The sequence below is a fragment of the Mus caroli genome, chromosome 1 (assembly GCF_900094665.2).
Source record: "Mus caroli chromosome 1, CAROLI_EIJ_v1.1, whole genome shotgun sequence".
Classification (NCBI taxonomy): domain Eukaryota; kingdom Metazoa; phylum Chordata; class Mammalia; order Rodentia; family Muridae; genus Mus; species Mus caroli.
In genome coordinates, this window is record NC_034570.1 from 60,728,963 (window position 1) to 60,785,812 (window position 56,850).

The 56,850-nt window shown below is 39.9% G+C and overlaps 1 protein-coding gene and 1 pseudogene across 3 annotated transcripts; one reads left to right on the plus strand and one right to left on the minus strand.

Annotated features, from left to right (window-relative positions):
• Window positions 1–12,277: 12,277 nt before the first annotated feature.
• Window positions 12,278–32,891, minus strand: Myl1 (myosin light chain 1). Of its 3 annotated transcripts, XM_021165950.2 has the most exons (8): window positions 32,818–32,891; window positions 32,316–32,534; window positions 21,653–21,680; window positions 17,571–17,714; window positions 14,467–14,640; window positions 14,108–14,185; window positions 12,996–13,038; window positions 12,278–12,540 (listed from the first exon to the last, which is right to left on the minus strand). In XM_021165950.2, exons 2-7 carry the CDS (start codon window positions 32,427–32,429, stop codon window positions 13,010–13,012), a joined length of 567 nt encoding a protein of 188 aa, XP_021021609.1. In that variant the 5' UTR covers window positions 32,430–32,534; window positions 32,818–32,891; the 3' UTR covers window positions 12,278–12,540; window positions 12,996–13,009. The 3 variants fall into 3 exon arrangements, with proteins under 3 accessions (XP_021021609.1, XP_021021623.1, XP_021021615.1); XM_021165964.1 differs by lacking the exons at window positions 21,653–21,680; window positions 32,316–32,534; window positions 32,818–32,891 and adding exons at window positions 21,925–21,949; window positions 22,686–22,775; XM_021165956.2 differs by lacking the exons at window positions 12,278–12,540; window positions 12,996–13,038; window positions 21,653–21,680; window positions 32,316–32,534; window positions 32,818–32,891 and adding exons at window positions 21,925–21,949; window positions 22,686–22,751 and having other exon boundaries at window positions 13,966–14,185.
• A 5,947-nt stretch (window positions 32,892–38,838) lies between these two features.
• Window positions 38,839–39,909, plus strand: LOC110295373 (annotated as a pseudogene).
• The last annotated feature ends 16,941 nt before the right edge of the window (window positions 39,910–56,850 follow it).

Below are 56,850 nucleotides of genomic sequence, written 5' to 3' on the forward strand. Positions count from 1 at the left end.
AGAACTAGAGATGCTAAGATAGGGATGTCCTGAGTTTGAGACAAGTTGGGCTGCATAGTGAAATCCTGATTAAACGAATGAACAAACAAACAAACAAACACACAAGTCAATGGAGACTAGAGGGAGGGAGTAAGGACTGAAAAGAAAAAGACAACTAGACAACACTGTAACCTGACTCCAGCCAGTGCTGAATTTGAAGCTGGTTTATTTTTCTCCAGTCTGCTTTTATACCTTTCTAGGCACATACAAAGTCCTAAGGCATAAACAAAGTAGTTAAGGAACAGACAAAGCATAAACAAAGGTCCCCTGATTACTGTATTCAGGATCTTAACAAGACCCATCAAGATACTAACAGCACATTCCTCAGCTGTATTCATCTTGAGCCTACTTCCTTGTCCTAGCCCAATGTCAAATTCTTGCCAAATTCCTAGAAGCAGCCCCCAAAGCTCTCCACAACTACTTTTTTTTAAAACTCCATGTAGGCATTTTGGTGTATGTTCATGACTATGATAACCTTTGTGGCACCCATAAGACAGTGTTCCATTACATGAAAACAAGGAGGGGTATGAGAATGGGAGGAAGACACCTGAAGAAGAGGAAGGGCTTAGCAGGACTGGGAGGAGTGAGAGAGGGTTGGGTAGACTGAGCTTACTCACAGTGTATTGTGTACACATATAATATTGTCAAAACTTAAAACCGGAGCTGAACTTGCACACAAACCCCATGAGGAGATGCTTAACACCAGATGCTCGAGGGGCTGGGCTGAACTAGTTTAAGACTAGTATGTGCTGCTTTTGGAAATAGGAAAAGTCAGTTGCCAGCTTGTCTGGTTTTAGAATTTAGTAGATGTTCCCTGTTCCCAAGGGACCCACTTTTACCAATTATGAGCAAATAATTCAGAAATTTCCAAAGACTACACACAGAAAACAAGACTACATTGCCTTATAGCAATGACGTCAACACCACCTGCAGATGGATGCTCCTTGCAGGTTCCCTTTGCCTATCTTCTGTCTCCTCTCTCTTTCCCCTTTCCGCTTTGCATGCCCCCGCCCCCAGTGCATTCCTATCATGTGAACTAATTTTCATACCTCTGTATCAGTATTACACAAAATAAGCAAATAACCAAACAATAATAAATAAACCCAAAAGTAAATTATACCTACCATCCTAGACAAGCAATATGATGACTTTGTCGTTAGATTCTGTATTATATACACATCATGTTAAAGTGTTTTTTTAAAGTGTGTATAATGCTCTACCCCTCATAACTCTACTAAATGTATTAAATATTCTGTTATCTCATTACATAGCACATGTCCAGTATAGCTAAAAGGATGGGAAGATCAGAAGCTAGAATTTAAGTCCTTCACTTATTGGTCTTTCTCTCACTTCCAGGAAAATGCACCGAGCTAGAAAAATCTTCCTGTCAGAGAGGGTCTCCAGTTATAAATTATTTAACAGCCATCCTGCTTTAAAATAACACAATTATATGAGAACCACCAAATGCATTTGGTGTATATAATCAGAACTTGGAAAGTGAGAAGAGTGTCAGTAATTAAACACAATTGGGTTTCTTTCCTCGGAGGAAGTGAACTTTTGTACTAATTTTTGAAACATATTAATCTCACTCTGTCCTTTACTTCAAAGGTTTGAGTCATTGCATACATAGAGAAAAGGAGGCAGAGAATGAGGAGGGAGAGATCAGGTAGGGATGTGGAGAGAGGAGGGACAGGGCAGCTGAATGCCCTCTGTTCATTCTTCAAGTTTCCTTCACATGTCAAAGCCATGGGGTTACCAGAGATCAACTAGGGTGGACTGTTCTCATCGCTTTTCTAGACACCCACTAGCACAAGATGATGACTGTTAAATGATTCTCTCCAGAATGACACATACATGCCCACACGCGATGCACACACAATGGCTGAACCAAAACTTGAGACAAAAGAATATTAAATTATCATTGATCATCCAGCTAACAGCTAAGACTTCGCTAGATAACGTCAAAGCAGGCTTACTCAGCCCATGCACAAAGCCATTGTTGAAAGGGCCATATTATCTCTGTTTTTATAGGAAAGGAAGCCGAATTCAGCAAAATTAATTGTCTTGCCTATAATCTTGTATTTAAATCTTTCTATCTCGCTAGCTCTAATTCTTTTTACCACCACACATTATGCAAAGAGGAAAACAAATTCGATTAACTTCCCTGAGTGCTTTGTAAAACAAATGAACGATCATTAATGTATAGCTATATATTCCATCTCATTACAGAAAGGATGGAGAGGTTTATCAAGGCAAATAGGGAATTCAAACAGTGTAGGTTAAGAGAATTCAAGGAAGCTCCATCCGGGGAAAGGATGCATGGAGGTTTCATTTCAACTCATGTCACTCAGAGTGTGATAAAGGGACAGGTAAGAGCTGAAGTTAGAGTTCATGTGGTCATTATTACCTCACGGGGAATCTTCTCACTACTATTATGTTTCAACAATACCTCACAATTTTGACCTTTTTCAACTAGTACAATAAAAAAAATTTTTTTTTTGAGGTTTAGGCAACTTCCCTTTTCCTCTGATTTTAGCAAACTTAGTACATGATATGCTAACTCATCCATCTAAGGCCATGTGAATTTCAAGGGATATTAAGCCTGTTTCTGACCTGGTTATACATTTTCTGCTGAAATACTATTTGGTAGAAAATGCTGGACGTCAGGAAACCTTATGATCCATTTTATCATCTTTTTTTCTTTTATTTGATCCAGGAAGTTGATTTTCATGGGTGGTAAATAAAGTTTATATCTAGAAAGATGAAATCATGAAGCCTGTCAGTATGCTTATTACAATTTATACCACCAAACAGGTTTGCTGTGACTACCAATAAAAGTACTTTCAGTAGGGAAGTTGGGAATAAAAGTAGAAAGATTAAAAAGGATATAGAGAAATAAAAATGTATATAATGTGTGTGGGACAGTTTGAAGAAAATATTTTAGATGTATTCTCAGCTTCCCGACTGCCAAAGGAAAGACAAATGTGGAGGCTCTACGTAAGCAAAGACTTCCATCTTGCTTTACTACTGTCATGGATAGTGTGCCCGTCATATAACAGCCTCCAAAATAGGCAAAGAAACCCGGGACTTCCTACTATTTTAAATAATGAAAGAAATGGAGGAATACCCCCAATGAAGGAAAACCCACCCTCCTTGCAAAATCCTACGCGGCAGTCTTGAAGCTCTGTGAGGAGACTGTGGTGCTCCCCAGTGTCTGGCTCGCTGCCCAAGCTAGTCTTGGATTCCCAGACTACAGGAAACAACACATGCATTTTGTAGCACAAACTTCCATTGTGTTTTATTTGCTAAAATGAATGCAGTTTGAAATTGAATTATTGATCCGAATCTAAGCAGTGTCTGAGAGTCACTAAGTTTATTAGATTAAATAGTGATAGATTTTGTTTCCTCTGTGGAAGTCTGAGAATTCAAGACTAGCTTGGACAGCAAGCAGGACATTGTCTCAGAGAAAACAATTGAGTGTGATGGTATACAGAGCTAAGCTTGAGAAACCAGAGGTAGGAGGACTGTAAATTCAAGGTCAGCCTGGGATACATATTGATATTCTGTCTTCCTGGTCTCTCTCTCTCTCTCTCTCTCTCTCTCTCTCTCTCTCTCTCTCTCTCTTTTAAATTTAGCACCAACCATATGTCAGGTATTACTCTGCATTCCAGGGATATAGAAATGGGGTGATATAAACAAATAACACAAATATAATAATAGTTACAGGGTTGTAGACATGTTGTAGATATAGGGACTTAAGTAAGAAAGGCCAAGAGGGGAAGTGGATGACAATAAGATATAAAATGATCCCCTGAAGAGGAACTTCTATAATGTTTTCAAAGAACTATGATTATAATAACTATAGTCTCATTTATTTAATACTTACAATTGGTCTTAGTTTTGGTGTCTATTGATGCGATAAAACACCATGTCCAAAAATCACCTTGGAGAGGAAAGGGTTTATTAGGCTTGTATTTCCATATTGCTCTTCACCATTCAAGGAAGTCAGGACAGAAACTCAAACAATGCAGGATTTTTCAGGAGCTGATGCAGAGGCTATGAAGGGATACTGCTTACTGACTTGCTCTTCATGGCTTCCTCAGCCTGACTCCTTATAGAATCCAGCACCACCAGCTCAGGGATGTCACCACCCACAATGGCCCAGGCCCTCCCACTTGGATCACTAACTAAGAAAATGTCTTACAGTAGGATCTTATGGAAGTATTTTCTCAGTTGAGGCTCCCTCTTCCTAGGTAACTCTAGTTTGTATATGAAGTCAATACAAGACCAGCCACACACAATTCAAGCGCTCCACTTATGATGTCTCATTTGGTTCCCACCACAGGGTTTTGAGAGTATCTACCTATGGCACCATCAAGGTTATCATCTGGAATATGAGAGAGCACATTGGATCTCAAGTGTGCCCCTACACACCTTTCAGCATGGTTGGAAGGAAGAATAAGTAAAAAGAAATACCAGGAATCGCCAGGATCTACCTTTTGAATCCGATCTGTTAGCTCCTGGTGGATTCTGGGAGGGTGTGGTCAGTCACTGAACTTAGTTGTGTATCTGCAGTTAGCTCTGAAGCCCAAATTCATGTGTATTTCCCTGGTTAAATTCAGCAGATCTCAAAACAAAATGAACAGAAATGAATTGAGAAAAAGATTTGTAGAAAGGAAGGGCTGTTAGAGAGGAGTGATAAAAGGTAGGAGAGGATGAGCATGGATAGTATTAATCAATTAGAGGTATGGAGTTATTTAAAAGCTAATTAAATTGAAAAAATTCCTGTAGCTCATGGAACAACATTGTGGCAATAGGTATTTGGCTTAGCTTTGGTCAATTAAAACATAAAATATCCTTTAAAAAGAAATATCAGGAAATAAGAAAGACTTTAAAATTTTCCAAAGGATGTATGTACTTCAACATAAATCCCCTAAGCAAGGAGAATTACTAAGTGTTTAAACCCGAGTGACATGGCTGTCTTGATGTATAGAATGGTAAAATTAGAAATATTAGGTGTATGAGTTGTGACTTGGACATTGTTTCTGAAATCTGAGAACCAATGATGGCAGACCACATGAAGGTGAAAATGGAGAGAGATGCTTACAGGTGGGGCCATTGGGCTTCAGTGGAATTGGTGTGGAAAGGGAGAGGCACATAATGAGTAGGAGTCTCAAGCTGGTCTGGGCTAGAGGATAGATACAGGGTCAGGAATGAAACAAAACAGAAGAACTTATTTGCTGATGTCATAATTGCTTTCCTTGGGGACAGATGGAAAGTGGCCTGCACAGTGATGTGCAGAAGCCATTTTGGATAGGTTGAAGATGGCTTGGTTTTGTGTTACAGAGAAATATCTGTTTGGGTAAAGGCAGATCTGGGTGTCACTGGCCCTAAGCTGAGTTTGTGAAGTCCAATAATGAGAGTCTGTACATGGAGAAGCAAAGAAGCAGAGGACAAAATCCATGGGCCATACTAGGAGAAATGACAGATACAGCAAACAAAGATGGAGCAACTCAGGAACAGAGTCAGAGTGTTCCCCCGAGAGGCCAGGGAAATGACAAAGGGCCAGGCTGGTGAATGTCTAAAGTGCTTGAGAACTGGGAGTTTACCTTTCAATTGAGTCATGCATCCTTTTCAAGAAAGCCATTGCATAATCTGTCTAGAAAAAAGACTAATAATCAAAGTTTCTCATTTGCTGAATAATTGGGTGTAGATAGAGCAGAATACTCTCCTGAGAGACATAATCGTGAGAAGTGAAGAAAACTGGACAACAGTGAAATTATTCATCTTTAAGGATCCTACTCAATTTAACCAAAATTATGTTCATCATTATATATTAATATTTGCTATCCATAAAAGAATAGGTAATAAGAAGTCCTTGGAAGTTAAAATCTAGGATAATGCATGCTTTGCTAGGTTAGAATGGACTCCTGTGGGAGACTAGAAGATAGCAAGACAGATCATCGTCTGTGAAAGGACTTCAGAACACAGCTGTGGTGGGAAAGCTGAGCTGGCATTGGCCAGATAAAGAAGCCATAAAATGGAGAAGGTTCTTTGAAGGGAAAGAGAACCACGTACACATTTCCAGAAGGAAGCAACTTCAGAGTGTAAGTGGATCTGTAGGGAATTCAGTTTGGTCCACATAGTGGAGGGGTGGAGGGTTAGAGCAATGAGGGATGAGGCTCAGTGCATATCCAGTGATGTTCAGAGAATTTTCCAAGCAGTTTGGAGTGTGTTGGTCTCCTCTTGGAAGTGACAGAACCTTTGAAGTGCTCAGAACTAGAAAGTGATGCCATTTAGAAAGTGGCTCTGGTTGACTGTTGTGGATGTCTTAGAAGGAGAGCAATAGAATGAGGGGGAAAAAAAAAAAGAAGAAGCTATCAGTACACTGAACCAAGCATTAAGAGCTCATAGCTGAGGCAACAAAAACATTGACAGTGAAATGTCAAAAGTTGGAGTTACTTTTTAAAAATTGCTAGAGAGATATATGAGTTAATGGTTGATGAATTGGGAGACCTAGGCCAGAGGTTAGATTAAAATGAGTATATAGTACACACACACACACACACACACACACACACACACACACACACACACACACACCTCTCCAAAGCAGTTTGGAGAAAGTATGTGCTCTGATTTTGATACTTAATTTTGTGATGACTTTGAGATGTAAGTGGCACAGACCAGGAAGCTGTTACTTATGCTATCTTGAAGCACGTGGGAGGAGTTGTGCAAAATCTAAGGATTTGGGAGGCAGGCATACATAGATAATAACTTAATTCACTACAAGAGTTGGGGTCACCAAGGGAGAATGCATGCGGTAAAAGAGGGCAGAGGACAGGCTCTTGAACATAAGATTACATCATAAGATTTAAGAGATGAATAGAGAAAGCAGATCGACCAAAGAGATTTAGAGACAGAAGGAAGATTTAGGAGAAAAAGGAAAAGTATAGTATCGCAGATGTAGAAGGCAAGAGATTAAGCATTTCAAAGTCAGTGGGTAGATAGCACTTCATGATACAGAGAGGATAGCACTACATGATACAGAGTGGATAGCACTACAAGATACAGAGGTGTAAAATGGGGACTAAATAGGACCTAATTTTCTCGATTGCTTTGGCCAAGGTGTTGTAGGTTTTATCTTCATAATTTTTTTCAGTATGAATAAATAAATCTCTTGATGTTTGACTTTAGTGTTTACACAGGTTATATAAAATATACTTAACCCAGTATCATGGCACCTTCTTATCATCAGCTCAGAGGCTAGCACTACAGAAAGCAAGAAGAGTGCATATGAGTTTGCCACATGCCTAGTAACTGACACTCTAATTAATTTTGTATCATATGGCAATCCTTTTAAAGTCCATTTAACAGAAGATGAACCTGCAAAGGTCATGTAAAGCCCGCATGGTTGCACAGCTAAGAAGAGCAACAGGAGTATCGGACCTGAGCCTGACTCCCAAGCACTTGCTCACTAGGAAATGCTTTGATTGTGCAGACAAAAGTCTAATAGGTGAGAGGCAGAAAAACCAACAGAAGTTAGTGTAGATTTCCCATTTGGAATTTTCCCCCCTGAATTGTAGTTTAACGTTGAAAAATGTTTTAGATTTATTTATTTAATGTGTATGTGTGTTTTGCCTGTATGTGTGTATGTATGTATATATGTGTACCACATTTGTGCTCAGTGTCTATGGATGCCAGAAGAGGGAGTTGATTCCCTGGAACTATAGTTACGGGTTATAGTGAGCAGTCATCTGGATTCTGGGAATTGAACGCTGGTCCTCTGAAAGTACAATGGGTACCCTTAACCGGAATGAACTCTCGAGCCCTTGAATTAGAGTTCAAACTGAGCCTCACCAGTTACCAGCACATTACCCATTTCAGTTGTAATGTTGATAGATTTATTTTCAAAGGTTAAAAAAAAGCAAATAAAAACCCTTCAAATATATTTTTATTTATGATATCTTATACACATGTATATATACACACAAGTGTAATGTAGTGTGTGAGGCCTGTTTCTGTGCTTGCATGCATGTGTGTGCATATGTGGAGGCCAGAAGTCAACCTCAGATGTTGTTCTACAGGCATTGTCTATCTAGCTTTTTGAGTCAGGGTCTGTCACTAGCCTGGAGCTCACCAGATAGGCTCATCTTGTCTGCACACCTCCCCAAGTCTCTAACTAAATGTGTTCATGGCCAGTTTCTTTTGTGTGTGTTCTGGGGATCATTTCACTGACAGAACTATCTCCCCCAGGCCCACATATGTATTCTCTATTGCACTACCACACATAAGCAATTACCCACTTTTCTACTAATTGTAATGTATGTACTTCCATCCTATATAAAAATATCAAGAGATGAGTTGATTTTCTCTGTAACAGATTGGAGAAAGACAAAAGGAAAGGAGTTACTGTTGTTATTATAAGGAAAATTACTTTGTAATTACTGAACATAGAATTGCAATTATTATTTTTTGTTTGTTGAAATGAAGTAGGACTCCATTCCCGAGCAATGTTAAGACTGGTTCCTAAAAATGTTATATTCAGAAAACCCACCTTACAGATGAGACCACAGGGGGAATCACATAGTATGAATTTATATACTTGGTTGTGGACCAAACTAAGAAGCTATCAAGTGACATGTACCTTCTGTCTCCTGAAAAATATGACATCGTAAGAAGGCCAAAGTGGAATTTTTTGACTTGGCAATCTGTCCCTATATCCTAGAGACTTCCTTCTCTTCAGTTCTTGTCTTCAGACCACCGTGGACTGCAGGAGTCCCCTGCGTGAGTAACACCCACTATTTAGACAAAGTAACACTGGAAGGTATCGGCCACCTCTTGATCTCATGGTTATGTTCACCACTGCAGCTCTTCCTATAGGAGGATGGACCTGCAAAGACTCCTGTCCTTGGAAAGCTTGGGGACACTTAGGCAAGGGCAATCTGGCTCCTAGGTACCTCGAGTGGCCTAATATAGAGTACATGCTGAATTCCTGAATATACTTCTTGGATCTGAGGGATGCTGGTGGGAAGTGAGGCTGGAGTGGGCATTCTAAACTGAAGTCTAAGGCATGGGCCACATTTTGCCTGACCTATGAGGTGACTTTGGCTAATTACACTGTTAGGAGATAAAGTCCAAGAGAAAAATTAGGTAAGACTTTTCCTTATCAAATACTAATGATATGTAAGAACACCTATCTTGTATGAAGCTTCTGGAAGGCTTTGCCACACTGTCTTGTAAGCCATCACGTACCCCACACCATGACTTTCTTAGCTTGGGACTTACTTACTTATTGCTTACCAAACTGCAAATTGAAATCATTGCGTAAAGTATTTATTCTCCATCGCCCCAAGTTTAGTTCCCTTGGCAACTGTAGACTGTTTAGGTTTTTAATCTGGACTTGAGGTAGGTACTTACTGATCTTTGTTTGGGTATTATAGACATTGCCGGACGATATCTATAGATTCATGTTCTTATTTAAACTTAGGAAGACAGTCTTTCTTCATTCTACTAAATTTAAAGCTGTATTCGTCATGACTGAAAAAGCTGTTTACCACTGCTGAGGAAGACTAGCATCTGATGACAGGTTAGAGCGAGGGGTATTATTGGCTTTTTCCATTTGATGTTTCTTGAGAAATATTACCCAAAAGCTTTAAGATACAATTTAATTTTCCAGTTAAACAATAATTATTTATTTCTAAGGAGGAATAAATTTTTATGTGCTTATGCTTCAAATGTAATTTTGAGACCAAAAAAAAAAAAAAAAGAAAGATCAACATATAATGTGTTTTGTGACCAAGGTAACTTGAAGATGGTTTAAAAACAAACTTGAAAATATTTGCTTATGCAGCACAGGCTTTTTAAAAGTTATTTTTAAAAGCTGAGGAATTAGGCACCTGTTGTTTCGCCAGCTGGTGGGGATTTTTAAAAGTGACTACCACTCTTCTGCCTGCAGCTCCATTTTTGCACCTGCTGTTACTTGAGTTATGGACGCTTCACACATGGTAATTTAAGAAGGTTAGGTCCCATGACAGTGTGCTGAAGTTATCCCATGGGGCGGGTTAAAGCACCATTGTAAAATCTTGAGAGGAAAGCATTCTACATAAGGCTCAAAACTAACAATTTTACCACATAGACATAATGCTTTTCTAGCTTGAAAAAAAATGTAAAGAAATGTACACCACAGATCAAAAAAAAAAAAAAAGAGTCCTTTTTAATTAAACTATATGTAGCAATCATTTTCTGTACACCGACCTTTATGTGTTTGGAGAGACTATTTTAGAGAGAGAGAGAGAGAGAGAGAGAGAGAGAGAGAGAGAGAGAGAGAGAGAGAGAGAGAGAGTTTCTTTGTGTAATGACTATCCTGGAACTCTTTCTGTAGACCAGGGTAGCCTCAAACTCAGAGATACATCTGCCTCTGCCTTTCAAGTGCTCTGGGGTTAAAGGCATGCACTACCACACCGAAGCTTGAAAACATGATTTAAGTTTTAACAATTGTCAATTTTATATGTGAAGCTTTCACATTTAAAAAAAAAACAGTTCAATTCTCTCATGTAATAACTAAAAATAAGTGTGTATCGAGACCCTTGCTGTTCAGTATGATAGTCATGAGGAACGTGTAGCCATTAAATAAAATCTTACATTAAAATGAAATACACTTAGAAATTCAATTCACTAGGGACATTCTCAGTGGCATGGGTCTGTGTTCCCCATAAAGGGAAGCGCAGGCGCAGATTCCCATTCTTCTAGAAACTTCTCCGTGGTGGTATGCCCTCAGAGGCATTTCTGGTTCTTGGTTTTAGGTAAACTTGGCTTTAAAAGCTCATGAGGTCATAGTTCACTTTCCTCAAACATGTGATTGCCATGGCCCAGCTTAGCCACAAAAGTCCAGATCAGTGACAAGAGTGCAAGTAACTTTTGAAAGACAGGAGGAGCTTGTTGACATAAGCTGCCAACAGACCTTCCCAGGAGGTACACGTAGGCAGGAACTTCTGAGAGGGTTTATAAAATCCTCCTTGTTACTGTTATCTCTTCAGGGAGGTAGGGACAAGCACACAGCACTGACATTACTTCCTTTCAGAGTCTTCTGTGGAAAGGTGTATGTGATACATCGAGGATATAAAGTTTATTTTGTGAACTTTTACACTTAGTTTTTGTGAGGAGCTAAGCGGAGATGTGGACACCTGTGCATGGAAAGTGGAAGAGGTCAGAGAGGAGACGCACAACAATCTACCGAATCCTGAGCTCCTGAGCAATAATTCCTTCAACATGCAGAGCCTGCCTGCCTGCCTGCCTGCCTTCCTTCCTTCCTTCCTTCCTTCCTTCCTTCCTTCCTTCCTTCCTTCCTCCCCCCCCCTTTCTTTCTTAAGCGACAGCTATGAGGTCACAGTGGCTCTTATTTTTGAAGTCATCAGAGACAAATGTCAAATGCATCTTCATGTCTCTAATAATCCTGAATTTTTCTTCAACGAAATAGAATGATCTATAAATAATAATTTACATAAATTTGAAGGACCCAATTTTACCTTTACCTTACCATAGTTTATTAAAATGCCCTGACTCCTATCTGAATTTCCATGGTTCTCTGTTTAACTTTTTCATTAATATATAATTCTTTATTATTCCATCTGTTATTGCTTTATAGATGGAAATGACATTATTTTTTTCTTTTTGTGTTTATTATTTATTCATTTGATTGTCTTGATTTGTGTGCATATGTAGGGAGAAGGGAGTGGCATGCATATTGTGATCAGAGGACAAGTGTGGAAATCTCTTCTTTTCTTTCACCATGTACATCCCGGGGATAGAATGAAGGTCTCCAGGCTTGGTAGCACATGCCTTTATCCACAAAGCATTCTTATCAGGCTCTGCAGTGGTATACATACTCATCAATTTTTTAAAAGTATTTTCCATAAGAATTAAATTCTCCTTTTTTTTTTTNATAGCCCTGGTTGTCCTGGAACTCACTCTGTAGACCAGGCTGGCCCCGAACCCAGAAACCCGCCTGCCTCTGCCTCTCGAGTGCTGGGATTTTTTGTTTTTTTCGAGACAGGGTTTTTCTGTGTAGCCCTGGCTGTCCTGGAACTCACTCTGTAGACCAGGCTGGCCTCGAACTCAGATATCTGCCTGCCTCTGCCTCCCGAGTGCTGGGATTAAAGGTGTGCGCCACCACGCCCGGCAGAATTAAATTCTTAAAAACTATTTTCATAAAACAAAAAAGTAAGACACGACACAATTTGAGTATTTCAGACTGACCAAATTTATTGATGTCGTATTTTAAGAATGTTGTGGACCCAAGTAGATGATAACGGTGGTGTGTGGACTTGAGATTATCAACTGTAGACATGTTTGTCATGAAAACTCAAGGCTTATAAAAATTCAGGGAATCCTTCCATCTAGAATGGTCTAGATTGTTTGATCTTCTGCGTGGTGGTAAGCTGGTATTGACAGTTAGCCATAGGTGTTCTTGAACTGGCCAGTCTTCCCCAACATTGCGTGCTGCGGGGTGGGGGTGAGGGAATGGAAACAAGTTAGATGTTAATAGCATATCTTTGGAAAGAACACTCTAGACAAAACAATGAGCCAACATTCTCAAGGCAAATGACATTCTTGCTTTAAAAGCCCAATTGCTGTCACTTGAATTTGAACTGTTACAACATAGTTTGTTAGAAAAGTAATTGTTAAAAGCTAATGTTGTTATTTAAAGAACTTAGGACAATATTTTCAGTAGCGTTATATGAAAACTAAATTAACTAGTCTCTTGTTAGTTAAAATTCTACTGTTTAATTATGGTAGAGTTTAAAAAAATAGGAGGACATATTCTGGTTAATATAAATAACTTGCGGTTAGGAGCCAACACTGTATCTAAAGCATAGGCTATGAAGTTGTTGGTTTTTTTTTTTAAACAAAATATCACCCAAGCCTTACATATCAAAGAGAGGATAGATGTCTACCTTGAAAACTCCGTTTAGACAGACATGATGTGTTTGACAAAAGCTGTTGGACAATATACACAGGTAAGAGTTAGAAAAAGTCAAATTGAATAAAAAGTTGAGATTTAAATTTATTTTCCTGATGACTGCCTATTTGTTCCAACAATATTATTAGAGCTAATTGTATATAATATATTTATAACAACAACCAAATAGGAGTTGTTTATGGGTAAAAGGTGCAATTTAATTAATGTTTCTAGTGGAGACTGTCTGGCATGACTGAATGCCTCTATTCTTTCCTCTTTTCATCCCTTCTCCTTTCCTGTCCTCTTTTTATAGTGCTTTATATAAACTTGGAACATTGTAAGTACATATTTTCATTAAAGCTGACAACATAGATTTATTGAAACGTAGCTGGTCTTTTTTAGTGTAGAAGCTAAAGTTTATTGGAAATATTTACATTTTCAAATAATATTAAGCAGCTTTATTTTAAATATTTAAGTTGTGTATATATTGCTTTCATGTGCTTTGTCTGAACCTGCTATAAACTGGTAGGGGGCGGTAAACACTGGCTACCATAAGATGGTATTCTCCCACCACCTCTCTGTCTCTCACCCTCACCCACCCCTGTGGTTATGTGTCCATCAGTGTTTTCTTTTCTCCCTCTTTCCTTCTGGCCCCCTTCCCTCCCCTGGGCTTCCCCTCTTTCAGCTTCCTAGATTACAAATGTATGCTACCACATCTGCTATGAAGTGATTCTTTATGTAAATAAGACTACTAGCCGGATGAGAACTAAGTTAGTTCCAGTCTTGCTGTGAACAGTTTGATCATCAATAAGTAACTAAATCTCTTGGACCTCCAGTTTCTTCTGATTTTTGTACTTGACTCTAATTTAAGCCCTACCTGTCTTTCAGGGATATTGTGGATAAACTAAGAGAAAACATAAGGAAACACAGGTTAAACTGTAAGAGACCACATGGGATTTCCAAAATTAATTCTGCATATCTGCCTGGGTCCTCAGGCAGCATCTCAGAATGAGGCAATTTATTTATAATAAGTCATATATGTCAATAGAGAAGAGTAAAATAAAGTTGAAAATGAAACTCTCCTTAATGAGGTGAGGCTGGCTGTACCTTCATAGTTGATGCAGCCATTGGAGTCCTCCTGGCCTGCCAGCAATGCTTCTACCTCTTCCTCCTTCATCTTCTCTCCTGGGGAAGCAAAACACTCGAGGTTTAGCAATAAGATAGAAACAGAATATTTTCAAATTCCCACCATAAGCGATCAGCCATGGGCTTCTTGAAACATTATTACTTCACCCCAAAACAAACTCACTGTCACAGAGGCCAACAGACATAGTCACTGACTCTTATTTTTTCCATTTTTTCCTCTGTAGCCTTTCCCCTGACTATTCTGATTATGACATGATTTTTCTGTCATAACCTTTCCTGGACGATCTCTCCTACTGAGCCCATTGAAATGAAACCCTTACCCAGAGTGGCGAGGACATGGCGGAGTTCAGCACCCATGACGGTGCCATTGCCCTCCTTGTCGAAGACACGCAGACCCTCAACGAAATCTTCATAACCTCCCTGGTCCTTGTTGTTGGAGATAGCTTGCATCATGGGCAGAAACTGTTCAAACTCGATTTTCTTAGCATTCATCTCTGGAAGAGAATTGTGGTTTGCAGAGTTAGTAACCCCTGTAAAATACCACCTCTGAGTTATAAACCAAATATTCATTTAAAACCTTCCCCTAACTTAAATTTCAGTGGATAAACTACTAATCTGACAAAACACAGGATAACAGACAAGAGCCTGAGTTCTGCAGTTCCAGTAGCAAGCTTTATCCTTAGCTTAGCATTCACAACTTTGTTAGCCACTTTCTTTCTGTTCATGATGAGTTTTTAAAGATAAGCTGACTCGTCCCGAGTGGCCTTCAACTTGCCCTGGAACTGAGACTGACTGAATTTCTGAGCCTTCAGTGTCTACTTTGAAAGTGGTGAGATTAAAAGTGGGTACCCCCAAATGTGGCTCAGCTCCTTTTTTCTCTTTAAATTATTTTATTGTACACATATGTGTATGGTCCTGAATGTATGAATGTGGACCACAGGTTCACTGGTACCTGCCGAGGGTGAGTTGGACGTTAGCTCCCTTGGAACTGCAGTTACTGGTTGGATGCCATCTGATGTGCATGCTAGGGACATGACCTGAGTCCTCTGCAGTAAGTACGTTTGACTTGCTGAGCTTTCTCTCCAGCTCCTCAGCTTGGCTCAATTTTACTCCTTCTTTGTACACTGTATTCTCAATTTCAAGATAGAAACACTTTAAAGTATCACTGTGAGATTTAATAAACCTAGTGCTCGAAAATCTTGTTAAAATGGTTTGGACAAAGCTATCAGTTAATAAATTTTATTAGTACTATGATTTACTATATTCCATAAGCACCAGTGAAGCAATATATAACTTCCCATAATCATACAAATACAGTAAAACCCTTACTGAATCTTAATTACATATGCCCCCTATGCCTGAGCTTTTGCTGAGCCTCTGACTCCTTGAGTAAATTTGAAGTAATTTTTAAAAAGAAGCCCATGAGAAAAGAGTGTGTGTCAAATATTGTGATATTCTCACTCTTTTCTAATTACCAGCCAGAGACTGTATATAGATATCATATTATATATATCATATATATATGTATATGTATATATGATATATATGTGTATGTGTGTATCTGTGTCTGTATACATATATGTATGTATTTGTGCATATATATATGTGTGTGTATATGTGTATATGTATATATACTCACATTTACACATGCATATATGGATGAAATTATATAAATAGGGAAATAAAAACTTCCCTCTTCTTTCACAGAAGGAATCTAGCACACTGGGTTATAGAAAGATTGCATTTGGGTGTTGAGTCAATGAGCACTTACCTAATGACTTTGTCACTGAGGGATGCTTCTAAGTGAGATGACGACCACATGAACATGAGGTTTACACTGCGTCCTCACACCACCACCCTCTCTTACCATCTTTCTGCATGATTACATTGCTCATGTCTTCAGAAAGACAGGCTGACCCATATAGAGGCAAGCTTTTGAAATCTATCTTACTTACTCTCTTTGTTTCTTTGTTTCTTTGTTTCTCTCTCTCTCTCTCTCTCTCTCTCTCCAGTACGTGAAGGAATAATCACCAGTACGTACTTAGTCATCATGAAAAGCACAAGATCATTTGCTCACCCCCTCATTTTTTTCCCTAAATGTAAAGACAAACAGCCCAAATTTCTACTTGAAGAAACTTCCATTTTGTGTCTTGTCTTTTTTGTTTAGAGTCACATTTTCCAGTAGTTATTATACTTTGCCTTGAGCCATTGGGATTAAAAGCAATTTCCTCGTTCCGGCTCATGGCTGGGTTTCCATATGGAGTGAGTGACTTCTGTAATTCCCCTCAATGTGCCTCACTGACTCTTGGTCCAGGATTTACCTGGGGAGACACAATGCAGGGTTCACTTTAAGGTTTTCAAGGTTTTATATAAATAATTGATTGGAAATACAAAATACTGTCAATTCTTAATTAAGATGGCTGAGTTCCTTTCAAATGGTCACTGAAGCAAAGCCAAAGTACATTGGATAAGGAGGTCAGAAGGTGTGTTTCAGAGCACTGTGGCTTTCTTCTCACTGCTGTTCATCAAGGAATTGGTGTTCTCCAGAAGGACACTATTATGATTGTTCACTGCTGTAAACAAAATGTGTTTTTATAGAAAATGTGTTGTATTTTAGCTATATGCAATGTCTTTGTCAAAATGAGGAATTGTCAGACCCAGGGGATCAGGAATTCTGCTGTGAGACTGTGCCTCCTAGAAACGAAAGAGACTCTGCACCTATAACACGGCAACAACATGGCCTCCTAACAGAACCTGACCATGGACAGGATTAGACATGATAGCATGGACGCAGGAAATCTAAGAGGACCTCACTTCTAGACAAAGAACTACAGGCAACTAAGGAATGATGAGAGAAGGAGATCTCATCTTTCCCAGGAATGATTCCCTTACTTGATTACTCAACATCAAGTGGTTAGCCATGATACCACACAAGCAACACTAGGCAGACTCAAAAGGTTGTGTTTATATATTTATACACATAGGTAAAAATAACAATAAAAGAAAAAGAGCCCATGAATTTGAGAGGGAATAAGGGGTAGGCATGGGAAGGGTTGGAAGGAAGGGACAAGGGAGGAGATTGAGGAAAGAAGGAGGTGATGTTATTATATCTGAATTAAAATTAAACCAAGTTTTACAAATATTCTTTTGCCTTTGAAGGTATGAGCTCTGAAAAAGAACGTGTGCTAGTCTATGCCCTGTCTGCTTAGCCCTGGGCTCCGATTTGATGCTGGGGAGGATGCTCTCGTCTTTACTTGCCCTCTCTTCTCCAGTGTAATGTTTTTTATCACACTTCCAGCTTTTTTCTTTTTTGAATGGAAACAAGCAGAGGTTTTCCATCGATGAGGAGAGAACCATCAGGAACAACTGAGCTCTATTGCGTGGGAGTCCCTCCCCGAGTTCCACTGACCTTACAGAAACCTACCTTCATTGCTAGGGTTCCCAAGAACCTTCTTGACCTCTGCATTGGTGGGATTGGTGCCCAGAGCCCGGAGGACGTCTCCCACCTGACTTAAGGTGATCTTGCATTCACCTGTTCTGTCAAACAGGAGAAATGCCTCCTTGAAGTCTGCAAGAAACACAAGGTGTTCAGGCACTGGTGGGCACCGGCTTTTTAGTTCCAGAGACCTTCTAATTAACCCCAGGTCCTTCACAGATTCAGTTCAAACTCTTCTCTGTTTTACAATTTTCAACAACCACTCAAGCTGTCTCCGTCTATCACACAGTCACTGGAAAACCCTTTTGATTTTTCTGTGGGGATTGTTTTAAAGCAGCACTTCTAGTTTTAAGTCAGACTATTATTAATGTGGAATTAGTTTTTAATTATGATCATTGGAGCTCCCGGTTATAATGGTTCATATTTCCTTTGCCTCTGTGGGCAGTAGGAGTCACTTGAAATATTCTGATGCCTTGAGAAAGATTAGGAGTCTCCAAATGGTCCTTCTATTAATTGGCAATGCTAATAAAATGTCAAGAAAGCAAATTTCCAGCTGGGGCTATTGTATGTGAGTTTAATCTAAACTTACTACATTTGGAGAAACATCTTCTTTTGGGGATCAAGCTTTATAGGCTGTCTTCTCAAGTAGTTTCCTCCAGAAATAGCTATTATTATTATTATTATTATTAAAGTTGGAAGTGTGAGATATGACTGTAAGTTTTACAATGCCATTTAACCACCTCAGTATCTGATTCTAGGAGGCTCTTATAATTGATTCAGAGGGAAAATGATTTTTAGGTCAATTGTTCTGATATGTTCATTTAACTCTGATTTAGCCCCAGAATAACCCATATGACCTAAACATGTTTATAATTTAAAAACATATGTTAAAATTAACATTTAATGAAGATGATTATAGATTGCCATGCAGTTGTAAGAAAATAATGCAGACATTACATTTTCTCCTCTGTCTAGTTTTCTCCAGTGTAGCACTCTGCAGAGTCCCAGCATGTTACTGAACTTGGGATATTTACAGACAGACTGGGCTGTTTTACTCATTTCCACAAATATGTGTGTTTCTTAAAAGTATATCTAGAAGTGCCCTTTCTCATTATGACTTATCTGCTGGGTACTTTATGTCCTTTAATTCCATTTTGATCACACTACTTCACCTTCACACAATTATCACTATAATAATTCAGAAATATGTAGCAAGCAGACTGGAATGAGGGCTACAAATGCATATGGGAACCAATAAGGCATTTTAATGGAAATATCTAAACTTAACTAAATGAAAAATTCTAGAAAACCTGAGAGTCAAGGTGGTGATTTACTGGAGTTAACACTAACAACAACGTAACAATTGGTGAATAAAGTCTCAGAACTGGAACCATTCTTTGTAGGCTAGGGGTGGTCTTCAACAAAATGTGCTGTCAGAAAAGATTACTCTGTCTGATATCCTGTCTTACTATCCCGGTGCTTTTTAATCTAAGATCAGGCTGATCATGGATACACAATAAGCTTTAGGCCATGTTATCATTCTTTATTAGATCCTGGGCAATCTCACCAGAATCTGCCCCAATCTGGAAAAAAAAAAAATGCTTGTGCCTTGTGGTTTCATGAGTCACATGCTATTTTTCGTCTTTCCAAAGGTCACGTGGAACTGAAGTCCTCCTGCTTCTGGCTTCAGACGCCAGGCATGGTGCTCCGAGAACTTGCAGTTGCCTAGCTCAGATGCTGGTGTAGGGATGGGATTTTTATGGCTGTAATGGAATCTCTCTGACATTATCTTTTGATAACTTAAAGGCAGAGGCTGGAGAAGTAATTTTTTTAATCCTAGACTTTTAGCCCAAGGCTTAGCTACTCTCTTCAAGGTTCCAGAACACAGACTGGTAAACTCCTTCCCTGGCTGGATATATAAACCACATTTGATTAGGTTCTCACCACACCCTGTTGTTTATGTATTGTTTGTGGTCTTTGCTGAACCTCAAGTACAAAGTGGAGTTGTCTCCACAGACAACAGTGCAAGCAAAACTTAACAGTTTTTCCTATTTAACCTCTAAGAATGCATCATGTGATCTTTTGCCCAGAACCACAGTGATTCTGAAGTATTTGGTGATGAAATTATTCTCCACCTGCCCTCTAATGGTGGTTTTGAACACAAATATAAGTGGTGAGCTTTAAGATTCAGACTTTAGCATTTATAATTTAAAAATTAATGTTTAAGTAGGCACATGTAGCTGGTGGTCGTGCTAACAGACAGCACAAGACCTAAACCTTCAAATTGTTGTAATTATCTTTGCCTTTCCCTCCCTTTCCTTCAATCCAGATAGAACGGTATGAACAATGTTCTTCATCCACTAAGCAAGGAAACAAATTCAAGTGGTCTTGATTTATTCTGAAAGCATAGAATTTCCACTTAGTTTGATTAGTTTACATTTGTTTTTCTGACACAAAGCAAAAAACAAAAACAAAACCAGGTCAATATACCAATGTTTATTCAATTCGGGGGCTTAAACCTGTTTTCAGTATTGGGTGATGGATCTCGTACTCCACACTTTAAGTACATTTGTCTCACCAAGAGTTTTTGAATTGTTCGTTGTTTGGTTCAGCAATAGTTTGGCAGTCATAGAGGCATTATAAATTAGAATGGGAGAGGACTGGGAGGCAGGGCTGATGATGTAGCTACATCATTCATTAAAAGTATTTTTAAACAAATTAGAATCATCATTTCCTTAAGACAAATCTTTCATAGCATACGTTTACATGATCTTGAATTGTAAGTCATCCAATCACCTAAATTATTGGTTCTCAACCTGTAAGTTGAATGACCCTTTCCCAGAGTCATGTATCAGACATCCTGCATATCAGATATTTACACTGCGATTCACAACAGTAACAAAATTACAGTTATGAAATAGCAACAGGAATAATTTTATGGTTGGGATCAGCACACAAAGACCCAATGAAAGGGTTGCAGCCTTAGCAAGGCTGAGAACCATTGATCTAAACTGTCTCCATGAGTCCATCAACCATGCTATAGGGATCAGTAACCTGTACTACAGCAAATAATCTCTTGTCCTAAACTGGAACCCAGATAACATCATATGTAACATGATCCTGAAGGAGACTGATCAATGTGGAAAACTTTAGGTAGAGAACTGTTAGTAATAACTCATAATTATTTGCTATAATACAGTATACATTATTATGACCAAATCACCTGACTTATATAACATCACATAATGAAACTGTTTCTATCTCTCCTTTCTACAAACAAATTTTGCTTAGTTCATCCACATTGTGTGATGACTTCACCCTAAAAGATTTCTCCTTAAACTCCCCAATCCAATAATTGAGCTTGCTCGGGATATTTGGCCCTGTTGATTCTAAATACATACAGGAGAAAAAAAAATTTTTTTTAAATTGAGACTCACTGATAGTACCTGTTCCTGAAAGAACTTTCTAGTTAGTTTGAATTCATATGAATGATGATGCTATTACTAATCCTTTGATCATTGAGGAAGAAAGCACTTTCACCTCCCCAGCCATCTGTCCTGTATCTCTTAGAGAAATGCTGGACCAGGCCCTTTCTCCATCTATGAATTCACTTCCATCCTACAATCCCATTTCCACAGAAATTGGGTGGATTTGACAATTAAGGCAGTTTTTATTATCAGTTTCATTTTTCAAATTGCACACTTCAGTCTTATCGAATCTCTCTCTAGGGTTTTAATTAGTAAATTAGTTTTCTAAAACCTAGATCCTTTTGTGACTATATCATATACGATCTTTCCCTATTGTATCAAATTCATCTTATTTGGAAATCAGTGGCTATAAGGACTTATTAAAGCTCTATTTTTAATTTCCTTAAAGCTTTGATTACTGACTCTAACCAAGGGCTTCAGTTATACAGGGTTATATTTAGAGTGATTGAAAGCAATTTATATTTAGAGTAGCAGCACCAGTGTGGATAATTAGACAGCACTTAGCTCATCCCAAGGGACTTGGTTTTCTCACTTGTCACCTCTGAGTCCGCACATATAAACGGCTACAGCTTTTAAACTTACCCTCCTGTTGCTCCTTAGAGAACTCGATCTGTTAGAAAGAAATTAATCATAAAGAATATTTTAACCAGAAATAAGCGTCCTGATTTATGAGCATGTCCAGCTCATTCCCTGAGTTCTCTTCAGAATGAGCTCCAGAAGTCAGCCCACTTATTCTGAGTACAGGCATGGCATAGACACGAACAGTCTGAGCCACAAAGGAACATGCTGTGGAGTTAGGGAAATTTCAAAGACAGGCAGAGCTCTTCCTAGGGAAGAGCTGCTCAGTCACTTACCGGCAATCTGGTCAGCACTGAAGGACTGTGGTGGCAAGAGAGAGAGAGAAAGAGAGGACTTTCAAATGCATTGACAGAAAGAGTGCTCTTTCCTCTGAGGCCTTTAGGGAACCAGGTAGGTACAATGGCACAGGAAGAGTGTGTGAGGGCAATTCTGAACCTAGGAGCATAAAATCTATTGCAAAAGATAACTTGGAAATCCTTTCTCTATATCTTAACCATGTAAAATATTAAAAAATGCTAAACAGAACACTTCCTAGAAAATGCCATAGCTGTCTATATTTAGCATATGCCAGATAAGGTATATATTTAAAACTGCAAATAAAATTACATATAAAAACCACCCTTTAAAAGTCTTTCTGTCTAATTAACGTATTTGATACTAGTATATGACAATGAAGAATCAGATGCAGTTTTCTTAACTTTAGCTACCGGTTATCACTGAATTCTATTTTAAAGCAACACTATAGTTGTACTTTTATCCCCCTTCTAAATTTAGATGAATCTTGCATGATATAGCAAAAGCTGGTGAAGCACAAACGCCTGTTCTGAGAAAAAAGATGAATTTTTCCATCTGGTGCAACAGTTCCAAGTAATTTCTTCTATCTTCAACCTAGCTCATGGAAACCAATAGTAGGTTCCAAAAACCTTGTGCTAAATAGATTCTGTCCTCCATCCTATTCCTTGTCTGCCTGGCTGCTCCTGTTGCCTAACTGTCTCCTCCTATAAATGACATATCGTTGTTGTCTTGTAGGACCCACCATGATGGAGTTCTAGGCTGCGAAACAGCAGTGGAGCTGGAGGATAAACTGAAGGCAGCTCTGATCCCTGAGTGGAGTCTTAACCTCTCTGTGGCTTCCTTTTATTTCTGGGCAAACTGACCTCATATCTAGCATCAGATTTCACAGGGCAGTTGCCACTCCTCCTGGAGGAGTTCTTTAGCTTTCTTAGGGCAAAGGGAAAGAGAGACATGTACCCTGGGGCTATTTTTAGGAAACCAGCATCTAGACGTGAACAGCCCTGGTGAGACTGAAGCCTGTCAGTACTTTTATGGTCTTTATCTCTGAGATGTTCCCTGCAACTGTCCTTCTTAAGACATTCCATTGCTCGTGGAAAACTTGGGATTCATCTAGGGCTCGGGCTTCTGATATGTAATTATGGACCTTGCAAGTGTCTAGTCAGCAAGACTGGGTATTAATGGAACTTCATGGATGAGACTGGGTTGAGGTTTGAAATAGTAACTGTTATAGAAAGAACACTCTCCAATTCTTGGCCCCTTATGGTAAAGTTCTGAGGTCTTGAAAAGGCATTGAGTGCTCTGGGTGTTTCTTAGGATACAGCCACATGGCAACCTGATCGGGTTCCCAAATCACCATTAAAGAATAGTCTTTATAATCAGTATTAGCAGGAGTATAACCTAAGCTTTAAAAAAAGAGAATGGTTTGGCGTCTCCCTTTCCATCTCCCCCCTTCATCTCTTAGCATTTTGCTTGAAGACATCCTTCCTCTCCCATTTTCTTTACAGAGAATGACTATTTGTATATTTTTATTTCTGAAATTCTTAGCAAGCAAGGAAACTGACACATCCATTTTGTATCTTGTTGTTGTTGTTGTTGCTAAGTTCTTACTAAAACCAAGCTTCCCTGTCCAACACTTTATGGCGCAGTCTACAGACCAAGAATAAAATAACCTAAAGTAAGGCTCATGGAGTGCAAAATAGTACTTCAACATTTTAAAGGTGTTTAAGGGAATTGCAGGCAATGGGCTTTTATAGCAGCTTATCTGAAAATGGGAAAAGCTGGCATGGCTTTGGGGGAAAGATCAGTTTTAGAGTGTTCACTGGAGTTCAGACATGGGGGTTATCATTCTCGACACACTTCCCCTAGCTCAAAGGAATAAAGAAGATGTGAGGTGAATTGTGACTTCTGCATGTGTCCTTAAGGAAGTTACTCATAAAAAGCAGGAAGTGTGTCTTGCTCGGTATTTTCAACTTATGCTCTTACCGTTCTAGAGAAATGAACAGCTAAGAATGCACCACCTCTTAAAAATACATAATTACGTGGACATATGAAAATATTACAATACTAGTTGCTATTTTGTGTGATTATTAGGTGCTAATCACAATATTAAAAGTATATATCACTTTTGCCCCACAGTTTAAAATTGTGAAAAATATCTCCTAGGACCTTGATTCTCTAAATGACAAATGATAATATAATTTTTTTAAGGTAGTAGCACCTAAGTAAATGTGTTTTCATGTTTTTAACATGATTGAAAATATGATATTTTTAAAGGTTATTGGGGAATGATAGTTAACAGAAAGATTAGAAATGCTTTGAGTCATTACAGTGAAATTTTGTAATTGGTATTTGTGGTATTAGATTTGATGAAATTGTATCTATGTATTTGTAACCCTAAATCTGAATTGCCTAATCATTATTGAGAGCTAGCATATATCTTTAGTGAAGCTAGTAACTGTAAATACTCCATTGAGGTTGCCCCATTGTACATAATGATACTCTTCATATTACATCTTTTTTTTTCAGATGGAAAGATGTGGTGGCCTTGCATACATAGGAAACATGATAAATTTGTATAAAAACTTGTGAAAAAACTACAAAGTGAGCACCAAACTCTAATTTACTTGTGAATAAGCTATTTTTCTACTTAGATGAATTAAGGTTTGTTGTTACTATTAAAATAGGAGCCATAAAGTGCTAAGAAACTGTTAAACTACTTCATCCTAGTATTTCTCTAAATCTTTAACATATCAACAATAAAAGCTTTGCTTTTTCTTTACCTATTGAAAATCAAAATATAAGCGTAAACATACCAGTTGACACAAGAAATAATAAACTATAGCTAATCCAGAGAGGAAATTAAACTTTAAATGTTAGATCTATGCTATGTGCTCAAAAATACAGGAGAGAAACCACTCATCTCCCATCCACTGTTAGAACGGCAAACCCCTGTCTTGCTTCTCCTCCTTGTTAAATAGCAATATCGTCAGCTCTTTGAGCAAATGTGTGATCTGATTACACAGCCATTTGGTTAGGGTCTCGGTTAGAGATCATCATTTGGTGTGTCTCAAATCTTTTCTGCCTGGCATGCAACCACTCTTCTCTCCTCTTGTCACATTAGACATTCTTCTCAGCCTTTGTCAGAAACCCTCTTATCCAAAGAATTCTTTCTTCCCTGTACTGGACCTGGCTTTTTTTTCCCACCGCAAGACAGTCAGCCTAACTGCTTGTCCTGCTGGGAAGCCCAGGCCAATGCTGAAAGCCCATAGTTTGTTTCTGATGTGGATCTGGATGTGTTCTAACACTGCATCTCTCCCTAGAGCACCGACTTTGCATTGTACTTGGGTTTGTGTCTGTCACAGCTCTATTGAACTTTTCATTTATTAAAGCCACTAGACTCTTAATACTCTATGCTCCCTGTGCATTTGGGGTGGTCTGGCTGTAGACCCAAGTTCCTCTTTCAAACATAAGTTCTCCTCTAGAGTATAATATTCCATGAGGACAGAAACTTTATCTGTTCTTTTATGAAGTTTACATTCCAGAAAAAAAAATGTATGTTCTTTATCAGTACAGCATCTTCAGCACCTAGAACTGCCCAACACATAGTAGGCATGCTCACTTAAAATTCTTTAATATTTATACCTCTAGCATTTCACTTTAGATTTTATACAAATGCTTATAGTCCAGAATTCTAATTTGTCAATCTTCAGTTTCTTTTTAAAGACGTCTTTATTATCTTAGCCCATGTCTTTGTCTTCCCTGGCTGATAAAAGGCCACATTTCACATTTGTTATAGCTCATCCATTCACATTTGGAGCTGAGTTTAGGTACATAGCAGTCTCAAAGATCCCTGTTACTAAGAAGAATTCTTACTGCAGGGATAGACTTCTCTGCTTTGAGAATTGCCTTTCTCCTAGTGACTGTGAAGTTTGGTTCACTGACTGAAGATAAATTTTCTGGCTCCTAGATGGAATTACTTTATAGGACAAAGTATTACAATGCACTTAAAGAAAATAGAGAACTAATTTATGTTAAATTTTAGTATCTTAGAAGAAGCCATGTCATTAAAGAGCATGTGGGAAGTGGATGGTGTTGAATACTAAGGGAAATGTCCTAGGGAGGAGCCTGCACCACAATGATCAAAGCGCTCCTCATTTCAGGGGGATGCACGCATGCCAGTGACTGGAGCTAAGAAAAGAAGCTGCTGTCACCAGAGCCACTTTCCAGCCAAGAGAACATTGTTGGGTATTCTCTGCCTTCTTCCCTGGCAGAGAGACCAGAGTTAGACACATATCAACCTTTATGGAAATAATTAAACTAATTTATCTTACAGGGTTTTTAGCATCTACCATAAAAGGCCATTAGAAATAATATTTGAAACCACTAGAATGGTGTGCTTCATAATACCTTAAGCCTTAATGTCTCTTAAGGTCAATGGAAAGAACCTTTGAGCTCATCAAAGAAGTATTTAGGATTCTTATTAAAATATTATAGATCATTATAAAATATTATAGAAATGAGGGAAACTAGAGCAATGAGGACATGTTATAAGAGCTATTAGATGGTTGGGTACATTGGTCTGAAATGAGACTGGCCTGATACAGCCATGTTCAGCAGGCATGGACTGGTCATCTGAATTCTGTCACCTAAGCACAAAACTGTGCAATTAAAAATAGCTCAGTTCAGATCTGTAGGAAGTACTAGAGACCTAAGTGAATTTTAATACGAGTTACAAAATGTGATCCAAGTCTGCTCCTTTCCAGTTTTCTCTCCCGTGTCTTCCTAATTAATAATTGAGAAAAAATTTTACAATTTCTTACGCTGGACATTTTCTTTGTACATTTATTTATTTACATGTGATTTCTTAAAAATTAAAATGCATTTCCTCCACTTTTTAATTTTCATAATGTAAATACTTAAAATATTGTAGCTAAGAAATTATGATTTTTCTGGAATAGAAATTATTCTTGGGACAGCCATGATAAATGAATACTAATTATTCTTCTAGAGAGTGATGGTATACATAGACCTTAGAATGGAAATCTTACTCTAGCTATCAGGACAAACCATGTGTCTTTTAGTTTAAATAACTTCTCTAGATTATTTTTCCTCAATACATAATAATACTTTAATGATTTTTTTGGTTGCTTATGGGTTTAATATGGTTTGAATGTTCCATCCTTTAGGTAGTAGGACCTACCACAACTTACTCTATGGGAAAGGACAGGCTATCTGAAAACTCAATTGATATGTCGTACTCATTGCAATAAAGATAGTTTTATCAAAATGTAATTTCACAGCAGCATGTTCAAGTCGACTGGATTTTTATGAGCTGGAGATAATACACTGTTGGGCGCGCACAGTAGCTAAGAAACAGCTCACTCCCAAGGACAGAAGGAAAAGTGTTCCAAGAGAAACCTTTCCTCCTAGCTTCAAGTCACTATTATCAGTTTCTGACTAGAACAATTGGACTTATCACCCACATGATTTAAAATTTAACTAGCATATTCTGAAAGCCACTGATACTTTTATACGGCGGGTTTTGCTGTCGGGATTCTGGTTGGGCGCAAAAACTGAAGTGGTAGCATTGATGAAGAAGTAAAGTAGGTGACATCCTATCTTCATACAAAAGGCCGCTCAGTTGGAAGAGAAGAATGTGCAGTCTCAGCAGACTAAATATAACCCTTCCCACAATTCCCACCCGTCAGGTGGTGCTTAAGGCTGGGCAATTATGGAATGACTTCTACAGACAACTTGCCAGGGGTTTCATTTGCAGAACTGAAATGTCAAGGGCTAAATCCAGCTCTGTCACTTTATGGTCTCCTCGTCTTGCACAGATTTAATTATCTTTAGATGAAAAGCAGTTTTCACATTTTAGTCGGTAAAGTTGTGTCTTTCTTTGCAAACTGTGTGATACTTTGCAAAGACCCTGTTCAGTTACATACACTTCAAAATGTCGCGATGGGGAGAGTTCCAGGCTTTGCCCCTCAACGTTTCTCCATTCCATTTCAGCTGCTGTGTTCTCCCACAGTATAGACAATGTAACAGACAAAAGACATTACTGATGCTGAACCATGGGGAAATATGTTTTTTATTTCTTCCCTAAGATCAATCATGTTCACTTTCTTTCTTTTCTTTTCTCTTCTTTTCCTTTCTTTTCTTTTCTTTTTTTTTTTTATTATAGATTGACAGTACATATTTGTCTCATGCTTTCCCCCCAAAGGATGTTAATGTTAATATTTAACCACATTATATATGTGACATTTCATTTCTGCTTATTACTTCAAAGAATGCTAGTCAAATTAAATAGGGGCCTCTTCTCAGAAGATTAGCTGGATGTTGGCAGATTTAAAGATTAGATTTGGTTTGTCTGAGTGTTTAATAGGACAAAACCACAATTGACTTGAGATTCAACATGCCATTAACACGTGGACGTATTTTTCTATCCATTTCGGTTTATAACTTTTTACAGGAAGTTGGGACAAAGTGAATAAGACTTTGAAGTGCTTACAGTTTCATCCTCTGGCTATAAAAATACAAGGAGTCACTCTCCAACAGCAGGTGTTAGGGAGGGTAAGGGAAACTGTGAAAAACAAGACCGCTCAGAACAGCTAAGGTCAAAGTCTTGCAGAACAGCTCTGCAGTGGCTCTTTTCCTCCCTCTCCTGGCCGTCACGGGACTGTGCCGTGTAATAAAAACAAAAGAATCAGACAAAATACAGCTAAGTCCTGCACGGAAAACACATCCTTGTATGTTCCAACTAAGAAGACTGCAGCTTATTTTTTAGAAACCAGAGGTAGCTGAATGCTTACCACGACTGACTATAGATTTACCCTGCTGGATAAGTCTTACCTTCGCCATGTAACTGGTTCTTTGATGGTGGACCTCGTGTGGGTTCCATTTCCTCCTTGGATCAACGAACTTACTCATTAAATGGAACATTTAAGTCTTTTCCAAGTCTGTGGCCAGTTACTGTTTGGTGATTTATTACTTGGTAGTGTTTCTGTCAATGCATTTCTTTACTATTACTGATTTTTGTAAATTGCCTGCAGTATCACCTCAGGAATGACCGGATTGTGGCACTAATACAATGCAAATTAGAATTTAAGCCACACATTTCAACATGTGACAGAAGTCCCCACCTCACAGCAATCCTGGCTTATCAGCCAACATACATGCACCATGCAAAAATATTTACTTACATATTAAAGTTCTTTTAAAACCCAGACACGTGGCTATCTTACTTATTTCCGCTCACCACTCTGTTTGGTTGCTAACATCCATCCCTTTATTTGCACCCACTGTCATAATGGTGGTTTTAATTCCCGTGTGATCCTGGGAGGCAGTGGTGTTCTAGTCCTAGGAATTTTGTGTGTGTGTGTGCTGGAAATACCATCTCTCTAAAGGCAAAGAGTGCTGAGAACTACCTGAAGCACTAATGCAAATTTTCAAATGTCAGGGCGACTTGGTGAAAAACACTCACAAAAATGTCGATGGGTGTAGGACATCTGGTAAGCGTTTGCTCAGAGACCCTCAAAGGTTTTATGTCAGGAAGAACTGGAGAAACATTCTAAATAAATAGCTAACAAACCAGGGAGTCAGATTGGGGAAGCACATTCAAGCAAACGAATCAAAAATATCCAAGATTGGTCAGAGTTCATGGAGAATTGAGTATGTAGCTATTAAATGTGGTATATGTTACATTGGACCAGGGTCTTAGTTGAGAAAAATATTGAGGAATGAATTTAATTACTGCTGTGTCTTATATATAATTAAACTTAAGCATTACCCACAGTGTAAAGGATAGTTAGATGTCTAATTTTACAGGATACATCAAATAAATCTTATAATCCAATTAAGTTTTGTTCTTTATAGAGTTTTCAGAAAGTTAATGAATATGTATATAGATATGTTCATTTTCTCTGCTTGAAGAAAGTTTATAACTGACATGAGGAAATCCATCTAGAAGCATCAAGAGATTAAAAGCATCATGATAGGAAATGCCATAATATACTTTCTAATTAGCCCTGTTACCTACTGGAATGAAATGAAACATTATAAAGCTCTCACATTGCATTATATTCTTGGGCTTTGCTGAAACATTTCCAAATGTGTACTGATTCCATATGGATGAGGCAAAATCATTGAAGGAATTTACATTCCTTTACATGAATGAGTCTGCTTTGATTCCTCCATTTCTACCTCCTTCTCTCTCTCTCTCTCTCTCTCTCTCTCTCTCTCTCTCTCTCTCTCTGTGTGTGTGTGTGTGTGTTCCTCCTTAAAATCTATTCCAATGAAAAGCTGAGAGTGGAGCATGCTTCATTCGTACAACTTCGAAGTCTTCCTTAGCGTTTCTTGCTCGTACCAGCATCGATTTAACGTGGGTGGGGGTGGGTAAAGCAGTGTCTTGACACAGAGGAACATGCCACTTCTCTGCTGGCTGGAAAAGGTAACTGTCTTCATTTCTGGATTGAAACACTGATATTAAAGGAAGTGTATTTACTTACTTTCCGATACATGATTTCTCTGGGTAGAAAAATTAAAGCCTGCTTTCATTAGTGGTATACTCCTGCGTTTTCCTTCCTTCCTTCCTTCCTTCCTTCCTTCCTTCCTTCCTTCCTTCCTTCCTTCCTTCCTTCCTTCCTTCTTTCTTTCCTTCCTTCCTTCCTTTCAGAAGCTCATCCCAGAACCACAGGGATGACACTGTCATATAAATCACAATAAATACGTGAGAGAATGGCTTTGACACTCACTTACGGTTCTAAAGCCATTGAAGAGTGGAGCACTAGAGAATTGGGAGGTACTGTGGGAGCTGTAATCACACTTGCACGCTGTGCAGTCAGCGTCCACCTATAGAGAAGGCAACTACGGCTGCCGAGGATGAAGATTTGGGTTCTTGTTAAGGAACTAACTATATGCATCTTGTCCTCAAAATAAAAAACAACAACAAAAAACATTTTCAGAAGATCCAACATGCATTTTCCCTAAATGGACATTCATTAATGATGCTACATCTTAGGACCAAGTTTTTTCAAATATAACTTCAGGTTCAGATAAAGATTAAACATGTGTGATATTCTTGTATGTTGGAAGCACGTTTCATTTCATATGCAGCTGGTGTGTTATAAAAAGTATGACCATATTTGATTTCATCACATAAATCCAAGCGTGCTCTGACTCAATGTTATTTTAGAGATTTAAAAAAAAAGTTCCCCGATTATATTCAGATAGTCAGTGGAATGTTTGTGTGTAGGCCAGCATGGTTGCTCTCTGATGCAGCGTTAAGCCTGAAACTTCAGATGCACTACATACAGGAGCCTTGGCTTGGACGGAAGGATCACCTCATGAGCACTTTGACTCTACCTTTCCGTATAAGGCAGGGTTCCCTAGATGAAGATTTTCAACCTGCTACGAGGACCAATCTGAGCCCAGCTGACAAGAAGAAGGTGCACTGATGACCTCAGCACCGCCACGAGGTGACAGGGACATGCATGCATGCGTCATTTTCCCAAGCAGGTCATCTTCTCTGAAACTGAAATCTTGGTTCATAGCAAACTCTCCACACAAAAATCATTCACAGTCTCCTTAGTTCAAAATCAAGATGCAAAAGGCTCATCACAGATCAACAGCTATAAAAATGACAGGTATATATATATATATATATATATATATATATATATATAAATTATATATATAATTTGGTTTAAAAGAAACTTAAAATTCTGAAATAAATGCTGTATATAAATAAACAGGATAATAGTTATAGTCACTGAAGCACTTGAGTGCATGATTGTCTGCACTGAGATCTCAATGTATGAAATTTTATTAAGTGAATTTGAAGAGGGAATTAGCTTGAATTGCAAAAAGAATTTTTTTTTTCAGATGAAGTAAAACAGCTGTCAAATAGATGTGTCCAAGACAACTGGGTTATCAGTCAGCTGTCCAAACAAGCACAAGCTAAGCCTTTTTTTTTTTTTTTTTAAATGATGTCGTTTTATAGTCAGGGATCCAATTTCCAAGGAGATTTTATTTAGTATACTCTTTCGACATTTGTAACTGCAAAACCTTTAGATTTGTATGTCCCCCACCCCCTAAATTGTACTTTGGCAAATTAGGGGAAAATGGAAAACAGAATCAGCAAAGATTGAACAGGAAAGGAGCTAACAGAAACCTCCATGTAGTATTCTCTCTTAATATCGTCACTGGGATTGTATGCTCCAGCCCATGTTATTAAGCAGGATTCCCAGCTTTTAAAACACACGGGTTCACTGAGAAATGCCTTTCCTTTCAGTGAAAAGTAAATTCTCCACAAATTCCTTGAGTTCTTTAGCGTTGGTTTCAGTGACCAAAACGATTCACCTGTTTAAGTTACCTTAATAGCAGACAGATCGATTTTTTCTTCCTTAGGTTTAGCTGGGGCAGGGGCCGGGGCCGGGGCTGGGGCAGGCGCAGCAGCGGGCTTCTTCACGTCTTTCTTTGGTGCCATTTTGATTAAAAGGATGGGTTAACAAAAGAAGGATCTTCTCCAGAAGAACCTGTCAGAGTGACACTTGGAAGAGCAGTGTGACTCGCTTGACCCGCAGCCCAGCGTCTGGAGGGTGGACCCAGAGTGTTAAATGGTATAAGGGCATGCATATATATTTCCCTTAGTGCCTAATAGAACCTTGACACACGCGGCTGGATTGGACGGTTTGCCTGTCCAGGGGGGTGGCATTCCGGCTCAGACTATAAATGGAATCTAAAGGGTCAGGGCTTCCTCAAGTTTTTTGACCGCCTCTTGCTTTTTTTTTTTTTCCCTCCACCCCTATCTGTAAAGGAGAAAGAAGCATGACAAAGCCAGTCATGGTTGGTTTGGTGACAGCTGACAGACGTACCTTTTTCTTAGTAGAATTACAGTTCTGTTGAAGCTGTAAGTCTTCTTTTTCTTTTTTCCCCTTCCTAAGAAACTTTACCGGATTCAATTTCAACTTGGAATTTTGGCTGAGGCCATCACCAACTTTCACCCAGCTTCTTCATCGCTCATGCCCCTCCCTCCTTGGCCATGGTTTGCAAGAAAATGTTGGTCAGCAAAGAGGTCACTGGTAGTGGTTAAAAATAAAAAGCAGACGTATAAGGAAAGTCCACCAAGTCTTAAAGTGGTTTCCTTTCTAGGGAGTACAGTCTGTGTCTCTCCTTGCCTCCCTCTCCCTATGTCTGTGTCTTAATTTGAAATTATTTCCTATAACTTGATTTTCTGTACAATTTAATGAAGGATGGTGAATTAGTTTTCAGTTGAAGACTGCAATTAGCCCATTGCCTTCTAAATGACATGAAATAGAATTATTTGTCTCCTTAATCTTATATCCATGCGAGAGGAACAAATACATTTTTTTAGGGAAATAAATTTGAAAAAAGACTTAATTATCAATACTGTGCATGTTTTGCTGGCAATTTGATATTTGCTTTTTTTTATTTTTGTCCTTGGTTTCTAGTTTGCAAGGTTAGATTCAGATTAAGTAATATATGAAAACCAAAACTGGGTGTATTAATGCATAGCTTTAATCTGAGTACCTGGGACAGAGACAGATAGCGCTCTGTGAGTTCAAGGCCAGTCTGGTCTACACAGTGAGTTTCAAGACAGCCTGAGCTATCTAGTGAGACCCTCTCTTGAAAACAAGCAAAAAAGCAATTCATAAAAACCAATGGGTATGGGGCTGGTGAGATGGCTCAGCGGTTAAGAGCGCCGACTGCTCTTCCAAAGGTCCTGAGTTCGAATCCCAACAACCACATGGTGGCTCACAACCATCTGTAACGGTGTTTAAAGACAGCTACAGTGTACTTACATATAAGAAAGAAAGAAAGAAAGAAAGAAAGAAAGAAAGAAAGAAAGAAAGAAAGAAAGACAACCAAACAAAAACTAATGGGTATAACTTTCTAAGTGACAAATCCAAGCAGAGAGGGTACTGCAATTATAGGATTGTCCAGTGTCACTCTCACGTTTGTTGCTCAGCTTGACATTTAATTAATGAGCATTTACATTTTATTATGACCATTAACTATCATATATAATTACTCACCATCATCATGATTGTATGTGTGTCTGTATGCATGTGTGTTTGTGCAATGCACGTTTGTGGGTGCAGCTTGCATGTAGATGTCAGAGGACAAACAACCTTGTGGAATTGAGGCTCTTCTACCACATTAATGTGGATTCTGAGTGTGGAATTCAGGTCGTCATGCTTGCACGACAGACACTAACCACTGAACAATCTCACCAGCCCTGTAAGTATTTACCAGGAAAGCAAAACAGTAGTTAGTTGGGAGTTTTAAGTGAACCTATTTACATGCAATATATGAATACATGATGTAGGCACATACATGTATGTAAATGCGTGTGTAAATACATTCTAATTATTACATGTAGTTGTGGCTAAAGACAGCAGTTTGTTGTGGGCTGATAAAAGTCTTCCCTATACTTTGTAACTAACAGATATTAAGACTCATAATATCAGGCCAGGCAGTGGAGGCACCCACCTTTCAGAAGCTAGCAGCAGTTGAGTCTTTGCAAGTTCAAGGCTAGCCTAGAGAGAGTTCCATTACATTTAGAGCTACAAACAAACAAACAAACAAACAGAAAACACAACAACAAAATAAAGCAAAACAAAACATCTCTCATACTTAGGTAACATCAAGAATTCTGCTGTTAATAACTGATCTACCACTAATTTGTCTCCTCAGCTCATTCATTGGATTGAATTACTGAATTATCTCACCAACACACATTCAGGAAAAGCTTTATTTTTTCTTCAGTTCTAGAATTGCTTGTGCATGATAGGCAAGCCCTCTACCACTGAACTACAGCTCAGGACAAACACTTTTTAAAAAATCACTCTAAATTAAATTATTTTTAAATTGGTACAAACAAACAAACAAAAACATGTATATGAATGAAGAACCCGGTATTGTTAAACACATCTATTTCTTAAATGTTCATCACTTCCTTATGCTGAAAATATTCAAAGTCCTCGTTTTAGTTTTGAGAGGTCTGAATGTTCCATCACTATCTGTGGTTGTCCTACTGTGTACCCACACACTAGGGCTTCTGACCTCTGTGCCTCCCAACTCCTAAGCTTCTGCATTCAAGTTTAATAAGATCCTCTCTCTGTCTCTGTCACTGTCTCTGGCCTTCTCTGTGTCTCTGTCTGCCTGCCTGCCTGCCTGCCTGTCTGTCTGTCTGTGTGTTTTTGAGACCAGACCTTGCCATGTAGCTTAGGCTAGCATTAAATTGCAATGATCTACTTGCTTTGATTCCTAAGTGCTGGAATAATAATCATATCTGAGTACTTAGCTCAGATCAACATATTTTATTTTTTAATACATAATTTATTTTTATTTATATTCATTGGTGCTTTGCCTGCATGTATGTCTGCTGTGAAGGTGTCAGAAGCCCTGGAACTGGAGTTACAATTAGATGTGAGCTGCCATGTGGGTGTTGGGAACCGAACTTGGGTCCTCTGTAAGAGCAGTGATCTATAACTGCTGAGCCATGTCTCCAGACCTAAGTTCAACTTATTTTGTATTCTTCTGTGAGACTACTCAGTGCTTGTCTTTCTGGCTTAAGAAGAGTATTTTAACAGTTCTTTTGTAGATGTGTGCTACTTACCACAGACTCTTGCATCACCTAAATTTAGACGTTGATACTCTTTTCTTACATGTAAGACAGTCACAAGGATCTAAAATTCTTTTTATTAAATTTATTTATTCACTTTACATCCCAATATCAGCCCCCCTGTCCTCTTTCAGCACTCCCTTATGCAGATCTTCCCCCATTCCTCCTTCTCCTTCTCCTTTGAGTCAAGTCACTGGGGGATTAAGTACATCTTCTTCCACTGAGGCCAGACAAGGCTGTCCATTTAGGGGATTCACAGGCAGGCAGGCAGGCAGGCAACAGATTCAGGGACAGCCCTGTTGTTGGGGTACCTGCATGAAGACCAAGCTGCTCATCTCCTACATATGTGCAGGGCCTGTACCCCCTCTTTTGGTGGTGGTTCAGTTTCTAAGAGCCCTTAAGGGTTCAGATTAGTTGACTCTGTTGGTCTTCCTGTGGAGTTCCTGTTCCGTTTGAGTCCCCCAATCCTTCCCTCAACTCTTCCGTAAGACTTCCCCAGCTCCATCTAATGCTTGGCTGTGGGTCTCTGCATCTCTTTCCATTGGCTGCTGGGTAGGACCTCTCAGAGGACAGTTATGCTAAGCTCCTGTCTGCAAGTGTATCACAGAGTATCACTAATAGTGTCAAAAACTGGTTCTTGCTTGTGACACGGCTCTCAATTTGAGCCAGCCATTTATTGACCATGGCCTCCTTCTCTGCTCTATCTTTGTCCCTGCACATCTTCTAGGCAGGATACGTTTGGGTTGAAGGTTTTGTGGGTAGGTTGGTGTCCTCTGTATCCCTCCACTAGGAGTCCTACCTGGCTACAGGAAGTATCCACTTCAGGATCCATATGCCCCACTGCTAGGAGTCTCAGCCAGAGTTGCCCCCAGCCCCGCCCTCCTGCACCCCTGCCCCAGACACCCTGTAGCTTCTCCCATCTCAGGTCTTTGGCACATCCTAGAGACTGCCCCCTTCCAATTTCTGGGGAATTTGATTTTTTTTCTAATTTAAATATATGGCTTCTAAATAATTATGATATGGTACAAATAATGTTGTTTATGCTATAATTACCACTTTTCTAAATAGCATAGAACTGCCCACTGGTTTGTTTTCCTTTGGGATTTTCTGCAGTAAATATGTTCTTTTAATTATGTTATCTATTAACAGTTTATAATAACTCTTTGTTTTTCAAAAAGCCCTTAAAATCTTGAAAGGGTTCATGGGCAAGCTTCACCTTTTTCAAGAAAAAAAAAAAAGATTATGTTTATATTCAAGTGAAGAACAGAAACAACAAATAAGTCTTTGTTTTGTTAACTCATCTAAACGGTTTGACATTAGTAACGGCAACAAATAATGACAGTTTCTAAACTAAAATCTTGAATGCACAAAATTGGAAATAGGGAGATCTTATTTTCATACTAAACAAAGGGTTTTGGGTGCTATACATTAAGTCCTTTTGTTACCAAATATATATCACAGATTTGTGGATTCATAGAGAATAATGTGTGGGTGTGAGTTTTTCTTCTTGAAATCATAGGTAAAGAGTTCCTCTTATAAACTGAAGGATATGTATCGTCATTCCTTCACTGTTTTATTAAGCTTGCCCATGTATCTGGGGTATTCCTTGACTACCCCAACCCCATCGCCCAGTTTAATTCAGAAGAGAACATGTATCAGACCCAAATCAAGGGCTAGTCTACAAATATCTGATAGGAACACCTTTAAGTCATCAGTGTTACCAAAAGTAAAGGAAGTGTGAGAAACTGACAGCCAGAGAGACATAAGGGAATTAGATGAAGACAGCTGATGTATCTCATTCAGCATGCTGGGGTAAAGGAGACATTAGTTTAAAAGCGATTGTACCAACACTGACTTGTTAACAGTAACACACATAGTACAAAGTGCTTTGCTGATAACCACTCACAGTGCCGGTGAGATGGCTCAGTGGTTAGTATTTGCCCTGCAAGCCTGATGACCTGGGTTCCAACCCTAGAATCCAAGTTAAGGAGGAACAAGAGAACAAACTCCAACAACTTATCCTCTGACATCTGCATGCAAGCTATGCCCACATATGTGCATCACACGCACACAGACACACACACACACACACAGGGATACATTATAGTAACACAAGGCACAGCTGGGCTGTGATGAAGTCAAGCAGACATGTATGCTCAAAACCCCAAAGGGAACCTACTAATATAAAGTATTCTGACTGGAGGAAATAATAAGATACAAGGGAACCCTCTAGATTTTATTCTTAACTCTTGTCTTAATTTATCCCCAAATAAAATGTGTGTGTGTGTGTGTGTGCACGAGTGTGTATGTGTGTGCGCGAGTGTGTATGGGACAATTCAGCCTAAAAGTTAATGAACACAGGAAGGGAGAGAGAACGGAAGATGTACATAATTTCCTTCTTACTTGGTAACTTTTCTTTGCATATTTGATTAGGTGTGATGTACATTTTAAGAACAGTTCTATTAGACCAATGTATGTTTGTCATCTAGTTATTAATAGTCACACACAGAAAGCACTTATGGAAAAATAATTTAGAGGCCTTTAGAAATTATGATGCTGGTTTAATTTAATATGGTAATCAGAATTAGACTGGAATCTCTCTATTGACCCATGTACGGGGCTATGTGACACCGACTTGTGAAGGGGGAAGGGGCAACAGCTGAGGATTCATGCTCTCAGTAGCAGCTGATGGACTGCCCAAATCTTCCAACTGTTCCTTATGTGTAACTGCACCATTTGCTGAGGATTTTTTTAGCTGCTTACTAAAGCTCAGGAGAATGACAGAAGACAGCAAAGGCACCGTGGCTTACCACATGGTTAAGCTCTGCCACATGCGAATCCTTTTCTAATGTGGTTCAGACAGAATACTGGTCTTCTGTTTGAAACTCTTGGGCTTAGGTCTTGAAGCAACCAGTGTTTTCCTTGATTTCTCTGGCTTATATAACAGCCTTGCACACATGGCTACTCACCATGTATGACAATAGCTGTAACATATATACTGCTCATGGTTTTAAGTTTGTCATATAGTATGCACCAGTAACGTGGTATTATAATCAAGTAATAGTAGGTGAATCAATTGGAGTTCATTCCTGTCCTCTTGGAAACCTGAAAAAAAAAAAACCATTGGAGAGAGGATAACTATGAGGTTCTGATAACACAGACTTAGAAAGACTGACTTCTTGTCAATAAAGGTAACTCTGAGTCCACCAAGGCTGGTTTAGACAGCCGCCAGTTCCAGCTGGTAGCCATGATGGCAGATCATGCTGATCTAGGGAAGTTTGTGAGACCTCAGAGAGCATGTATGCTGTGTTTTAAGCAGCAGAAAGCCATCACCAAGCAAATGGAGGAGTTGGTGGCCAAAGACGTGAAACTGAAGACATAGCTGGGCCATGATGAAGTGAGACTGGAGTTTGTGCTCAAACCCAACAAGGTTATAAGAGACTACATTGCATGGAGAATGGCAGTTATGGAGATGATGATGTTTGATGCCATCATCTGCTGCTTCAAATGCCATGGAGAGCAGGTGATGCCAAGCATATTTATGACTTGAAGGATCAACTGCTACCTCTTGTTTATGACCTAACTGTCCCTCTGCTCCATATTTGGCAATGAATAACTATTAAGCCCTATCACATATCTGAGGTATATTGCTAGGTTAACCCAACTATGATCCAAGGTCATTATAGTGAGTTCTGCTTTTGTAATTTTGACATTGCTGGCTAGTTCTTCTCTCTGATCCAGGACTCAAAATGTCAGAAGGAAAATATGCACGATCTGGGGTTCACTTCAGATAGGCAACTCCCTGGTCAAGGTAAAGGATCTGTGCATCCTAGATAGGGCATTTGCCATCTGTGGTATTCCTGATAGCAAGTTCTGTATCATATCTGTTCTCTAGTGGACAAGCTGGGTAAGATATCCTGGGAGGAAGGGAAGAATGGGATGGTGGAAGAAAAAATGGGATGGTAGAAGAAAGGCCTTGCACCTGAAGCAGCCAGCAGCATTGGGTACTATGTTCTGTAGCATCATGGGGTGTCCTAAACTGTTTCCAAATAAGCAGACCTTTGAGGGCTTGGAAGACCTAAAGTTGTTATTTGAGTACCTCACTCTGTTTGACATTGATGACAAACTCTCCTTTGACCTGAGCCTTCCTTAAGGGTTTGACTACATACTCTACTGGGATCATTGAGGTAGTGTTGCTAAAGACCCCAACCCAGGCAGAGAACAAGCCTTTAGGTGTGGACAGTATGATGATATAGCTGCTGGAGTACATAACAATGGGCTAGAAGACTTGGTTGACCCCAGAGGATGCAGGGTATGATGGACAAGGCTCATCTTTGGAGTTGGGGTGGTTTTCTCCATTATTGAACAAAAACTAGAGGCTTTGGAACAACCTGTGGTCTCAACCTGTGGGTCACAGCCCCTTTGAGGGTTGAACGACCCTTTCACAAGGGGTGCATATCAGATATCATGCCTATCAGATATTTACATTGCAATTCATAACAGTAGCCAAAGTACAGTTAAGAAGTAGCAATGAAAATAATTTTATGCTTTGGGGTTGCCACAGCATGAGGAGTTGTATTAAAGGGTTGCAGCATTAGGAAGGTTGAGAATCACTGCTTTGGAAGAAAGGGTATGGATCACAGAGACAAGGTGCTTCTGGTATCTGGACAGAGTAAGTAAGTATCTTCTTCAAGAGTGGGACTATTTAAGGAGTAAAGTCTTGAAGCAGAACTGTTGCTACTAGTCCTTTATACATTCTGGGAGCAAAGGTGTTGTTGGCTATAGAAATACTAGGTGTGGTGGTTTGAATAAGAAATGTTCCCCATTGCCTTGAATTTTAGAACACTTGGTCAAATTAATTTACATGTCTGATCTGTCTGCAGATGACAATTCCCATTTGGATCGAATCTATGTGAAAATCATGTCTTCTTATTGACTTTTTCCTGTAAATAGAGATCATGATTCAGAACATCCTAAGCTCTACTGGGCAAAATTTGTTAAACCACACACTATTCCAATCTCTATTTGTCTGCTCAGGAATAAGATCACATCTGTGATTGATCCAGATAATGATTATGTAGTTTGCACAGCCCAAGCTCAAAGCCACAGTGAGTGTTGAAGGGTTGAGTTGTTCCATATTAGAATATTGCCTAGGGAGAGCTGGATTGTTACTAAGTTTTGGTGTGATGGCTGGCAATTGTTTTTTACTTCAAGGAGACTTAATATAAAGCTAGATAAATGGAGAGGGTAATATCTAATGTCTGTTTTTTACTGAAAAATTCTATAGTGCTTTTAAAAAGTAGTTTCATTATTAACAGTCACCCATTGAAAGTGAATGCATTCTACCTCTTCCAATGCTCTAACAACTCCCAGGCAGGTATCATTTCCACCTTACAGACCAAAAAACTCAAGATACTCAAAACAGTACTGTCTTAGTCAGGGTTTCTATTCCTGCACAAACATCATGACCAAGAAGCAACTTGGGGAGGAAAGGGTTTATTCGGCTTACACTTCCATGCTGCTGTTCATCACCAAAGGAAGTCAGGACTGGAACTCAAGAAGGTCAGGGAGCAGGAGCTGATGCAGAGGCCATGGAGGGACNTTCTTTACTGGCTTGCCTCCTCTGGCTTGCTCAGCCTACTCTCTTATAAAACCCAAGACTACCAGCCCAGGGATGATCCCACCCACAAGGGGCCTTTCCCCCTTGATCACTAATTGAGAAAATGCCTTACAGTTGGATCTCATGGAGGCATTTCCTCAACTGAAGCTCCTTTCTCTGTGATAACTCCAGCTGTGTCAAGTTGACACAAAAATAGCCAGTACACAGTACTTTAGATACATACAGGAAAACCTGCTTGTGGACGTTGTACATCGTGGTGCGGAGCCTAGTGCGCACCACGATGTACAACGTCCACAAGCAGCTGGCTTGCCTCCTTTGGCTTGCTCAGCCTACTCTCTTATAAAACCCAAGACTACCAGCCCAGGGATGATCCCACCCACAAGGGGCCTTTCCCCCTTGATCACTAATTGAGAAAATGCCTTACAGTTGGATCTCATGGAGGCATTTCCTCAACTGAAGCTCCTTTCTCTGTGATAACTCCAGCTGTGTCAAGTTGACACAAAAATAGCCAGTACACAGTACTTTAGATACATACAGGAAAACAGTCAAAATTAGAAATAGAACCCATTTTCACTGCAATCCTGCTTGTGGACGTTGTACATCGTGGTGCGGAGCCTAGTGCGCACCACGATGTACAACGTCCACAAGCAGCTGGCTTGCCTCCTTTGGCTTGCTCAGCCTACTCTCTTATAAAACCCAAGACTACCAGCCCAGGGATGATCCCACCCACAAGGGGCCTTTCCCCCTTGATCACTAATTGAGAAAATGCCTTACAGTTGGATCTCATGGAGGCATTTCCTCAACTGAAGCTCCTTTCTCTGTGATAACTCCAGCTGTGTCAAGTTGACACAAAAATAGCCAGTACACAGTACTTTAGATACATACAGGAAAACAGTCAAAATTAGAAATAGAACCCATTTTCACTGCAATCCAAACCCTACGCTTTTAAATATTGCTTCCTATTGGCCAAAGGGATGTAATTGTGTGTGAAAATGTATGGGTATGATATGTTACTTATTCACTTATAATAGAATAGAATAACATGTTATCAGAATGGTACAGGTATTCAGTGGGTAAAAGCATTTCCTGCCAAGCATTATGATCCAAGAGATTGATCCTTCTATCCCATACAATAGAGAGAAGCCACCAACAAGTTGTTCTCTGACCTCTAGGTAAGTGTATATCCACATACACAATTTATATTAAAAAAACATGTCAGCTTATACATGATTAATAGGTTATCTTTCAGAGGAAATGGGGCTCAGGGAAGAAAAGGACTTATGGGATACTATGAGTATAAAGGGCAGGGGAGACCTTGGGTGTATTTGGAACCAGGATCTGGAAGAGCACACAATGACCAAATGATATATGCCAGACACTCATCATCCAGATAACATCATACATGTGATCAGTCACTGAAGAAATACTCACATGGAACTTAAAAAAAAAAAAAAAAACTCCAAACGATGGCCAACAAGGCTGAGCTTTCTCCATCCTCCACCTCTGTCTAAGCTCCCATTGCTCTCTCTGTTGGTCATGCTGCATTTGTCCTTACCTTTCCATCCAGACCTGCTGCTGCTGTACCTGGGATATTCTCCTGTGTACTGTAAATGTCAATTTTACTTCCTCAGATGAAGTAATGAGATGAGAGATGTACTAAAGCTATGTAAATATATGGCTTGGACTGAGCCCAGAGCATTTCTTTCTCTGTATTAACTCTTCCTAGACTTAAGCCTGGAAGCTTCTAGCCTCAATAAAAATGTAATCTTCCAAGTTGACTGATTGAATCTGACTTTTCTTGGCTTCTGACTGAATTGCTCTGCCTGGCCTCAAACTAACTCTGGCAACCTATTCTATTTTTCTGGCTCCTTCTCTTTCTCTGGGTAGTTTTGCCTTCACTTGTGGTTAGCTTGTTCTCTCTGTTACCTATCTATGTAAAACTTCCATAGACTCCCACCACCCACCACATACCATTTTTCTTTCTTACTGCTTTTAAGAAGCCTCTCTTCTGCTCTTCTCCTGAGAGTTGGGAGTATCCTATCTCTGACTCATTCTGTCAAATCTTTCTCTGGTTCATCACTTTGTCTGCCCCTCAACTTAGACATCACTTTCAAACATGATTTCTTCTATAAACTAACCTTATTTTCATTTTTAGGGATTAAAGATATATAATAATGGTGTATCTGTATTTTAGCCAGAGCATACTCTAATCAAGGGTGTGTCTGCATTCTGGCTGGATCATATCTTTGGATATGATCCCATGCTAGAGCAGCCATGTTGGTGGGTTAAAATTCCTCTACCTGTGGTCCCTTGGTAGCTGCCATCTCAGATCATTTAGATTTTAATCCATATGTGACATCTTTAGATAGATTTTTATCTTAATTTAAGCATTCTCCCAGTGTGTCATTTTTAGTACAGGAATTGTACTTATGGTTTTTATAATTTTCAGTGTTTTATCTATTTGTTTCCTGATAAATTTAGGAAATTGGTTCTATGGTACCTGGAACTCCTCTGTCAGGTCTCTGTGGGATCTCTAGTTCCCAACATATAATGATGTCAAAGCAGCTATTTTTATTTCTTCTATAAAGTAGATAAACAAATGTTACAGGATTCAGCATTTATTATAGTTAAACTGCTTGGGACATGTGCCACTTTCCAAATTTCAGCACTTAGAAGAATTGGAATATCTAGCCCAGAGGCTTTTGATGAATATATAATCAACTATTAGAACCCAGTCTTCAGCCTTATTTACAGAAGGAAACTGATTTACCTCCCAGAAAGAGAAAAGGGAGGCTTAAAAGTAATTTCAGTTACACAGTCTCACTATAAAGAGAACAGTCTTTAGCTGCTCTTAACAGAGACCAACAATGGTGAGTGAAAGGGTGTTCAGTTAAAAATAAAACGTATTAGCTGAGGAATGAAGATCTACCCAAAGTGTTCTGAAATGTCAAATATTTCTGTTTAAGAATAGGTGGGTGCTTAACCATTGACTTGATAAAGAATTGGATGGGTTAATACATACAGGTTTGTGTGTTTTGTTTTTTATTTGCACGGCTTTTATCACTAAGTCTTTAAGCAATGTTGTTTTTTTAACACTCAATAAATTCAATCCCTGGGTAAATTGGAGAAGGGTGTTATTTTTCTCCTTTTGCTCTTACAGTTACCTTGTTAAGGGTCATGCCACATCCAGGGCATAGATCCCATCTGACTGGGACGGGTGCTGAGGAATGCTATCTTGTGGAGGAGATCGTAAGCCCTGTGGTACTGGAGTCAGCCTGATTCTTGGCATGATCCGCTGCTGCTTTTCTTGGAGGCGGGGTGTAGTATTTCTTAAGGAAGGACATTCATAGTGATTAAAATTGCTCAGAGCTTGCTTCATTGTGTAATTCTGGTACTGTAGTATGTAATTCTGGCAAGAAGGGAGTAAGAAAGGGACAGAAAATCCCAGACAGTGGCATGGAAGGGCACATAGTATCCTTGGGTGCCACATCAAGAGAGGGGACTGTGGCAATAAGAGGGTCCCAATTGGTCAGACTCTTGGACAGTAGTCCTTGGTTATCACATCCTACTAAGGAGACTGAAGAGCACACATTCCGAGGACAGTGCCTGCCCGTGAACTTGCTATTATTCCATATTTTTAGACAAGTTCTAAGAACCAACTGCCAAATGGAGCTTTTGAAAGTGAGATTGTTCTTCTGAAAATTAGACTGAAAAATATCCCCCAGAACAAAAAGATGACAACATATTAAACATACATCTACTCTAAAAACCAACAATTCCATTTTTAGGTTTATGTATGTTCTACAAAATATGCACATAGATGCATATAAATGTATATACACACCCATGGCAACATTATTCAGTGTAGTATATAACTGAACCCCATCAAAATGTCCACCTGGAGTAGTATGTATGGATAATGCATGGCATATTCATATAGTGGGATACTCTATGGTAATGGAGAAATGACAAGCAGCTGAGACAATGTAGGACAGTGGCACATAGTGTTGAGTTAAACATTCATAAACCCCAACAGATCCTGAATGATTCTATTTGCATAAAATTGAAAACCAATGAAAAGTTATAGAGGAATTTTAACTCAGCAATATGGCTACTCTGGCTGGAATACAGACTTTCCTTTGATCTCAGGAGACAGAGGCAAGCAGATATCTGAGTTCAAGACCAGCCTGGTTCAGAGCAAGTTCCAGGTACAGAAAAGTTTGGGTCCAGCTGTGGTTGTATGAGCCTTTAATCCCAGTATGCAGGAGTCAGTACAGTCAGTCAGTGCTGTTGAGTCAGTGAGTTGAGAGGCAGTATAGTGGAGATGAGTTTGTGGCAGTGCAGTTGGTGGAGTTCAGAGGTAGTTTTACAGAGACAGGTTGCAGAGAGACAAGATAGACATCGATGAAGAAAGAATGAGCCAGAGAATGAGAAGAAACCAGAAGATTAGAATAGATTGCCAGACTTAGTTCAAGGCCAAGCAGAACAATTCAGTGAGAAGCTAAGAGAAGTCAGATTGAACAAGTCAGCTTGGAGAGGAGTTTGGGCCAGAACAGCTGAGCTGAATCAACTATCCAGAGTTTAGAAAGAGCTAGAAAGGATGAGCTTATTCAGCAGTAAGCTTCTGAGATGACAATTACAACAGGTAAATAAAAGTTACTTTTACAAGAAGTAACTGATGACCTTAGAAGACAGGAAGGAAAGAAGGATGGATATAATGAAAGGAAATAAAACTTAAGACCTGTGATTCATGTAATGTATATCAAATAGCCCAAAGAGTTGTTTGTGAGCTTTGAAACCTGGGGCTGAGAACAGCAGAACAGGCCAGGACATGCCTGGGCAGGCCCGTTGTTAAATGTCCTGACTGGCCTGGTGCCTCCCTATCTCCCGCCCTTCTGACAGTCTGTTGATGTTTAAATGGACCAATCATGTGAAACCACGCCAATTCCTCCCCCAGCCCCACCCCTTTTCTATAAAAGTCCCTAGCTTCCAAGCCTCAGGGTCGAAACCACTGTCTCCTGTGTGAGATATGTTTCGAACCGGAGCTCCGCCATTATGGCTCCACCATGTGGTCAACACCTCTGTCTCCTGAGGGAGATATGTATTGGCCCGGAGCTCTGTCATTAAACTACCTCATGCTTTTACATCAAGATGGTCATTTGTTCGTGATTCTTGGGTGCATGCTGAACGGGAATTGAGTGGGGGTTTCCCCACTAGGTTCTTTCAATACAAATTAGGGTTAGGATTAGGGTTGAGGTATGAAGGTGCTTTTAGGGACTGGTAGTGATACTCCACTTAGTGATAATTCATCAGGCCTTATCCCTAAGAACTTAGCACATTTCCCAAATGTTATAATATAGTTTAGTAAAATGTTCAGTAAATTTAAGAAGTAATGCTTCCTTCAGAGGTAAACAAGACCATGAATGGAATCAGTAGGGATCCCGGGTAGGGGGCAGGGGAGGGGCATGGCATTGTTTCCAGCTTGCATGGGAACTTCAGAGAGCATGAGTGTGACTGTCTTCATTTTGAGAACAAACACATGTGTAGGGATGTGTAGCACGAGAATGGAACGTTTGAATTTTCTTGTCGTCAAAGAGTTTTCTAAATCTGGCCCAGGAAAGTTCCCATGTCTCTCTTCATGACTTCAGGAGTTCTTGCTATGGGAATTTTCTGGAACTGTTATGTCCCGATTCTGCTGGAAACCCAGGAGAGCTCAAGGAATGTAAAGCCTGCTGCAATTTTGCATAAGAGTCCTTTATTATGAGTCTCGACCCAGATCACAAAACTTCCCACAGCGTAGGTGAGGAGTGTGACCACGAGCTTGGGTGTTTTGGCACTTATATACAGCATAGTTAGAAATTCTTCGAATGCTTAGGGTAAAGGGGAGGGAAGGCAGGTGAGGTAAGTCATCATTCAGACAGGATACCATTTGGTAGGATGGAATCTCAAGGCTGGGGTGGTGGTGGTGGAGATTCTTCCAACCTAAAGATTATCTTCTATGGGGCTATCAGGAACTAGTTTTATGGCCAGCCGTAACTGTCTGTGACTTCTGATTACCTTTCTTCTAATATTTAAACGTGGGACCCTAATCTCCTTTTTCCAAGGACAGGCACCAGCTGCACCTGGGAAGAGCCCAGCCAGTTATCAGGGAGAGTGCTAGTCTCCACTAGCACTACTGCTAGTCCACTGGAGCTGGGAAGTTTTGTCATTTGTCTCACTAAAGCTGGCACCCATGGCTCCTTGAGTCCTGTCAGAGTGGCCAGGGAGTGGGGAAAGAATCTCCGAATTTGCTATGGGGAGGTGTGTGTGTGTGTGTGTGTGTGTGTGTGTGTGTGTGTGTGTGTAGCAGGGGTGAAAGCTCAGAGGCAAGCTGCCTGTGCGTGCCCCACTGTGCTTGTTGTGGGAGAGAGCCTAGGGGGAAGGGAAAGTGCAGAAGCAAGCCACTTGTGCACATGGCCTCAGTTCTTGTGTCAGGGAAGGGAATGGCACAGAGGGTGCCAATGTGGCTGTAAACCTGGCACCTGGATTTAAAACACATGAAACACCTATGACCTTGAATTTGGAACTACAGCTTGAGGTCAAGCTCCTTAGCTGGCCTTGTACAATTTTTTTGGGTTTGTTTTGTTTTTAAATTAAAAAACTTTGGGCTCTTCTGACAGGAAGTTGAGACTTCGAAGACCAGGAAGAAGGCAAAGTGGAACGGCAAAGTCCTTTTTTCAGCTGTTAATGAGACCTGTGTAGTCAAGAGTAAATATGCACATTGATTCTTGTCAATTGAGATTCTTTACAGTGGGAAAACACCCTCTACCATGGAGGTGAGTCCCCTGGGAATGCTTCATGTTGCACTTCTTCAAATGAACAGACAACGCCTCTTCCACGGTGTGTCTTCTCAATACAAACATCCCAAGTTTGTATTGAGATTCTCCTTGGTGTCCTTTGTCAGTTAGGACCCTTGTAGCTCCAATGCTCTTCACCCGTGCGTCTCAGCTTGCAACATGCATTCTCTCCCAATCCCCTTTCCTTGGGATGTATAAGGGAAGAATTGGATTGCTGTTTGTTGAAATGGACTGTGTATTTCACAAGTCCCATTTCAATAATCTTCTAGAAAAAGCAATGCTGAATTTGGCATTGAAAAGGGCAATACAACATGACTAAATAAATAGCAGGCAGTCCCTCAGCACCTGCTGGGCTGCAGTGTTACAATGTGATTTCTGGGCCTTACATTTCCTCTCTTTTCTAAAGCAAACAGAATCTGAAAGGGCTCACACACAGACAGAATTTTAAATCTGAATGCTCAGGAAATGGGGCCTGGGAAATTCTAAAGCTGTGATGCAATCCCTTGAGAAGTGGAAACTTTCCAACTATCCCTTCACTCAGTCCAATCACCTTTGGGTTTCCTGCAAATTTCATCTTCTGAGACGCCTGTAAGTTCTTGTACTTTTCAAGGCTAAGCTCTGCCATTACCCAAGTATGGAAACCATCTCCGGGGATGTGGGTCTAAAACAACCATAGGGAAGATGTTCCAGGGCATGGGAAATGAAGAGACTTGGGCTCAGAGTGATCAATTTTCATGTTTGATTTCACTTCATTTTCCCCCCACATTGGAAACTTTTTTTTTGTTGCTGTTGTTGTTGTTCTTTTGTTTTTGTTTTAAAAACACGAAGAAGACAGAAACTATGTGGAGCAAATCTTTTTATATGAGTGGATTTATTTTCATCATGTTTCTTCTCTACTAAGATAGTTTTTCAAGAGAGAATTAAGGAATAAACAAAAGGATTACTCTTGTTCTCTCATGAAGCCGGAGAGCTGACTTTGTGCTGCGACTTACACAAACAATTGCCAGCCTTCAGAAATGCACATTAATTTTAATAGGGGCGAATTAACCATGCTATTAACTTTTACCTTTCCTAAGGTGCAGCCCGTCAGCCTTGAAGCCTACTCAACACAAATTGAATCATTCTTCTTCTTTCACCCATCAGTAGCTTTATCCCTTCTTCTCTGACTTAAAAAAAAGTGCATTTGGTTAGATTTATTCTAACCATTAACTTTAATGTCTAATATACAGAACTGACATTTTCAATTCTGGGTCTATTTTTCTTAGTCAAAATTCATTGCAAAAGCTGTTTTATAAAGGCATTCTGGGAGACTCGATTACCATCACTACATTCACATTTGTTTGTAGAGTGATTCCAGAATTTAAAAGACAGCTATAAACAAATAATACCTACCAAGTTATCATCCTTTAAAAGCCTCAGCAATCCTAAACTTCTGGACTCCAAGTTGGTGGGGGAAGTCCAGTATTTGGTAGCATAAGTATGCTACTTATTATGACTTGTTAGCTAGGCTTTGTCAGATAGAATTTCCATATCACTTTAAGGACATTAAGTTAGGAAGTTTCACCCACGGCTTTGGGGAAGATACCTTTAAGGTATAAAAGCTTTGTAGATCAATTTGGCAATATCTAGTAGAGGTGAAATAATATCTATCTATCTATCTATCTATCTATCTATCTATCTATCTCATAGCCTATCAATTCAAGGCTCAAACTTGAGAACATAAAAATATACATTACAGAAGTTGATAAAAGATTTTGATGTATACAAGGTGAATACACAATGAATAACAGCATAAGCCACTGAAAATGTGAGCCATTGATAAAGCTAATTCAGTGTAATAATTGCAAGGAGCAAAAATGAATAAAAGCATAGTTGAGAGTCAACTGAAAGAGTACAGGTCAAGTAGTCGAAGTATATTTTGTGTGTAAATTTGAATATATAACACATCTTTATATTATTTAATATTAATGTTTCATTCACAGGCATGTCCAACTTAGTAGCCCACAAGCTTCTCATAGACCCCAGGATTGCTATGAATTTGGCCAAACCCAAAGTCATCAACTTCTTTTACATAGTATGAGTTCTTTGGTTTTGTTTTGATACTGCTGTATCACAACACCAGGAGGTTGGACACGTCTAAGTGCATATTAGTATTAATAAAAACAAGATAGATAGTTTCTTTGTATGAGAAATAGAGAAGAGAGAGGGAGGGACTGCGAGAAGGAAGGAGAGAGAGAATGATTAAATGAGGTCTAGAGTAGTAACTAGAAGACTGTGTGTTTATTTGTTTGTTCATTTGACAGGGTCACATTGTCTAGCCCTGGCTGTCCTGGAACTCTTTATATAGACTAGGCTGGCCCTTCAAACTCACAATGATCCAGATCCACCTGCCTCTGCTCCACCCCCACCTCCTACCCCCCCCCCCAGTGCTGGGATTAAAAGTAAATGATAGGTTATTTCTTGCCAGTGAAATGAGCCAGTTCAAGCCAGATTAGATTATATTAAAGGTAGATTTATTGGAAAGCTGCTCTAGGGCAAGTTCACTGGCCTCAAGGATTGAGGCCAGGGGAGTCGCCATGGGGAGGGGTGGGGGAGAGGAGAAAGAGAGATAAGATGTGCACACAGAGAGAAGAGAAGAAGGGGTAGGAGGAGAGGGAAGAGGAGGGGTGGAGGAGCCTCTGGGGGAAGGGCAGCTTAGCCCCTAGGCTGGAAAGTTTAGGGTTATGGGTAGGGTATGCCAAGTAGGGACTGAAGGATACTGGGAGAATCCGGAGGTCAGGTCTGCTTTAATAAGTAAAATATGCACTTCAATCCCTTGTCCTGGGTTGAAACCAAACAGTAAAGAGTTTGTGGTGTTTTACTTCTTACGTTAGACATGTATACGTGCATTTGTAGAATTTTTAATAATTTGAAAATATCAATGGAATGCTAATATCTGAGAATTATAATGTGATTGGTCCCTTGCTTGTAAAATATATTTACACTGTGGTTCGAGCCCAGCTTTGTGGTTTTAGAAAGTATCCTGAGACTCAGAAAAGGAGATCCTGCCCAGCTTGATTTGAAAAGGCAAGAAGGTCACTTTAGTCACCTCCTAAATACTCACAAAAAGTCCTTTGAAAATCAAAACTATAGAACTCAACAGCTTGCTTATGACCCTCAGGTATTCTCACTCCAAGCTATCTCTGGAATCTAAGAATCTTTGTCTTGCTAAATAAGCTTCTATTCAAACTGTGTGTGTTTTCAGGGTGAAGTTGGTCCTTGGAAGAGATAAGAGCAGAGGACATGTGGATACCCTGCAATGCTGAGATTTAAAACAAACAGATAAACAACTTTGGGAGACCCTGATATATAACAAAATTGACAAGAGAGAGCCTCAGAGTGTTGTTCAAAATATATTGACTTGAGCTGGGCAGTGGTGGCACATGCCTTTAATCCCAGCACTTGGGAGGCAGAGGCTGGCAAATTTCTGAGTTCGAGGCCAGCCTGGTCTACAGAGTGAGTTCCAGGACAGACAGGGCTACACAGAGAACCCTGTCTCGAAAAACAAACAAACAAACAAACAAACAAACAGACAGACAAACAAACAAACAAAACAATAAAAAGCCCAAAATATATTGATTTGAAATTCATGTGTACCCCTAATCTTCACTGAATCAGCTCCTATGAATTGCAGATAACGGTCATCCAGAGGCACACCCAGAATGAAGAGAAATGGAAAGGCAGGCAGCTACAGCCATGCCCCAGATGTTAAGTATTCATGGCTTTGTGATAGTGAGTACTCTGTAGTGCTTTGGACATAGCAAATGCTTAATGTGAAGTTATTGAGTAAACAGATGTACAAACAGACAGAGAAAGAAAGACTTAAGAGGAAAACTCAGAGGAAGAGTCTTGCTTGTGAGGGATAAAATCAACAGAACAGTGCTCTAAATGTGGAATCCAGAACTCAAGGGTCCCAGGCCTGGTTCTAATTACTCTCCTCTGGCTTGGAAGAATGGAAGAGGCTCATATATGTTTCTTCGTCCTGCTGGATCTCTATAATCATAAACAGGAATGAAGAATGTTTGGTTTGATTTCACTGCTCATTAATTCTCTCCTAGGAAGCTAGATAAGAGCAGCTCTTCCCACACAGCTGGTCCAAGTTCAGAAAGTTCTGTAAATAGACTTCACTACTAAATAGTCAAGGACATTTCAAGATGAGCCGTGTTTCCATTTTTACTTTCTCAGAGATTCCTTAAGTATTGAGGATAGCATTTGATGAATGATAGCTCTGAGACTATTTTTATTTTCCTTAATTGGCTTAGACATGTTCCATGTTCCAGCTCCACGCTGGTATCTGTGCCTCTGCCCTCTGCACTGAACAGGTGTAAGCTTGTTCACTGAAGATTCGCTTTCACGCTTAGCTGAGTCGGTATTATCTTCCCAACATCAATTCTGGGCAATTGTGCACTGATGAAGGGTGTTGATCTCAGGATGCTGACTTCACTTCTGATTGGATTAAGTTCTTCTGAGCCCTCTCCTGGGAAGGATGAGAGCAAGTGCTAGCTTCCTTATCTATCTGCTCAGTCAATATTGAACCAGACTGGCCTCTATTCAACTTGCTGTGTATGGCATTAGAGGAAATATTCCAGCTAACATGGAAGGAGGTCAGACTGAAAACAAAGCACCTAAGTGTGTCAGAAAAATGAGAAACAAAAAGAAAAACTTACGATAAGGGTTGATCTTTTTTTAGATTTTTGAATTAGACCAAATGTCAAGTGTGGGGGTTGAGTAAGAATGGCTCCCAGAGGCTCATATATTAGCATGTTTGCTCATCAGGGATGGGTGCTATTGCGAGGTGTGGCCTTATTGGAGTAGGTGCTGCCTTGCTGGAGGAAGTGTGTCTCTGGGGGTGGGCTTTGAGGTTACTGAAGGTCATGCCAGGCCCAGTGTCTCTTTCTTCCTGATGCCTGCAGATCTAGATAGAACTATCAGCTACTTCTCCAGCATCATGTCTGCCTGCATGCTGCCATGTTTCCACCATGATGACAGTGGACTAAATTCATGGAACTGTAAGCAAGCCCCAGTTAAATGTTTTCTTTTATAAAAGTTGGTCATGGTGTATCTTCACAACAATAGTACACCAACTGACACAGTTAGGATATAAGGTTTCAGCTGCCCAGGTGCAGGCCACACCAGTCAGAAAAAAACAGATGAGAGCTTTCCTGTGGCAATTCCTTGCTCCCTAGATCCTGGATTTGGTTATGAAAAACCAGTTCCACAGGCACAGCACACAGACTCACCCACCATGCTGCCCACTGCTATACCCCTGGCCCTAGCTCAAGTGGATTCCTGCTGCTCAGGTGTAGGCCACAGAAGGTAGACGAATAGGTGAGTGACCCACCTATTGGCAGAACTGTCTCAGTCCCTAAATTCAGTTCTCCAAGACCCATTCCACTACCCTGCCCCCATCCTCTTCCACCACTGCCCCAGTCCCAACTCCTGTAGATCTCTCCTGGTTAGGTGCAGGCCACAGTGTTTAGATGAAACCTCCTGCCAGTGGACTGGCTTCCTAGATTCAGTCTCCATTGATCCATTCCACTGCTTGCTGCCTTCATCCTGCCCCACCACCTTTCCTTTCTGTTGTTTTGCCTCAGGCCCCAATTCTGGTGGACTTTCATTGCCCAGGAACACCAATGGAAGTGGTACAGGCTACCAACAAGTGTAGGTCAAGCAAGCCAGAAAAACAGAGGTGAGCTCAGGCAGAGACTCTCTACTGGATCAGATCCCGAAATGGCACCCAGAAACACAGATTGGGGGCCCTCAGTAGTGGACATCCTCTATTCACTCGGTGCCCCCACCCTCACTTCCCTGCTGATCACCTTATTCTACTCCCCAACTAAAGCAGAGACCCTCTGCTGCACCAAAGGCTAGCTGCCAGAAGTCTAACCTCCAACTCCCTACTGGATCAGAGATCATGCTGGTTGCCAGAAATCCAGGCCACAAAGACCAGAAGACCAAAGAGGAAACAGACAACAAGGATCAACACACTAATCTAACAAAGACTAAAAAATCAGCACCTACAATCATCCCAAACCCAGATGCCTAAAAGCCAGTGTAAGAACACAATTAACAACAGCCAAGGCAATATGGTACCACCAGAACCCAGCTAGACTATGACAGCAAGACCTGAATATTTCAAGACAGCTGAAACACAAGAAAACAATCTTAAGGCCAATTTTATGAAGATAATAGAGGTCCTTAAAAGGAAATGAAAAAGATCCCTTAAAGAAATTGAGGAAACAACAAATGAAAAAATTGGAGGAAATCAATAAATCCCTTAAAAATTTTCAAGAAAGCCAAGAAAAACAAATGAACAAGCAGCCAAAGGAAAGCAATACAACTGTTCAAGACCAGAAAATGGAAATAGAAGCAATAAAGAAAACACAAATTGAGGGAATCCTGGAGATGGAAAGCCTTGGTAAGGGCATAGGAACTACAGACACAAGTATCCTCAACAGAATGTAAGAGATGGATGAGAGACTCTCAGGCATAGAAGATATGATAGAAGAAATTGATGGTGCCAAGATAACAGGATAGGACCACTGTGAGTCACCATGAGTCCCAGAGCTTCATCCTAGCCAAGGAAGAAGAGCAGGACCTGCAGGGTGGAGACCCACAACTGACTTACATGTCCTGCTGTGCTTCTCTCTCATCACTGACCTTTCTGCTAATCTCTCTAGTTGGTTGTGGTGGCAATTCAACCATGAGACCCAATGACTCTATGTTGAATTATAATTTTTTTGTATGGTGTTTAACTTTGCCCAGAGATTTATTTTCTTTGGAATTTTGCAAAAACATTTAACCATTTTACCTACGTTTCAAAGGAAGAAGTCTTTGCTGACACAGCACTTATGGATGCCATGACAATGAGGAAGTACGTGATAGAGATATGGGTGAAAAAGAGAAGCAGAATGGCTTGTGCACTATGAAGAGAGGAGGAACTGGAGACTTGAGAGTGGTGAGGAACAGCTTTATATGAGTAGCCTGTGCTGTCACCTGAGACCATGGTGAAATTTCAGTTCTGAGATGCTGTTGAGGGCCGTGACCATGCAATAGCAAGAGTCTGTATTGATCTCTCTGGCCCATGTTACCACCAAAGGCCATGGGATATCGCTGGTTTGGGCTGCCCTGGGGTCATGTAGATGTCTAAGAGCTAAGCAAAGTTGACCCCACCCCTCAACTGGGCAATATTGGAGAGATGGCCCTTAGAGCTAGAGAGCAAGCCCCACAATAGAGCTGGCTCAGGTGGTGAGTTACCCAGCACCAAGGGTTTGAGCACAGGAGAGCTGGCCCCTGCCCTTGTTGGCCTTGTAGAGATGCCCTTTCTGAGGCAGGCAGGAGAGTTGGCCCCACCTCTTATCTGGTCAGCATGGGAGAACTGGTCCTGAGGGTATGAGAGCTGGAGAGCTGGAGAACTGGAGAGCTGGACCTACCCCTTGCCAAGGCAGCACAGTAGAGCTGGTCCTGAAGGAGTTGGTGAGGGTGAGCCTGTCCCAAGGGCATTAAAGCTGAAAAGTTGGCAGGTAGACCAACCCACCTATTACCCAGGTCCAGGTCCTGGTCTCAGAATTTGGCCTACCTTAACATATACAACATCTATGAACTGTTGGTGCACTCGAAGGGGCCAGTGCTGCAAAACTAAAGCTGCAGGATCTCCATAATACAAGGCAGCAACAGAATATCTGAGAGGAGTCCAGTGAGAATCCAGTATTGAAAGTGTAGGAGAAGTCAAAACCAGACCAGTGACTCATTGCAATGAGCATTTGCAAGTGAAGCTATTTGAACAAAAGAATATTGTTTGACACAGCTCAGCTTTCCACTGTGAGATTTGCTCTTGTTGAGGTGTTTGTTTGTTTTTCTTTGAGGAAGAGAGGTTGCAAGGGTAGAGGGTGGATACTGAGGGGTGGAGAAGTTAGTGTGATTGGGGCTCATAATGCAAAATTCACAAAGAATAAATTAGAAAGTTAAAAAGAGAAAGAAATTGATACATCAGTGAAAGAAGATGATAAATCTAAAATGTTTTTGACATGAAACATCTAGGATATCCGAGACACTATGAGCAGACCAAACCTAAGAATGTTAGGAATAGATGAAGGAGAAGATTCTCAGCTCAAAGCCTAGAATATATTTTTAACAAGATCATAAAAGAAAATTTCCTTAACTTAAAGAAGGAGATGCCTACAAAAGTACAAGAAGCATAGAGAACACTAAAAAGATTGGACCGGAAAGAAAGGCCTTCTGCCATATAATAATCAAAAGAATAAATTAAATAAATAAAATAATATGAATAAATGAATAATTTTAAAAAAGAATACTAAAAGCTGTAAAGGAAAAAGGCCAAGTAACATAAAATGGCAGACCTATTAGAATTATATCCTACTTCTCAATGGAGAATCTAAAAGCCAGAAGGTTGGGACTCAGCCGAACTTAGGAACTTAGTCTGCACAGGTGAGAGTGTGCAGCACAGAAGCAGACAGCTTCTGGGACAGGTGGGAGCCACAGAGACTCTGAGGCAGCACCCTTTTCGGGCCACAGACATCCGACCACCCTCCAGGCCAGAAGACAGGGGTCTGCACAGGAGCAGCGGGCGCCATCTTGGTTCCGGGACCCCGCCGAACTTAGGAACTTTGTCTGCACAGGTGAGAGTGTGCACCACAGAAGCTGACAGCTTCTGTGACCTGCCAAAGCAACACAGCTTCTGGGAAAGGTCCTGTCTTGGGCCTTCTTCTTCGACCAGGAGGAGGTCCAAACGCAAGATATCTGT

Bases quoted from the DNA above. Each gene is read 5' to 3' on its own strand.
- Myl1 (XM_021165950.2), bottom strand. From the start codon at position 32,429: ATGGCACCAAAGAAAGACGTGAAGAAGCCCGCTGCTGCGCCTGCCCCA. The intron at 17,715-21,652 runs GTAAGTTTAAAA...TGTTTCTTGCAG, and splicing joins CTCTAAGGAGCAACAGGAGG to ACTTCAAGGAGGCATTTCTC. The intron at 13,039-14,107 runs GTACAGCCAGCC...ATTGTCCAACAG, and splicing joins TGGCTGCATCAACTATGAAG to CTTTTGTCAAACACATCATG.